At 42.4% G+C, this 72,089-nt stretch overlaps 1 protein-coding gene and 1 long non-coding RNA gene across 2 annotated transcripts; one reads left to right on the top strand and one right to left on the bottom strand.

The window, feature by feature from the left end:
* Positions 1-34,559: 34,559 nt before the first annotated feature.
* Positions 34,560-39,896, bottom strand: LOC146555187 (uncharacterized). The gene is made up of 4 exons (XM_085252046.1): positions 39,631-39,896; positions 39,210-39,553; positions 38,436-38,810; positions 34,560-34,666 (listed from the first exon to the last, which is right to left on the bottom strand). The coding sequence occupies exons 2-4, from the start codon at positions 39,337-39,339 to the stop codon at positions 34,560-34,562; spliced, it is 612 nt and encodes a 203-aa protein (XP_085108172.1). The 5' UTR covers positions 39,340-39,553; positions 39,631-39,896.
* Positions 39,897-48,774: 8,878 nt separating this feature from the next.
* LOC146555186 (uncharacterized) lies at positions 48,775-49,198 on the top strand. Its single transcript, XR_014889113.1, has 2 exons — positions 48,775-48,942; positions 49,026-49,198. It is a non-coding gene; the product is annotated as an uncharacterized LOC146555186 (long non-coding RNA).
* The last annotated feature ends 22,891 nt before the right edge of the window (positions 49,199-72,089 follow it).

Genomic DNA, 72,089 nt, shown 5'->3' with positions numbered 1-72,089 from the left:
GAGCTGTAAACACATCTCATTTACATGAGATGAGATTGAGAGGAGCAGTTTGAGAAAGTGGGTTTTTCTAATGACTCAGCTGGGCTTGACCATGTGTTGAGGGTAGGAAGTTTCACTTCCCATCATTGCCTTCTGGGCCAGCTCCTCATTTCTGGAAATTGAAAGGAACAAAACAGCCTAACATTGCACAACAGAAACTGACCCCCCCCCCCCCCCCCCAACCTATAATAGTTATAGTAATAGTTATTATTTTTATTTATAGAGCCCTTCAAAAATGCAAAGTGCTTGACAAGAGCAATAAAATGACACAAGCCAAAAGTCTTGAGATTAAAAGGAGTGGTTCTTAAAGACCCAGACAATGAATTACAGAAATTCACTGTCTCTGTGTTTATGTTATGTGTTTAGAAAATCACACCTCACTTAACTGATAACTTTACTTATCTTTTTAAATCCATTAAATATCTTTTTAGAGACACAGAATTTCCTGTTGGACAAATATGAAGAAAATTAACTGTGGCAGATGTCACCACCCAGAGGTACAGTCATCTGACAGAATGCTGTATAATGTCAAAGGATGTGCTACGGTCCAGGAGCATATGCACTGAACATGTGTTTTTAGCAGCATCTATTAAGAAGTTGTTAGTGACCTTGAAAAGTAGATTCATGCATGTTCTTAGAACTCAAATGGGCTTCTCCAGGTTCTATAGAGCTCATTTAAAAAAAAATGTTCCAATATATATCTGTCTCCGGTTTCTTTGGACAAACACACAGTAGTAGATCACCACAGAGATTTGTATTTGAGACTTTATGTTTTACCTTTTTACAAAAAAAGGAGCTCTTTCAGTCCCTCTGTCTCTCAGCAGCCTGTGCTGTCTCTAACCAGGACTGTGATGTCACACCACCCAAACCAGACTTTAAGCATACTCTCATCTCATGTGGCAGTGGAGTACTTTCCATCTCTAAATGAGATTTGTCTTCACTCCTAAGGTTGGATCTCATGCTTGCTTTGTGCTAAGCAAACTCTCATAGTTGACAAGGCAGTGTGAGGTCCACGCCATCCTTGTCACACACCCTGTCGCCCTGTCTACCCGCAAAATGCTACGCAGGCACTCATGTTGGGGAACATGGTGCAGCTGCATAGTCAAAGTGACTGTGGTGTCACTGAGCCTGACACGCACACTGAGGACCTGGACCCAGAGGCAGACATACACTGTCCCAACTGATGCATGTCTAAAATGTGGTTCCTCCCCAGACAGACTATATCATTGTGTGTCAGTGTGATGTTTGTTAAAGTGGTTTTGTCATGTTTGTCGTGAAAGAGGACACACAGTATACTCAACTCACCAACAATGTCTCATGTTGACTACACTGGTGTCAAAGATCAAACATTACATCATTTGCAGGCTACTGCCCAATAGTTTTGGTTAGGCAATAAAGTTGCTCTTCAGATGTTTGAAGTAAGTGAAGTTGTGTCAGAAACCTCTAATCTGTTTCCACAGTCACTACACTGAACTTTATTTTATATCGAAGTCACACAAAGAAATAATTGAGTTACAATAGGTTTTGTGAAAGTTACAACTTTCATTTTGGACGCCTGGAAGGGCAAAATTAGTTAGGCTTAGGTTATAGGGTAATAGGTTGGCATGCTCACTGTTGCCAAGTATGCTATGGTAGTGTTTAAGTGCGTGCATGCATCCATACATGTCATTGTTTCTGTTTGTAAATATGATAGGTCAAAAAGCCTTTAAGGAATTCTGATAAAAGTTTGTAGGGGTGCAGCACCGGGTCATGTTAACATTCACTAAAATCTGGCTGACACCCACCAAGCTCTCAGAAGTAAACTTAATTATTTATTGGTGCAAAATTAACAAAAAGCCTTATAATGCAGAAACTATGATTCTTACAAGTGTGGTGTGTATTGCAAGCATATAGAAAGTACTGTATAAAGATTTTAAATATCATCTCAAATTTGACCTCTGACCTCTCAGTCTAGGTCAACAGGCTGATCTGAAGGGCAAAGTGATAATAATATTACAAAGTCCTCCTTTGCCAAAACCTGGTTATCCACAGTGTATTTTAGTCCCTGACAGCTTTGCCAGACATCTGTGTTTGGTACATAATTGCTTAAGACACCTTGTTCTCTACTATGAGTCTTGTCTGAAACAGAAATCTCAAATAACACTGGCTTTGCTGTCTTTTGTTCATGTGTGAGAGGCTGAAGCTACTGTACATCAGAAAGAATGCTCTGCCGACTAAATGTGTATGTAAGTGTAAGTGCACTGAATTGTTAATAAACATTCCAGTCACTACAACTTCTAATGTCTCATTCTGACTCAGTTTAGGTCCATAGAAATGGTTACGTCACCCCTTCTTTCCTCCAGTATCACCAGTTACACCTCAACATCTAGAATGTTTTCATTTTCTTTTTCTGCCTTTTTAAATGTCTGATTAAAGAATTCAACCTTGCTCTGGTCTTATATCAAAACAACACAAGTCCTAGAACTTGTAGTATTTGACCAGAAAAGGCCAGACCAGGATGACACACAAACACATATGCCATTTAAAGTATTTGAACCAATGACCGGTGCATGGTGACAGCTTCAGTACACTGCAGTTCTCTCTCCGGTGGTAAAAGTTTGAGGTGTGTCGCTGAAAGTTTTTCTCAATTAAATTTAGAATATGATTTAGAACACAAAAGAAGAGGAAAAGGGAAAAAAATTTAATCGCACCATGTGACAGAGAGTGCCAGAAAGCGACGGTACAACAGCATCTTCTTTCTTCTACAATGTAACTTAAACTGGGGTACACTCAAAGCTCCTGCCTTATGAAAGCATGTCCTCATTTAGCCTGTTTAATATGGAGCAGAGCAACCGTTCTGTGGGATGAGACGCACCGGGAGAAAGAAACGGAATGTAGAAGTGATTGCGGTAAAGGAGTGCAGACTCAGCGCTGCTGGCGGCAGGCGGAGGAGATGGAGACAGAGTGCTCAAACTGTCATAGCAGCCCTCGCTTGGTGACAGAGCGGTATGAGGCAAAGGCGGTGGAAACAGAGAAACTAAAGGGAGTTATCGAAATAGAGGAGCTACTTGTCTGACATGGTGCCTTTTCATTTAGAGGTAGTTTTTTGTGGTGAGTGATGTTGGCAGTTTGGGGCCAGTTGTATTCTTTGCATCGCGTTGTTATTTCTGCAAAAGAAAACATTCTCTACCTTCATCGCCATTGTTGTGGTCGTTGTTGCTGTTGTTATTGTTCCGTTCTTCAGTTCATTGCTTTGCTGCACTGTCCACGTTGATTCAGATTTCGTCCATTCTTTGTCAGTGTGTGCTCAAAGTAATAGTATAAATGTTTAACCATCTTCCTTTTCATATTCCCCTTCAAATCCAAGCCTAGAGCCAATAACTTTCCTTCCCTCTGTATGAGAAATGTATTAAGCTGCTGTTGTTGGCACCAAAATTCTGATGTGTATATAAAGACAATAACTTTATACAGGTTTTGATGATATTTGGAAGGAAATACATATGTCCAGAAAATAGAACAGAACCTGAGTCATTAACATTTATCCCAGGTGATAAGACTGTCTTTAATATTACAACTTATGTTTGAGTGTCTTTTACAGCAGTTAAAAAATACTCACAACTTACCATATTTTGATTCTCATTTCCTAACATGGTTTTCCTCCTTTCTTTTCATTCAGATGAACATGATTTTCATCAGACTGGGCCTTGAAGAGCCCCCCACACAATTAAATTTTTGCTTTTTTCATTATTCCAAAATGGATTCGAATCATTTGTCACCTCAAAGGTCTACACATAATGACATAATGACAAAGGAAAAAAAGATTGCTTAAAATATATAGACAGGTGTGTGACTTTCCAAATTATGTCCAATCAGCAAAATTTACCACAGGTAACACCTTCCACCTAATCTGTTAGATTAGAAAAATCTGACAGATAACCAGTGGAAACGTGTTTTATTTTTTTATTTTTAATATATTTGTTTGAATTTTTGAATTTCAAGCAAAGTTTTTTCAATTTATGATTATGGGATATTGTAAGTAGAATTTTGAGGTTAAAATGAATTTAATAAGGCTGTAACATAACAAAATGTGGAATTAAGTCGTGCTCCAAATCCTTTCTATATCCACTGTATGATCTTGGCCTTGTGCACAATTTGGGTGACGCTCCATTAGGTAATCACTGTTTATGAGTTTCACTAAAATCTTAAGTAGTAATTCTTGTGAACTATAAAAGAATGAAGGTCTCATCATTGCATAAGCTCCTTGGTCCTTTGGCTGAATGAGCTGAAAATAACACTCATTATTGTATTAAGCAGCCGTATCTCTAGGTTCTAAGTACCTTATTTGGTGCCTGTCTCACAGAAAGTCATCATCTCTCGCTCCTGTTGTGTGTCATATTTACTGTACTAAAGTATGACCTACAGTACAGCTTTGCTTTGACACCACAGTCTGTAATCCTCAGAGGGGTAGATTAGCAATTAAGCATGATTACATTCATACATGATGAGCAGCTGGACATAGGTTACCCCTTGCTCTGCTGCAGAAGAGCAGCTCTAGGTCAGATTGGCCTCCATAAATAATTTATCCTCCATAGTCCACTCACCACAGCATGTTTACATCGATTAAATTTGCATGGCCTTGATTAAGATTTAAGGATTGACTTCACATTGGACCTCTGATCTACTCCTTTTAATGCTCTTTCTTTAAATTTTGCTACTTTCTACATTGTAGATACATACTGAAGACATCAAATATATGAAGCAAGATATTTGGAATTTGTGATGTAGTCACCTGAAATGGTTTTTCACTTCAGTACACACGTACTGTAAATATTAACATTCTTAAAAAAGTGTTAGAAGGCTCTGATCAGGCAGAAGTACAAACATAGGATTTCTGTGATTGCGCTGAACAATTGTTCAAGAAAAAGAAGAAAGTTCCATCTACTTTCATACTTTCACTTCTTGGATTCTGTTAGAAGGGGAAGTAATTAAACATATTTGCTCAAATAGAAAAAGCAGTTCCTCTGCAGTTTTTACTGACACTCAAAAATACAGCTTCATACAGAGTCCAACCCTGCGAAGTTTCCAAACCTGCCAGCTTGTCTTTGTTGTGACGTCAGATGATCATCCAACTTCATTTGATAATACATTGTTGATTCTGGTACTTATCTGTAACCCTTTTTTACCAGAAGGAAGGAGAAGGAAGTCAGACACAGGAATTGCAAACACAATCTGGACAAATTTCAAAGTAAAACACCCTGTGCAGATTGAAGCTCACGCACACAGATTTTCCGACTGGCTGCTAGGCCCCTCTAGCCTAGCTTGTCCTGTCATAGGGTATACCATGGGCATGTTGCCAGTCCATCACAGAACTAACAGAAAGACAGACAACCACACACTCTCACATATACATTTAAATCAGAATCACACACAAACCTAATAAAGTTAACCATGTGTTGGCCAAACTTTACACTGATGTGGTGCAGTAAACGAAAAAACAGCTACCATCCCCATATTAACTGTTTCCTTCTTTCCTTTTCCCCTCTCAACTATTCAGAAAACATGAGCTCAGTTTCTAAATTGCAAAATATTCTGCTTTACTTAAAGCACAACAGATTGTTTACCATTCTTCATTTTAGTTAATTGTACTTTGAACATATAAGTACATTTTTTCATTTACTGCTATTTTATATTATTTATGTGTAGAGCTAAGAGTATGTAACATGCATATATGCACAGTGAACCTCTCCACCTCTGGATTCTGTTGACTTTGAGTACAAGGACAAGCCACAACTGCAGCCTGTCAGGTCAAGCTGCACCAGTGTTAAGGTTGAAATGTCACAGCTTTCATTAGTGAAATTTCCCACAGTGCATCTCTAACCTGACAAAGCAGTGGCGTGTTTGGGTAAAATCTCAGGATTTGCGTCTGGAGAACATGACAAGTGGAGATTCATCAAACCTGTCAAGGGGGGAGTGGATGGGATCCCCTCCGGAGAGGGAGCAGACCCTGCTCCTGATGAGACAGATTCATCTTCCACATCCTGCCAGACCACCAGCCATCCATGGTTACGTAAGACGACCATCGAATGAGTGACAGCTTAGGGAAATCCAGAGTGAAAATAAATGGAAGGACAGAGGAGTGGAGCTTGCAGGAGAGTGGTCAAAAACGGCAGAGTACGGAGTACAGACAGACAGAGCTGTAAAATCAGGACAGTTTAACTGAGCAACTGCTGTTCTTGAGGTATTCTCATACTAAACCTCTAAAACAAACTTGTGAATAAAATTGGCCGGTGGTTCAAGTATCGGTGTGATTTCTGAACATATATAAAGTGCAATAGATTTCTGCAAAATTGGTGTATTCATGTTGGAGTTTCATCTGTGACATGGAGGAGCTTGTTTTCATGAAGCCTGCTGAAAGACTTCAATAAGAAAAAACCCTTCTTTTAGCGAGCCAAACAGTACATGACTAGACTATGATACTTACAGTTTAAACCTTTTCTTAAATGCCCCTTCTCTGTCATCTACAGATTCACATACAGTATTTCTTGAAGAAAGAGGGTGTTAAAGTGGTGGAAATTGAGTCATTAAAATAAAAATCTTGAGACTGGGAATTTACAACTGATGACTCAGAAATAAATCCCCATAATTACAATTTGGAATTACAAAAAAAAAGATAAAATCAAAAATGTCACAGGTTGTTGGGAACTTTCTCACCAAAGCAAACCCAGCTGTGTATATATTTGTGGTTGAGTGTTGGTGTGTCCCTGTAGCAGTCTGGAGAGTTAATCATCAACGTCTGTGTGGCTCAGATGGGATGTTTCTCAGTGGTCTGATTACTGCATGTCATAAGACCAGATCTGATTAAATATTCATAAGCCATGCAGCAACTAGGTGTGTGTGTGTGTGTGTGTGTGTGTGTGTGTGTGTGTGTGTGTGTGTGTGTGTGCGTGCGTGCGTGCATTATTGTGGGACAGGAAGTGATGGGGTGTTAGTACATTCAGTGGGAGGTCAACTTCAGCAGAGAGAGAGTGGGGGAAAAGGTGCTGAGTTACCAAGGAGATAGTTCTCACTCCAGCCAAGCAGAGTGACACCCCACTCACACCGATGCAAACGCTGCATGCATAGTCATAATTAGAACTTGTATCTAGGTTAAAAAAAAATTAATAACATCTTTCAAGGAGTATTAGAATGCAAACAACATGTAAGTCAACATGTTCGCATATGTTCAAAGCTCTGCTGCCTTTTAGACATCCAGCTGATAAAAGTTGGATCATTGGACACCGGAAGGCTTCTCCTCAGCCTTGGAGTGAAATCATTGTACTTCTGTGATTCTGTTTCCCTCCCAAAGACTAAAAGAATGTTTTGGGTTTGTCCGGTTTCTATCACGTTATAAAAAGTCATACAAAGAGTTCCAAATCCCCATGTTTACCACTAGAAAAGTGTATTAAAAATATATATATACTTGCTAAAAGTTCATTTTACTGCTGCACTCAGGCTCACATGCATCTTTTTATTATCCATTAAGCTTTGAAAGACTAGTCCAGACCCAGATATTCAATTGTAAAATTTAATGTCTGGTTGGAAAATGAAAAAATATCTGTAAAAGATTAAACCTTAAAATTCCTTAATTTTAAAACAGCACCATTTTTGTTTTGTTTTGTGTTTATTCTTTAATTTCTTTTTTCCTTGCCTGCTTATAGCCTTTACAGGTCGTACCGGAAACCCCTAGAGTACCTGAATGTAACAGTTAAAAAAAGAACTATAAAAAATGGTTTATATAAAATGGTCTGCTACTGCACCCCTATTCCTCAGAGTATACTTTTTATTTTGTGGCCTTTATACAGAGAGGATTCCAGCTGCACCAGATCAACTACACGTAAAAAGGGTTTCTACTTTTCTCCAATTAGGAGTTTATTTCCCCTGATGCCCAGTGTGCTGTGAGTCATTGTGTACATTGTCCATGGAGACTAAACACCTATGATTTCTACATGTGTTTGAGCGTCATGTGTGTGTAACATGAGTATAGACCCTGAAGAAATCAGCAGGCATTCAATACACAGGAGAAAGTTAAAATAAGAGTACAAGAAGCAGAATGAGTGAAAAAGGGTTTCTCATTATTGCTCATGCACACATCATAATAATGATGCTCTCAGTCTCTTTTCTCATAACTAGCCTTAACTATTAAATTTTTTTTTACCTAGCTAATGCTGAGTGATATACTGTAACAAACCAGGTGTAAGTATCCAGTAAAATATATTTTGCTTTGGTGAATAATGGAACACTGGCTTCTTGGTTAAGTAGTGTTTATATTGTATTATGACCTGTCTGATTAAAGTTTTAAAGTTTATTTTCTATACAATGAAAGCGCATTTTCAGCAGTTACTTTAACTAATCAGAGAGCTACTGACTTATACATACAGTCTGTGGATTTAAACACGATGCAGTGTGAATGTGAGGGAATTATCATCCAGCTGTGACAGATTGTTGATAGACAGGTGACTCTAGACAGTCCATTTCTACATTCCATTTTCCTGAATTATTGAAGGCGGGGCTAAATCCAGGTGCTGTGGCAGAGGGACTGCTATACTCCCACCTGAATGTGATGGATCTACTTAGAGATTATTAATGCATTTTTGACCTTCAAGCACATTCACTTATTTCTAAATTTTCTAAAAAGGGGACCAAAAGTGAAGCTACTTTTGACTAAAGGCTTCCTTTGTCTTTCCCTATCTGGCTTTTAAACTGATTTTAAAGTGCCAAACTGGTTTTCCCTGGTTTTGAGTTCCACTGATACTTCAAGGTTGACCAGTCTCTTATTTCACTGTTAATGCCTAGTCAATCTTTTTCATTTGCAAAATGCAATATATTATGAAAATTTAGATTACGTAATGTTTTCGACTACTAAGATTTTCACTGTGTGTGCAACTCCTAGATTGATCCTTTACCACCAAAGATGAGTAGTAACACATTACTGTAATGACTTTTTTCAAATAACAAGTAAAGTAAGGGATTACTATTGCAAAAAAGTAATTAGATTACTGTTACTTTCCTGTAAACATGCTGCGTTACTGAATCGTGATTTTGTTTGTGAGAGTGTCTCATGACAATGACGTATGAGCATGCGACGTCAGTGGCAACAACAGATGTGTGTAGATCAACAATGGATAATATGGAGTGAGGGAGAGACTATGACCAGCCAGCATTTAAAGCTTGGAAGTACTGACATTACTTTGAGCGTCCGCTGTAGGAAGAAAACTTCTCTCTACAGCAAAAAAATTAAACTTCAAATCTGAGCTAGCACCAGCACACTGCCACGGGAATGTGAAATTCACAGAGAAAGCCCCGGATCCCCCCACTGACATGACCGCTGCGGCACCGGGCAAAACTCCACCGGCTCCAGTCCTGCTAAACAGGTGAAAATAGACATAAGAGCAACAGGACTCAGTGCTGCTGAATCTTTGATTTTATTTATTGCTGTGTTTTACTTGCATTTATTTAAAAGAGTGAGTGTAAACACAAAAACTTATTTTATTTTATGTGCTGGAACATGCAGAAAATAGGCTTAAATGTTAAACAGATTTCTTCAAGTCAAAGACTGTTGCATATAATTAAATTTTTGCTTGATGCAATGTGCATAAAATTAAAAAATAAGATAATAATAACACTAAGTAATAAATTACTCAAAAATAATTACTTTTTGAAAATAAGTAATCACTAGTGTAACGGGATTACTTTCTTGGAGAAGTAATCAATAATTAGAACTAATTATTATTTTCAAGTAACTTGACCAACACTGTTTGCCACTCAGTCACCCGTGACTAAATCTATTATCAGTAGCTAATTCATCCTAAAAAACTAGTCCATGCATTTGTTGTAATTCCTTACCATCAGGCTGCTCTTAAAGAATCCAGTAAATCCAAAATGAGTGAGACTACTGTCAGGGCCAATTCAGACCAATTCAGTTTTAGTTACAAAGCACTGAATTACAACAATTGCCCAAGGCCCTTTACAAGGTAAAGAAGGTGAGACCATACTTCTTAATTGTTCATTTTCTGGAAGGGATTTTAAAGTCCTTCAGCCCACATCCAAAGTCCTGAATGATCAGATTTCCTAAACTTTCTACAGTACAACAGGAACCAGAGCAAACATTCCTTTTTACTAAAACTTATAGCTGTGGCTGCATTGGTAGACTGAATCATTCCTTTTTAAAGATGCTATAGGCTCAGCCTGCTGGGGCAGACCTCCCATTACACAATAGCCACGTACTCTCTTCTCTTTCACTCCTGTTCATCTATATACTACCATTGCATTCCATTATGTGAGGTCTTCTACCTCCTTCACCCTGAATAACTTTCGCTATAGTTTTGTATAAATAAAAGCAAACTGAATTAACAATGCACCTTCAAATACAAAAGGCCAATCATCAACATCATAGCCTCTTATTTTAAGACTGATGATTAGGATTCAAAAGTATTCAGACTCAGCAAGTAGATAAAATTAATCTGTAACAATTCTGTTTTGTTTAAAAGCTGCAGAGTAAAGTTTGTCTTGGTGTGTTGGGGTCCAGTCATCTTAGACATTTTCATTAGATTCTCTGTTGTTACACTTCAGATGAAAAGCACCATTTGACTGCCACCATCTTCATGCCAACTCGTGTGTTAACATGCTCGGGTCATAATCAAGTCCCTCTGGAAAAGGTGCATGTCAGCATTTCTGGGATCTCATCAATATAAATCAGCTGGTCAGAGAATGCATAAGCATTCATTAGGCCTCATAAAAGCTAATCATGGGCAGCACCTAAGGTCACAGGACATACGGACCTGCAAGAGAACATGCAGGACAGGACACTCAGCAGCTTCTGTAACCAGAGTTCATACAGAGCTCAGAGTTACTCTCACCATGTGCATTAATGCCTCCGTGCTGGACAGAACAACAACGCTATTTTGAAGCCTAACCAGTGATTTCTGTTTTCAGGGACTGGGATCTCTTACCATGTTAGGGGAAAAAATCTTTCTAAACTGGCTCAAAACTGGGACAACAATGACAGATTTCACTCACACGCCTTTCCCTCCCTGTATTTATTTGCTGAAATCAGTTAAGCCTGCAGCTAGAACGCACACATAGACAACTAGTGCATGCAGCAGCTGAATGAGAGTGTAAATGTGAGCACTTATGTCAGTGTAAACCTTGAAGACATAGAAATGAGTTTCAAGTTCAGCAATGCCCTCAGTGCTTGGTATCTAAACTGGACAGACCTTGTGTCAGCAGGTTGATTTAACAGAACACACACACCTATGCACCAACGACATGAACACCGACACACACACCCGCAGCTAGTGGCTGAGCAAACAACATCAGCAGTACATAAACAGGTGTAATCAAACGAACAAAGTGCTGAAGAGGGAGGAATGGGTGACGTGCATGATAAAAGGACTCTTTGAGCAACTAAAAAGCCGACGTTGAAGACCACAGAAGAAGAAGAAGAAAGAAGAAGAAGAAGAAGCCCTGGCCTTAGGCTTGTTAGTTTGTGTCTCTAACAGCAGTTTGTTTGAACCTCTGCATGGCCTATTTTCTTATTGACAGCTTCTCCTTCATTGCCCTGATCTAGTGCCACAGGGAGGTGTGGATGTGTGTGTGATGGTGGGGTGGGGCAGAGAGCTGGGGGCAGAAGGGGGAAAAGTTTGAACCCCCCCCCTCCCATCAGAACTGAACGCTTCTGCTAAAGCGCTGATGGTTAGCTAGCACAGCTCCCTTTGTGCTGAAGCACAAGCTTTAAATTGCTGCGTCTGCCTCCGACACACACGTACGTCCGCACATGCTCAGCAAAAACACACATTCGGTCTGTCGACACACACTCGTCACCTGGCGCAGAGTAACCAGCAAGTAATGTGTGCATAAGACACATGAGAGTCAGCTAACACACATGCAGCCAGTGACAGCACTCTGTGACATCACCTAGGCCCAGAGGAGCCTCCCTCAGCTCTTCCATGTGCACTGTCCTGATCACACACACACACACACACACACACACACACACACACACACACACAGTCTTGATATACATTCTCACAGGACACCACCTGCCCCAGCAGCTCTGATGCGGTCATCAGAAGGGTCATTAATTGTGGCGTCCCTCAGGGGACAAAAAACTGAGGAAGGACAGAAGATGTTGTTTTTGTAGGTCTGTGTTTTTTATATGTCTGTTTTGTGAGGACCAGTTTTACACCTTGAGAAAAGGGTACAATGGGGAAATAGAGGACATTATAGGTAGTTAAGATATGTTTTGAAAGTTAGGATTTTGCAAAGTTAGGCGTTGTATGGACCAATTTTTTTAAGGGCCATTTTTAAAAACATGAGTACATTTTTAAAATAAGTTTTTATTATTATGTACTTTTTTTAATCTCCAAGACATTTTTTTCAAAAATGGATGTTTTCAACTTCACAAATGTTTTCAAGACACTGGGTGTTTTCTATATTGTATAGATACACCTATTCAGAAATCGAAAATGTTTATATTTTTGGGGGTTTTTAACCTTCATTTGATATGGAATCGAATTCTTCTGACTGGAAATTAAAACATGATGCTTTATGATTCATTTCCTTATCAAGAGTCCATGTTGGTCATGCCCTCCAGAATTTGAGACAACACTATTGCCCAGTTCCAAACAGTCTATGTTCACGTAGGCTGCCCTTTATTAAGTCCTGTTTCAAAGCAATTAACTGTAAGTTGAAGTGGATTATAAAAGCCATCCATCACAGAGTCTGCATGTTCCTGCTTTCTAACCAGAGTCAGTGAAGGGGCAGCATCCATTTTCTGTTTGTTTATAGTGAAAGGTTTAATCACTCATAGGTAAAAACAGACCAAAAAAAGGGTACTGAACAGAAGAGTTAAAAAAGGATAACAGCTCAGGGATCAAGAACAATTCTCTAGGTTGACCCAGAGGTGGATATGAGTAGAGGCTGGGAGATGGAGTAAAGACAAAGGACATCAAAGTCTGGAGTACATGTGGCTCCCACCTTACCTGCAACCAAGCCTAAACCTATGGCTCTCATGTCACCTGTGCCCCTGTACAGGCAGCTGGAGTTGGAGTTGTGCATGTGTTGGTGGCTCCTCAGGCTTTGGGTCGAGCTGCACAGGATAAACTGGACTTGCTTGCTGGGTCATCTTGGGCTCAGAATACTCTGGATTAGCAGACGCAAAACACACAGTCTCAGTCTCTACTGAGACTTAGGACTGGCCAGCACAGAATGGAGGAAGCAATTTCAAGGTTAACAATCCAAATATCAGAAAACATAGCTTCAGGGTCAAGAAGTGCAATCACTAGGATAGCAGGTTCTGGGGAGGGCTTGGGGTTGAATGGTAGAACGGGGCTTAGTGTTATCATACTTATCAGAGTGATGGCTGGTGTCATCGTACCCAAGTAGGAAAAAAAAAGGCACTGTCAGATAGTTGACACAGGTGGTGAACAGCGAGACATATTATGGGTCACACAAAGGAACTCCCATTGTGCAGGATGGCTCCAACAAGACTGAGGTACTGGGAGGCTTGAATGGGGTATGGTTGTTGGGCATTCTATAAATGGTGAGGTAAAAGATAGAGGAACAGAAAAAGGCTAGGCAGCGCCTGTATTACCTACGACAACTGAGGAAGTTCAGGGTCTCTCCAAAGATCCTCAGGATTTTCTATACAGGCGCTGTGGAGAGCATCCTCACACAGAACATGACATCGTGGTTTGGGAACAGCTGTGTGAAGGACCAAAAAGCTCTCCAGAGAGTGATCCGTACAGCAGAACGCTGCTGCAGGATTGCTCTCCCCCCGCTTCAGGACACCTACACCAGGAGATGCCGGACTAGAGCAGCGCAGATACTGAAGGACCCGTCCCATCCTGGCAACAAACTGTTCCAACTTCTGCAATCTGGTAGAAGGTTCCGCATCTTCCGGGCAAGGACAGAGAGACTCAAGAGGAGCTTCTATCCCCAAGCCATCCGTGCCCTAAACACACACACCCGCCCTCTCACATCATCTATAATTGACTGAGACAGGACTCTTCCAGACACTCTAAACCCAGGCACAATGTACATTTCAATTCCTTTAATTTTAAATATGTTTATATTGTCTATCCTGTAAAATAGTCAGATGTCTATTCATATTAATGTACAGAATTCACCTGCTTGCTGCTACTACTGCACATTCACCCAATGTATATACTATATATATATAATGTTCTCCCCCCCCCCCCCCCACAATTTTTGCACATGTCGAGGAGCATGTCAGGCTACATTTCACTGTGTGTTATACTTGTATAACTATGCATGTGACAAATGAAGAACCTTGGACCTTGAACCTTGAACCTTAAAAACTGGCTTCTAACTCCCAGACTACATGTCTGGCCAGGAAAGTCCAGACATTGGACTGTTCCGGAAAGTGGAGATGCCTGAACCACCTCAGCTCGTTCTTTTCAAGATGGAGGAGCAGTGGCTCTACTTTGTTCCCCTTCTGAATGGCTGAGCGCTTCAACTGATCTCTAATCCAATATGTCTTTCAGTCTCTTGAATTGCTCTCCCCCTCACTCATGAACAAGACGCTAAGATACTTAAACTACTCCACTTGGTGGGGTAACTCATTCCTGACCCTGAATGGCCACTCCACCCTTTTCCAACTGAGAAACATGGCCTTGGACTTTGATGTGCACATTCTCATCCCAGCTGCTTCAAACTTGGGCACCAAGTTTGAAGCAGCTGTCACACTAGGGTAGTTGTCTTATAACAACTACCCTAGTGTGAGCTTGATGTCATTGTTTGATGAAGCCAACAAAACCATCATCTGCAAAAAGCAGGGATAAGATCCTGGGGGGCACCACTTTTTGCATGTATATTATATACAGTAGGAACAGTGCTCTGCCGACCTTAACTGAGGACATATTTGGCTGGTAGAAGGAATACTTCAAGAAGCATGGCTTGGGTTAAAATAAAGAAACTGCTGCTTTTTTCAGAGCTCAGTTTTCCTGGTTGCCAAGTTAACAATACCCTGAGAGGACTTTCAAAAGCACATTTGGTGCATGACAGAAACGTTCTTCTAGCTGAAATGTATTATTCTAAGCTCTCTTTTACTGAAAGAAAAAAGTGAATTGCATGTCACACTTTACCCTGAATCCGGGGGTGTTATCCTGATACTACTGCATCTGGTATGGAGTGGATGTTCTCCTGGGTTCTTGTTTAAGCATGCTGCTGCTTTATTCATGTATGCACAAATAGCAAATATATGTGAAGATCTTGTTTCTTTGATCAAGTGCATTCTGAAAAAAAGAAGCCTGATAACCTTTATTTTAAGACAACTTCTGAAAGAAAATGTGAAAGATATAGAGCTAGTTTTACTTTTGCACAAAAAAACACCCCCAAAAATGTTTGTCTGATGCACTCAACTACAGTGGCTTCTCTGGAAGGTTCTGTCTCCTTTCTTGAGCACAGACACACAAACAGTGTGTCTGTTTGTGTGTGACAGTGAAATATTGTGCATGCGTTGTGCTGTAAATCCCCTCTGTTTGTCTGGTTTCCCCCTCATTAGTGAGAGAGAGTTAACGTTAGCACAAGTGTCCTGCGCTGGACCGTGAGATTAGTAATTAACGCAGAGTCTAACGAAGGGAGAAAAAACAACACCTCGACAAAGTCCAACCATCAAGTAACCAGACTTGCTGATGGAGACAAACTTGTCCACTGACACTCCCAAACTGTGTTTGTAGTGTGCAGCCACACGAGAGAGGCTTGATCTGTGTTTATGTGTGTGTTTTGAGGATTTAAAGCCAGGTTTTTGGAAGAAAAAGAAAACAGGCGCAAAGAAGAAATACAGAGGTCAGAAATAAAAATCCCTCAATCTCTCCTTCTGTGGTCTTCCACTTCCATCTCCCAGTTTCATTTTTAATTTTCAAAATCAACCACAATATCAGCTTTTCAGTCAACCACATTCTTGGATCTCTCAATCCCACAGAACCACTCCCCCCTCGACCAATTGGCCTCCCCCAGCCCTTCACTGTCTGGCTTACAGAAATCCCAGAAATCCAAGCGGATGGAAGCTCCCTCTGGTTAATGATGTCACAGGCTGATCCATTCCTGTGTCCGCTATGCTCCCACTCAAATCCCCCACAATTCCCATATGTGCTCCATGATAAGTCCCATCATGCCTTTCAGCTGACCCTCCTCAGCCCCCATATTCATTTTTCGCCTGTCTCCTCCTGAGTCCGGATTTGGGTGGACTTGGGTGGGTTTCGGAGGGTTAATAGGAAGCTAAGTGGTAGGAAATGAAGACAGGAGGAGAAGACATTTAGCTCACCTCCAAAAACAAGAAGTGTTGAATAGAAGAGTGAGAAGAAACAAGGGTTGCTCTCCAATCTGCTCAGAGCAGAAAAATCTTTTTATTAGCCCAGTAAAGAAGTAAGGAGAGTGAGAGAGACTGGAAAGTTTTAAGTGATTCTTTCAAATGTCAGACTGTGGTAATATTTTGTAAAAGGGCCAAACACAACCTTGCAGCTACCGCTACACACTCTATTACTGTAAGTCATTCAGTCTAGCACAAATATTATACTGGATATCCAGTTAAATTGCTAAAGGATATGTTTATGTTTTCATCTACTTGTATTAAGATAAGAGATAAGATAAGATAAGATAGAACTTTATTAATCCCTCGGGTGGGTTCCTCTGGGAAATTCGACTTCCAAAAAAAAGCACAGCAACGACCGAAGTTACAGTTACAGAATTGTTATATATATATATATATATACACACACACACACACACACACACACACACACACACACACACACACACACACACACACACATATAAATACAGAGACAAATATAAATAAAATATACAAAGGGGATAAATAGAATAAATAGGAATAAAAAATAAAAATACAAGTGAATTGCACATTTCAAGTATTGAGTCTATTGCACTGTTGACTATTTACAAAAAGTATTGCACAAGGTATTGTACGGTGAGGTGAAGAGGCACTACAGCTTAGTTGTTCCCCCCTCCTTTGTCCTCCTGTTTCCTGTTTCCCCTCCCTCTCCCCTCCAGAGAGGAGTTAAACAGTTTGATGGCGTGTGGGACAAAGGAGTTTTTAAGTCTGTTAGTTCTTGTCTTGGGGAGAAGCAACCTGTCACTGAACAGACTCTTCTGATTGTTTATGGCCGTGTGCAGAGGATGCCCAGCATTGTTCATAATGTCCAGCAGTTTCTTTAATGTCCTTTTCTCTGCCACTGTCACCAGAGTGTCCAGCTTCATGCCGACCACAGAGCTAGCCCTCCTGATCAGTTTCTCCAGCCTGGATGAGTCCCTCTTTGCTGTGCTGCTCCCCCAGCACACCACAGCATAGAAAAGTACTCCAGCAACCACCGACTGGTAAAACATCCTCAGGAGCTTCCTGCAGATGTTAAAAGACCTCAGCCTCCTGAGGAAGTACAGTCGGCTTTGGGCTTTTTTTATACAGGTGCTCTGTGTTGCATGACCAGTCCAGTTTATTGTCCACCCACAGCCCGAGGTACTTGTACTTGTTGACCACCTCCACCTCCTCCCCCTCTATCTGAACCGGCAGTGGACCTTCTCTGACCTTCTCTGGACCTCCCGAAGTCCACAACCAGTTCCTTAGTCTTTGAGGTGTTGAGTTGCAGGTGGTTTGTGTGACTCCATGCGACAAAGTTCCTCACCAGACTTCTGTACTCCTCTTCCTGATCATCCCAGATACACCCCATGATGGCCGTGTCATCTGCAAACTTCTGAATATGGCATAATTCAGAGTTGTAGCAGAAGTCAGAGGTGTACAGGGTGAAGAGAAGAGGGGACAGCACAGTTCCCTGTGGTGCTCCTGTGCTGCTGACCACAGTGTCAGACGTGATGTCCTTCAGCCTGACGTACTGTGGTCTGTCGGTGAGGTAGTCGGAGATCCAAGCCACCAGGCAGGGGTCCACCTCCATCCTGTTCAGTTTTTCCTGAAGCATACAGGGCCGGATGGTATTAAAGGCACTGGAAAAGTCAAGAAACAGTATCCTGACCGTGCCTTTTCCCCCATCCAGGTGTGAGTGGGCTCTGTGTAGGAGGTACAGGATGGCATCCTCCACTCCGACACCCGCCTTGTATGCAAACTGTAGTGGGTCCTGGGCATGTTGTACCTGTGGTCGGAGGAAGTTGAGGAAGAGCCGCTCTAGAGTCTTCATAAGATGTGACGTCAGTGCCACCGGTCGGAAGTCATTCAGCTCATTGGGCCGGTTCTTTTTGGGGACCGGGACGATGCAGGATGTCTTCCATAGGGCGGGCACTCTCCCCAGTCGCAGACTATTATGAGAGTGGAAGAAAAAGACGTTGTGTAGTGTACTCCAAACAAGAGAAAACATGCTGAAGTGTTTTTTTCCCCTCATGCTGAGGTATGTCAAGTCTTCGTATTATTCCACTCAGTTTTTTTCATCACTGGAGGCTTTATTGGACATTAGATGGGAGAGCCACTTGAAGAATCCTAAATACAAGTCTGTAGGAAAATTCTGTAATTCCCAAGATAGCTTTTGGCTAATACATGACCTGACTCCTCCTGCAAAAATTTTGGAAACACGATGATCCCAATGTTAGGTAGAGTAGAAGAGTGCTATATAAGAACCAGTCCATTTACCATGACCTGAGCATCCATTCTATCTAACATTCACACAGATTCATAGGCCAATGGGCAAAGTTAGTATCTTATCCAAGGGTATTTTGCATGAGACTGGGAGCAGCTAGGGAATGATCAAATTGCCAAGTAGAAAATGACCTGATCTACTCCCCGAGCTGCAGCCCAGGCAGTGTGACAGCCACAAGTCAAGAAATCCCAAAGCAAGAAAGATATCATAGATGATAAAACACACTACACACTAGATAAAGGGCAAGAGCAACTAGAGGAGTGTTATAGAGTTTTTTAAAAAGTGTCACAGAAAATTGGCCGATGAAAAAAAATAAAAATAAAATAAAATCAATTGTAGAAAATAAAATGAAAAAATAAAAGAAACAATATATGTAACAAATTTCGAAACCAGGACATTCAAAGGTAATAGATTAATTTCCACCACAAGCTGATCAGCTAACCTTAAGAGTACAAGCTTTACAACCTAAGCTGCTATTACCCTTACCTCTTTTGTCCCATCATCCTTAATGGCAATACTTTCAAAAGGCCTATCTGGGAACCAGTCACGGCAGATGGCTGCCCCTCCCTTAGCTTGGTTCTGTTGGAGGTTTCCTCCTGTTAAAAGGGAGGTTTTCCTTCCCACTTACCTACTTAGTGCTTGCTCATAGGGGGTTGATTACTGGGGTTTGTCTGTATTATTGTAGGTTCTTTATCTTACAAGATTAAGCACTTTGAAGCAACTGTTGTTGTGATTTGGTGCTTTATAAATAAAACTGAATTGAATTTAACTGAACACCAAACCAATCATTTTGGATTCAGACTTCCTGTTTTACTTTGACAGTCTGTGGCTGTATCCAAATTCAGGGTCTGCAGCCTTACCGGTGTTTGCGTACGCAGCCTCAAGGGCCATGTACTCAAAGACCGCTAAGGCCGGAAGTGAGAGGCTTGTGAAATGGGACGGTCTAGCCATCTGCCCAGGTTGCCTAGCAACCATGATACTAACAGCTGGAAACGTTTCATACAGCTTTGTTTGACAGAAATGAAGGAGAACATATTTTGTTCATTTGTTTCTACATGAGCTTTGTGTGATTAGTTGAGTATCTGAGGCTGAGACCGCAGGACTGTAAAACATGATTGTTGGGCTTCATTTCTGTACTGAACGGTCATTTAAGATTAGCTAGTAAATAACAATTTGCTAATGTTGTTCATGAGACTAAAGTCATCTCACTTTGGTAATGTAAATACAATATGGCCAATATTATAGTTATTATATTAATCATTATTAGTTATTACAGCTGTGAGTTTGAACTCCGTGTCAAATACTGAGCTTCAGTAAAGATACAAGTTGCATTTATTTATATGTCCTACCACCTTATACCACCTACCACCAGCCCTACCTGGGGCGACTGTGGCTCAGGGGGTTGGGAATCGCATCTGTAACTGGAAGGTCGCCGGTTTGATCCCTGGGCTCTCTGTCCTGGTCGTTGTGTCCTTGGGCAAGACACTTTACCCTACCGCCTACTGGTGTTGGCCAGAGGGGCCGATGGCGCGATATGGCAGCCTCGCTTCTGTCAGTCTGCCCCAGGGCAGCTGTGGCTACAACTGTAGCTTGCCTCCACCAGTGTGTGAATGTGAGAGCGAATGAATAGTGGTGTTGTAAAGCGCTTTGGGTGCCTTGAAAAGCGCTATATAAAATCCAATCCATTATTATTAAATCTTCACTTAAAGACAAGTATCTTTGACAGTGTATCTATAGATGTATTATATATAAGAGACAAATATTGTTCTTTTAATATGTTGGCATTACTAAATTTGGCTCAATGCTTACATATATGGCAGTACGGTGGCACAGTGGTTAGCACTGTTGCCGCACAGCAAGAAGGTCCTGAGTTCAATTCCACCATCAGGCCGGGGTCTTTCTGTGTGGAGTTTGCATGTTCTCCCCGTGTTTGCGTGGGTTCCCTCCGGGTACTCCGGCTTCCTCCCACCGTCCAAAGACTTGCAGCTTGTGGGGATAGGTTAATTGGATAATCCAAATTGCCACTAGGAGTGAATGTGAGTGTGAATGGTTGTCTGTCCCTATGTGTTAGCCCTGCGACAGACTGGCGACCTGTCCAGGGGTTACCCCGCCTTTCGCCCTATGACAGCTGGGATAGGCTCCAGCGCCCCCCGTGACCCTGAAAAGGATAAGCGGAAGCGAATGGAATGGCTTACATATATGTGGAAAAAACAAATGTATGAGCTGTGATAACTATTTCTGATAGAATGAAGAGTAGACTGATACATTAAATATTCCTTTATTGGGTGAGAAAATCACACCATGTCATAACTGCTTTAAGTCATACAGAATAGATATCAGAGCCTTAACCCTCTCAAGGCAGGCGTTGCCGATTTGCAACAGTTAAAAACTAACAACCTGATTACCCCACAAACATATTTTATGAGTTGTTTTACTCAGAAGTACCACTGCAGGACTTAGTTGTGCATTAGCAACAAAAAGTTTTAATTTTTTAATTTTAATTTAAAGAGCCTGAGAGGGTTAAACAGGCTGACTTCTGCTAAATGGGTCAAACTGGGCAGAAAGTAAACAAACAGTGCTAACAGTGTTATTACGAGTGCTAAACAAGAAGAGTGAACCGTCAGCTCGTTCAAACACACGTTAAAGTGACACCACCGAACAGAGGCAGCAATATAACATAGCTAACATTAACAGTGCAGTGAATCCTGCTTGTGTTGTGATATTCAGGACTGCAAACCGAGCAGCATCACTGACTTTCAGCTTGTTGTGTTTGTGGATATATGACTGACTTTAATTATCCATAAAATCATCACATTCTCTGTAAGATTAAAGTCAACTATTGAACGGCGTAACACCGCCACATCCTTAAAATTCAGGGACTGAAGGATGCATTTGTGGGCCGCATTTCAAGCAGCCTTCGAATTGGGACAGCCTTCGTCACGTCCCTGTGACGTAATCGGCCTAAAAATGCGACCTTTAAGGCTGCAGACCCTGAATTGGGATACAGCCATTGCATTCTGATTTGCTTCCTTTGTCCTGTTGGGTTTAATTACTCCCAGCTGTGCTCTCCTCCTGTGTCTCATTCCCTCGTTATTCTTCTATATTCTTCTGTGTTTTTCTTTGCTCTTTGTTGCGTCATACCCTCATTATGCTGTGTGTTTCCCTCCGTCTTTCCAGCAACAGCCAAATTTAGAGTTTCTTTGTTTTCTAGTTGAAGTTTCTTGTTTCCTGTTTCTAGTTTAGTTTTGTATTTAATGTTATTTTTCTCTAGCAATAAAAGCTGCCGTTTTGAGTATATTCCTCTGTCTAGAGAAATGCGATTGGGTCCTTCATTCTGCCTCCCACACAGTGAAACATGACAGAACTGCTGTGATATATCTCCAAACTCGTTTGACAGAATTCCTCCATGCTATGTTACATCTTCCACTAGCAACCATTGCTCTGCACATAACATAATAAACATAGAACAACATAGGAATGGAATAGATCTTTCCCAGATCAATCCAGTGTTGCTATTACCTCAATCAGCTTTTCCAATCAGAGCTTTGATATCCAAACTAAACAATGGATTGGGGGACAGCTAAATAGAACCTCATATGATGCTCTGGTGCTCTTTAGATTTTACAGGTAGTGTGAGTGTCTGGAAAATAAGTAGACTTAAGTTAGTATTAAAATGACTTCCTGTTTAGTGCTCATGCTATTTGTATGTCTGGTATTGAGGTCTAAAACAGCATGCTACTAATGTGTGTTTGTGTGCAGACAAGCCAAAGAGCCACCCAGGAACATTTTCAGCCTCTACCTGCAATGTTGTTGGAGGAATAAAAGGGAGAAAGTGGCAGAGGGGTTTGTCTGTGAATTATTGATAATAAGTAGATTTCAATAGGCTGAACATGTCCCTTCTGATGAGCCACTTGTCAATCAGCCCAGAGCTCCCTGTCATTGGGTGCTGATGCACCCTACATGGAGGGGATGGATGAAAAAAACACAAAAAAGAGGGGATGGAGAGATATGGAAGTGAGAAGGCTGGTAGAAATGAGTCTGCTTTCCTCCCTCCCCATCATCTCCTCACACCTGGAAAGACTTGTGTAACTTTTCCTTACAGCTCGAGGATGTCAAACCCAAAACGTGTGTGGAGTGGAACACTGTGAACCCGTGACGAGGAGCTGTATTAGAAGAGGAAAGTGGCTAAAAAGCTCTGAGGAAGTTGCTGACTGAGGCACTTGTGTGGATCAACTCTCTCAGGTGGCTGCCAGCTTTGGTATGTTCCTTCCAGGCCTTCTCGATTCTGTAAACTGTGTGTGTTCATGTGTGTGTGCTTCTGTGTGCATTTGTGTGTGGATGGAGAGGCGAGCTTGATAATGGCAGGAGCGACTGGCCGCCTCTCAGACCAAATGGGCCTCAGCTGTCAGCTGTGGGAGAGCTAAACTGAGTTTAGGGGAGATTAACACAGAATGACATCCTGTTTGCTTCAGTCTAATCCTAATCTAATCTGACGGGGCTGCATTTGGGGAAATGTTGTGCTCTCACTTGGCCTCCCTGAAAAGCTTGTTTTACATTCTTTCATTGTGTCACGCAGCACATGGAAGTTATTATGTAGATGCTGATGGGTGGAGCAACATCCAGCTCAAGGTGAAGAATCAACAAGTCAGTGTATTGACATAAAGGACAGATATGATGAAAAGATAGAAATTGTAAACTGGTGAATAAATGGATATACTATGGCACTTAACATGTAAATTTACACTTAACTGAACTTGAATAAATAATAATTTCACTCTTAACCAACACTGACATGATAATACAGTGTTTACTAATCATTATTAACATTTTAGGTTACTTTGTCATTAGTTTGAATAATATATAATTTGTTGAAAATATCCTTGTTAACAATTTTATTAAATAGTTATTGAACATAAATACTGGCTTTATAGACTGACTGATGATGGATGTCCTCTGGCATCAGTGGCCTGATGCACTGGGAGTGATAGAAAACTTTTTAGACATCTAAATTTTGGGTTAAGTGGTTGGAGGGGTGATAGTCATATAAGTATTATCAGCTAAGAGGCAATGGTTCACATTCTGTTGGGATGGTATGTTGCAGTTTGGCTTTTTTCACATATTATTTTATTTTGTTTTTCATTCACAGTTTATTGATTAAGTTTAGACACCAAAAATTAATTAAGTAAATAAGACATTTACATACACTAATGCACCAGAAGGAACCCAGGACCCACAGCACCACCTTAGGGTCTGACAATTTCATCCTGATATCTAATGGCAGTCAGGGTGCCATTGCCTGTGTGTCCCTCCCTGGATATATCGATTGGCACCAGTTATGAATCTGCCAATTCTGATATTATATGTTCATTACCAATCTGGGTCCACATTGCTGGACAGTGAGTCCAGGGCTCGCTAGGGCTCGTCAGAGCTCCCAGGCCACCCTCGTGAAGACTGTTTCTATTTGTTTGATCAGAGACATTTTGATTAGTGACCTACAGGAGGTCATTTTTGTAAGGGTTCTGGGTGGCTGCTCTGGATGTGGCACTCACCTTCTCCACCAGGGCGGCGTCTTTTGTGTTCCGGCAGTGCTCATCCTGTTCCTCCTAGCACAAAGGAGCAGATACTAGAGATGGACCGATCCGATATTACGTATCGGTATCGGTCCGATACTGACCTAAATTACTGGATCGGATATCGGAGAAAAATAAAAAATGTAATCCGATCCATTAAATATCACGAAAGCACCTCACAAAACTTGCAACACGCCGTAACTCACCTCAGAACGTTAGCACGTCGGAGCAGTATGCATCACGTGATAGAGCGGCTGTGGCATGCGGGACCTGTCGGTGGTCTGGATAGCATTTGGAGCTTCGCTAGCAACCCGGCATTTCATCTCCGACAAAGTTATCCCGAGAGAAGTAAAGCAAGTGTGTAAGTCCATCTCTGAATGTTTGTAAAGCATTCCTGCGTTAAGCTTAACAAGCGACTGCCTCTCCTGCTGCTACTTCAATCATGAAACTGCTTAACGATCAGCTGATCGGCTTTTCTGTTGCGAGTCCGTCTCTCTGGTTTGTTTTTGGCCCACTTTGCACCAGAAAGAGGAAACCAGCGGCTGAACAACAGCAGCACGTTTAAGCTTGATCAGCTGTTGTTAGAATTTATTTATTATTACTTTCTACTCCAGGATCTTTTTCTACGTAGCTGACGGCTGGTAACTGTGCAGGGGCGGATCTAGCAAAGTTTAGCCAGGGGGCCGATAGGGCATTAACAGGGAAAAGGGGGCACAAAGACATACTTTTCTTTCTTATTCTCATTTAAAATGTCGAGCTTTTAATAAATAATTATCCGAATCTTACACCCAAAGTTTTAATTTGATGTAAAATGAATAGAAGTCAATTACTGTATATAGTGACTATTAAGTCTAATATATATACCCTAGTAAGCTATAGTACTTTTTACTTTGGGAAGGTACCATCTGTGCAGTCTGCAATTTTGTTGAAGAAAGATGTTGAATCTATTTAATATTTCTTGAAAAATAATTGATTTCTGTGCATTTTTTTTCACACTGCATCAAATTAAGGTTGATTACGTTGATTAAGCATCATGAGGTGGAGCGTGAGGGGTGGTTCCCTATTTTTTATTTATTTATTTTTGTTGTTGCTGGGAGTTGGAACCCTATTAGTTAGGTTGCTTAATATTTACGCTACGTACTCTTTAAAATACCAGAATAGGGAGGATGGTGTAGGTTTAAGTTTATTAGATTGATCAGTATTGCTGAACTATGAAATATTTTTTTTGGATACAGGTATAACAGAATAGCTTTAGTGTAGTTGTTGTTTTAAACTTGAGTATGAACTTATACAAAATGCAGCAAGATATTTAAAAAACAGTTTTGTTGATTAAAAAACACTATCGGATTCATATCGGTATCGGCAGATATCCAAATTTATGATATCGGTATCGGTATCGGACATAAAAAAGTGGTATCGTGCCATCTCTAGCAGATACCAGTTCTGCCTTCTTCCTGTGTCTTTGTGTGGGTGTGCCTATGTCTTTATACATATCTATATATTAATTAATTTTTCTATATTTTAATATCAGTGTTGGTAACAAGTTTAGACCCCACTAAATGGAAACATCAGAAAATGTAAAATCTGATTTGACTTGGTATCAAGAAAACTACAAAATATGAAGCAGTAAAAAGACATAAAAACCATTATAATAACACATGTATTCTAGCCATTCAACATGCATCAACTTAAGTGCCCTTCTACTGGCTCCTACCTATGCCACTCTCTGTACCACCCACATACTGGACGTGTATCTGATATAAATTTTTCACCATGATGATCTCTGTAAGTGGCAGACCTGTAAAGCTTCTCCCTGCTGTCTATGCTGCAAGCTCATACACACATGTGAAACACTGTTAACAGTTACCCAGGGAGTAAGGAGGAGGTGGAGGGGTGTGTGTGTGTGTGTGTGTGTGTGTGTGTGTGTGTGTGTGTGTGTGTGTGTGTGTGTGTGTGTGTGTGTACATGTCTTTTCAGATCCCTTCCTCTGAGCATGAATAAGTGAATGAATACATTTACTTTTTTTCTTAACCTTTCAAAGAAAACAGTCAGACTGGTACCACTATGTGATTTGTATCCTTCTATATTCTTCTGAAGTGACGAACAAATGTGCTCATGTGCTTCTTTTTGGTCTGCAGTCATATCCTTTCAGGTGAGTGGAGCTGAGCTGGACCTCTGTATGTCCTTGACAGTCCTGTTGAAAAATTTAACTCCCTCTCCCTATCTAACCCTTCCCCTTCCTCTACCTCCTTCCTCCCCTCCTTATGCTTTTACTTCTCCTGTCATCCCACATGAGCACTGATAGGTCAGAGGTCAAGCTGCTGCTGGGATTTCTAGCTTGTTTTCTCATCTGAAGTTCAGCAGTGAAACATGAAACAAAACAACATTTTGTCCACATGTATTTGTGTAGGGATCCTTTAGGTTTTATGTTCCCTGTGCCAAAAAGCTCGATGATGTTGACTTCATTGTGTACAGTTAAGGGAGTCCTCATGCCATGATTTTAAAGGGAAACTAAATATTTAAATGGTATAGCTGAATATTATAGCAAATATTACACAAATTTGTCCCACTTAACTTATAGCTAGTTTTAGCTACAGCTTGGCAGGGCTTGTCTTGTACAACCAGGATATTTTTTAGATCTCTTAAGCAGTACCTTCAATACTCTCACTTCTTCAGTTTGTTTAGAAATTAAACTAAAACTTAGGTTACGTTTCATTTTCATGCTACCTTTTGAACTAAAGTCACTCATATACATTGCGACTTTACAATTCCATCCATCATTTCATTCTGTTCCAACTATCCTTAACATAGTTCGCTCACACTGGCTTGTCATTGACATCCAGAACTGAATTTAAAATCCTGCTCCTCACACACAAGGTCTTGATTTACCAGGTCCCAAATTATCTTAGTGACCCCATACCACCAGATCACCCAACAGATCACTTCTCTCTCAGAGGGCATAAATAATTATAATTCTGCTCCATGCTGGACATCATATGTGTATGTAACCATAGCTATACTTTTTTATGTCTCTGTCTCTCTTCCACAGCGTGGCTTTGTGCTGTCTTCCTCTCCTCTCCCCCAACCGATCATGGCAGATGGCTGCCCTTCCCTGAGCCTGGTTCTGCTGAATATTTCTTCCTGTTTAAAGGGAAGTTTTCCTTCCCACTGTCACCAAAGTGCTTGTTCATCGGGATTTATATGATTGTTGGGACTTTCTCTGTTTTTTTTTTTATTATTATTTTAAGGTCTTTACCTTACAATATAAAGTGCCTTGAGGCAACGGTTGTTGTGATTTGGTGCTATACAAATAAAATTGAACAGGGTCATGAAGCCTACCCCAGCTACCACAGGGCAAGAGGCAGGGTACATCCTAGGTTGCCAGTCCGTCACAGGGTTAACAAACAGACAGAGACAACCTCTGGGAATTTTCAAATCATCAATTAAACTAACCACTCTAATCGGAGTACCCTGAGAAAACCCATGCAAACATGCGGAAAACACGCAAGCTCCACACAGAAAGGTCGTGGGCAGATGGTGGTGTCAAACTCAGCCCCTTCTTGTTGTGAGGCAACAGAGCTAACCTCCAAAACCACCAGTTTTACAATTATTCTGTGATAAAATATCTTTATGAGTGAATGAAAAGTTGATATAAGGGGGGAGGGGCTTTAATATCACCTTACTCCTAACTTTAAACACAGTCTCTAGCAACTGGTTTTTAAATTATTATAATTATGGAGCTTTCTAAATTATTTAATGGTAAGAGCCTCAAAACAGCTGCTGTAGGAAAAAAAAACTTTCTTCTGAGGTAACCACCATGCCTCAAAGCAAAATTGTTAACCTTTTTATAGGGGATGTTCTTACACCAATTTTATGGAAGCTTGGTGTCAGATATTTCACCCCTTTACTCTCATCTGCATGTGCAAGTTGAAATTGACTGTATGCTGTAGATATGCATGACCTTAATTAAGCTCAGAATACCTGAGATGTTATATTGTCTCTGAAGCAATAAGCAGAGCTTCTCACGGCTCCTACATTGTGTGAGAGGAGGACCATGTGTGGTCATATACTGAATGGTAAAAACAGACAGTGGGTCAATATTAGTCAATGCGCTTTGTTATAAATATCAAACCAACATTATCCATCACTTTATCACCTCTTTGTTTTCGGTTCTTATCATCACATTGTCCACAGAAACACAATCTTCATCTAAACGCATTGTTTTGTTCTTTATCCTCAAACAAAAGCTCAAAGCTGGAGGCTGAGGCCTGATTGTGGACTTCAGCCTTTCTCACATGAGATCTTTTTCTCTTCTCCTCTCAAATCTGTATCTCGAGCAGCCTCTCTCTAAGCCGAGGAGAGTGGTTTTCTTGATCCTGCAGAAGCTGTTTGAACAATTTCAGTCCCTCTGCCCATTTGAGTGATGGCCGGCTCTGTTGGCCGGCCGTGGCCTGAATCCCCCGGCTTTAGGCCTCTGCAGCCAGCTCTCATCCAGGCCTGATCCTACTGAGGAACAGAGAAGAGCTGCAGTGCAGTTAGGACAGATTTGACAGTCCTTCCTCATCCCAGGGATGTCAAAAGCGCTTTCACAGAGGGTGAACGAAATGCCCCCACCCGCTACAGTCTTGTAACAAACCAGTTTGTGTATGCCAATGTGTGTTTGTCTGTAGCTTCATTCATCCATTTCACAATGGAGATCTTCAGTTCTGTGTATTTGTTATGGCAAAATACTGAAAATCCTGAAGTGTTGTTTGAACTGAGTTAATCCAAAGACTGAAAAGAATTACCGGTTAGGGCGCTGACAGCCATTTATTAGCCCTACAGTTAGAAGAAAAAGTTTGTGAGATCACTCTCTCTCTATCTATCTTTCTGTCTGTCTGTCTGTCTGTCTGTCTACTCAAGATACAATATAATAAGATGTAACCTGATTTACAAGATAAAAGTTATACTGAGCACTAAAAAATTTTTCAGATGTGCTCTTCAGGTAGTAAAAGGTGTTTAGAATGACTGTTTTAAATGATTTCTTAATTGTATTAGTTTAACTTTTATATACTAGTTAGCACCATGTAAGCCTTGAATAACACAAGTAACATTTCTTTATTTTAAGCACTTTTGAAATCAATAGATACATTAAAACGGGTTAATTAATACTTTTGTACAATAATTTGTAAACAATTTCTATAGAAAAAAATAAAAGCACAACATAAACAATATATATAAAAAAATATCCAAAAATATTCAAACAATTTTACTGTTTAGGACTGAAGAAAAAGTATAAAAGTATATGTAATATGGTAAATGGTAAATGGCCTGTATTTATATAGCGCTTTACTAGTCCCTAAGGACCCCAAAGCGCTTTACATATCCAGTCATCCACCCATTCACACACTAATAAACATATCTACAGCTGCTAAACAATGAAATATTATTTTCAAACAGTCGACAAGCTCTTGAAACTGTCTGCAATGAGTAGATATTTTTTTCTCTCTACTCAAAAGCAGTGATGAAGGTTCTTAAAGCAACTTTTAACCACAGAGTAATTATTTTGTGTGCAGGTGTGTGAGTGCGAGGAGACAGACAGGACATTGACTGGGTCAGGAAGTGGCTGGAGTGTGTAGACAGAGGAGTGGGAGCTGAGATTCATTGATAAACCTTCTTCAGTCCCAGACAGGCAAGAAAGCATAGAAGACTGCAGCCCTAGGAAGGAAGCTGCTATAGATCCGCGATTGGGACAGGAGTCCAGCCACTGCCAGCCATTGATCAGAATCACAATCAATCAGGAATGCATTGAGCAGCCTGCTCCAAAAATAGAGTGAAAAAGCACCTGAGTTTAAGCAGTGAATAGGGTCAGCCTGGAGTCACAGCTGACCGCTCGAAGATGTCGTCCCTCCTCGCTTTGATTGCCTGGGGCGGGAAATGGATCAGAGCCCCACTGTTAACCTCAGAGATGTGTTTCATAATGGAACATACAAGTTTATGTCACTTGACCTCTGACCCTCAAATGTTATTGACATGTTACCTTGTTCACGGGTCAAATCCTCATCCAGGGATCTTTTAGCTTAATGCATACTGGAGCTGTTATGGTCACACTTGAAAGATGAAACTCAAGAGTGCTGGTTTGTGATTTGCTGACAGAGGGAAAATTAGAGCATAGTCTTTTTTTTTTTTTTTAAACAAGTTCACCGGTTATTTGATTTTTAATACAGTAATTAGAGAAAACCTGTACGAAGCTCATAGAACACCGGGTTGAGTGTTCTATGAGTACATAAAAGGTAAATTGTTCAGAGGGAATTGGCTGGAATGCTAAAGCTCTGAGTGATAGAAGTCGCACAGTGCATGGTGTAGCCCCATAGTTTTTGTGGTGAAGAAAAATGGGTCTATACGTTTTTGTGTCAACTACTGCTAGGTGAATGAGATATCACAGTTTGATGTTTATCCCATGACCCAGATTGACAAGCTCCTGGACTGGTTAGGCATGGCTTGTTTTTTCACTACACTGGAAAAAGTGAGGGCTACTGGAAGATTCCCTTGTTTGCAAAGTCCAAGGAAAAACAAACTTCTCCACTCTGTACAGATTGCAGAAATTTTTCACACTTCCAGCTTGCAGGGAGGCCCCACCACTTCCCAGTACCTCATGGACCAGGTGCTGTGTCCGCACGCTCCATATGCTGCTGCCTTCCTGGATGATGTCATCATCAATAGCGACACCCGGACAGAGCATACGCTATGGGTGGCTTACAATCCTGGAGGCTCATGGCCAACCCGGAGAAGTGTGCAGTTGAATGGAGGGAGCTACAGTATTTGGGGTACCACTTAGGGATGGGCAGCTGCAGCCAGAGATGGATAAAACAGCAGCCATTGCATACTGCCTGGGGGTGGCAGGCTATTACTGCCGGCTTGAGCCAGGCTAGGCAGGGATAGCTCCCCAGCCTTGGGCGATGGGGGCATGTGGTGGGGTGTAGTTTGGGGGACAGCTGCAAGGGAGGGGTGGCAAGGCCCAGCCAAACGAACCTAGAGCTGACTAGCTTGACCGAGGCCCGGACGCCTGGATGAGAGAGGGCGTGTACTGAGTTGAAAACGCAACGATGCCATGAAAGGGGAACTACAGGACGTGGACAGCCGCTGGAAACATCGCAAAGCAGGCTAGGCCCGCCGTTCCACACGGGTCTGTCCTCCAGTACAAGGCCCGTTTGCGCAGACCGAAGGGCAAGAACGTCTGGGTCGCCACACTGGTCAGCTGGCTCAAAGTCTATGCCAACATAAACGGGAGAAACAAATGCGTGGGACAGACAGTGGCTGGACTTACCAGCCACGTGCTGAATGTCTGTTGTAAACTCGGAAATGGCTGCCAACTGGCGCTGCTGGCGCGCGCTCCACGGGTCAGAGACCTTGGACATCGCAAACGTTAAGGGTTTATGATCAATGTACGCGGTAAAGCTATGACCCTCGAGAAAAAAATGAAAATGCTGCATCACGAGGTGCAGGGCCATCAACTCCCTGTCAAAAACACTATATTTGGGCTCACTGTCCCTGAGCGTGCGACTGAAAAAGGCGAATGGTTGCCAGACACCGGAAACCCGCTGTTCTAACACTGCGCCCACCGCCACGTCTGGGGCTTTGGTGGTCAACGCAATCTTCGCCGACAGAAACGGGTGGGCCAGCAGGGCGGCGTTAGCCAGAGCGGCCTTGGCCCCAGAAAATGCCTGGATGCGTTCAGGGAGCCAATCAACCGGGTCCTTAGCTATTTTACCCTTCAAGGCAACACAGAGTGGCTGCAGCAGGTGCGCAGCTCTGGGGAGAAAGCAGTTGTAGAAATTGATCATTCCCAAGAACTCCTGCAGCGCTTTCACCGACGTGGGATGCGGAAAAGCTGAAATGGCCCGGACCTTGTCTGGCAACAGAACCACACCGTCAGCGGAAATGCGGTGGCCCAAGAAATCCAGAACTGGCAACCCAAACTGGCACTTCGAAGGGTTGACGATCAGGCCGTGTGCCGCCAAGCGCTGAAAAACCTGACGCAGATGGAACGCGTGCTGACTCTCAGAACAGCTGGCCACCAATATATCATCAAGGTACATGAAGACGAAAGGCAGCCCGTGCAAGACAGAGTCCATCAACCGCTGAAAAGTCTGGGTGGCGCTTTTGAGGCCGAACAGCATGCGCAAAAACTCAAACAGGCCGAAAGGGTAATAAGGGCAGTTTTGGGAACGTCTTCGGCACACATGGTAACCTGGTGATACCCCCCGCACCAAGTCAATTTTAGAAAAAATCGAGGTGCCAGCGAGGTCGGCAGAAAAATCCTGGATGTGGGGAATGGGGTAACGGTCATTCTCTGTAACATTATTCAAACGGCGAAAATCCCCACATGGCCGCCACCGACCATCTGATTTGGGCACCATGTGTAGCAGAGAGGCCCAAGCACTGTTCGAGCACTGTACAATGCCGAGGCGCACCATAGTGGCAAACTTTTCCCGAGCAACGGAGAGTTTCGCACGCGCGAACAACGGGGGACCGACCATCAGGATATAATGTTCAACCCAGTGCTTCGTTGCCGTGTTCGAGAAATTAGGAACAGTCAGTGAAGGGAACTCCATGAGCAAATGCTGAAAAACATTCCCTGAAGTCACTAAATTAGCCCGATTCAGGGGCTCGATGACCCGAGTGAGGGCATAGCGTCGAAGCTCCTTAAGGACGGCGTATTTCTCTTGGGCGGGTGGGTCCCAGAGGAGAGTCAACGCAGGACGGCTGGCTAGCGGGTCGAGAGAGGCCACCACATGGTGATATTTCGTGTCGTCAGCCGAGATGCCCTGAAGGGCGAACTGAGCCTCCACGTGCATGAACCACGACAGGGGATAGTGAAGCCAAAAGTCCGGCAGCTCAAGCGCCACAGCAAACGCAGCTGCAGCAGGAGGCAGAGGGCTGGCGGCTGCTGATGCATCAAAAGCGGAGCCGGTGCCACCATTGGGCTGCAGCATGTTCGAGTCAGGGGTCACCATTGTGGAGGTAAACTCAGACGACACGAGAGCTCTCGATTAACACTCCTCGTTTATTACCAGTGTTAGGACTAACGCGTTATTAAGTAACGCTTTACAGTAACTACGTTATTATTGTGGTAACGAGCACGGTAACTAGTTATTATGCCAAAACCAGGAACGCGTTACTCGTTACTGGGATTTAGATAGGCTCGTTATTCGTTACGTCGTGTGGTGGCTATCGCGGAGCTTCCACAGATTCAATAACATTAGCAAGTGGTGGAGGCCAGCAGGTGGATGAAGAAAAAGGGAGGCAGGAGGAGAGACCCGAAGCGGCCGCTGGTCCGAGAGTGTCAGGTGAACTGAACTTCAGGTAAGAAGTTATAACCTGCAGTCCATCTGGGTCAGATATGAACCAAGTTTAGGTGGAGTTTATTTTCGTTATGCTGACTTTTTCGTACTGCGTGCTAGCTAGCATGACGGGGTTTCTATACAGCTGGGTGGGTGCTATGTTACTGATGTTGAACTTTATTTTGTTCATAAGGTTAATTATTAGAGTTGCCAACGTCCTGTAAAAAACGGAATCGTCTCGTATTCAGAGAAAATATCATGCGTTTCGTATTGAGGTGAAAAGGAACAGTTTGTGTTTCAGCTACAATGAAAAAGACAAAAAGCTGGAGTTATTCTGTGTTTACGCTGCACAGCTGCCTCTTCTTCTCTCATCCTCTCACCCTCCCTCTCCTGTTTCTACTTCAATCATGAAACTGATCAATGATCAGCTGATCGGCTTTTCTCTCTTGTTTATTTATCGCCCACTTTGCGCCAGAAAGAGGAAACCAGCGGATGTCGCGGTAAACAACAGCAGCACTTTTAAGCTTGATCAGCTGTTGTTAGAATTTATTTAATATTAATTTCTAGTATCAGCTGATGTTTGCTGGAGCCACAGCTGTAAACCTGCTGGTCATGATATCGGTTTGGTTATGTGGTGAGAGGGAAACATGAAGATGAAACCAGGAGATGTCCTTACTGAATCATCAGAGCTGTGATGGAGAAACAGGTTTACCTTTTAGGTGACATGAATGAGTTGAAGAGAAGTTATGAACTGTTTTTGAGAGACAAATAACACCAGGATCCTTTTCTAAGTAGCTGACAGCTGGTAACTGTGCAGGGGCGGGTCTAGCAAAGTGTTGCCAGGGGTCCAAGTAGGGAATTAAAAGGGAAAGGGGGGCACAAGGAAATACTTTCTTATTGTCACGGAAAAGAGGGACCCAGGCGCGGTTCTTGCTCACAGAAACACAGTGCGTTTATTTACAGTGAAACAGACAAGTCCAACAATCCATTCAAAAGTGCAATTTTCCAATCGTGCTCGTTCCTTGCTCCCAGTGCGTTCCGTGTAGTAACTCCCTTAGTGTGTGTGCTCCCCAACTCGCTTCTCCGCTCGCCCCTCCTGGAGGAAGAAGGAAAATCCAGCGTTAGCCACACGCTAGCCGAATAACACACTCACACTGCTCGCACAGACTATACCAGTTCGGAGTAATAATCCCACGTCGACTGTCGCCGTGAGTCCAGGTTAAATACCCCTTTCTAGCCTGGAGGAATGATTACCAACCACTGGTCAGGTAATCAGCTGCAGGTGGGCCGGCAACAGCGAAGAGGGACTCCCAATGACGACAGTCGCCAGGACACGCCTCTCCCACGGCGCGCACTTCCGTAAACAACCCCGAGGGCCAGGGAGGGAGAAGCAAACACATATACAGAAAACATAAACACAAGCAGGGTCGTCCGGAAAGGGCCGTCCGACCGTGACAGTACCCCCCCTCTAACGGGAGCCTCCGGGCGACCTGGCAAACTTGTCCGGATGCCGGCGGCGGAATTCTCTCACCATGCGACGATCGAGAATGGCAGACCGCGGCACCCAAGAACGTTCTTCCGGACCGTACCCCTCCCAATCCACCAAAAACTGAAAGCCCCTACCGCGGCGCCGGGCATCCATTATGTGAGTAATGGAATACGCCGGGGCGCCGTCGATAATCCGGGCGGGTGGCGGGGGCCCAGGGGGCGGGCACAAAGGGCTGGTCCGGACGGGCCTAACCTGAGAAACATGGAAGACGTTATGTACCTTCATAGCAGGCGGAAGGGCCAGCCGGACCGTCACCGGGTTCAGGACCTCCTGGATGGCAAAGGGGCCAAGAGACCGAGGGGCCAGTTTCTTGGACTCAGTCCGAAGAGGGATGTGCTTGCTGGAGAGCCACACCCGCTGGCCGACCTGATAATCCGGAGCAGGAGTGCGACGGCGATCCGCCAATGCCTTGTTCCGCTCGGCCGTTCTCAGGAGTGCTGCGCGCGTGGCCCGCCAGACCCGACGACAGCGCCTAAGGTGGTGCTGGACCGAGGGAACCGCCAGCTCTCCCTCAGAGATGGAGAGGAGAGGGGGTTGATACCCCAGCGACGCCTCGAAGGGCGAGAGTCCAGTCGCTGATGACGTGCTGGCGTTGTGGGCATACTCCACCCAGGCCAACTGCTCGCTCCAGGTCGCTTGGTTCGATGATGCGACGCAATGCAACATGGCCTCCAGCTCCTGATTGGCCCTTTCGGTCTGACCATTAGTTTGGGGGTGGAACCCGGAGGACAAACTGACCTGAGCTCCCAATTCTGCACAGAACTCCTTCCAAACCCGCGAGGTGAACTGAGGGCCACGGTCGGAAACGATGTCCTGGGGTATGCCGTGGAGCCGAAACACATGCTGCGCCAGTAACTGGGCCGTCTCCAAGGCAGAAGGGAGCTTGGGCAGAGCAATGAAGTGGGCAGCCTTGGAAAAACGGTCAATAATGGTTAGAATGGAGGTGTTACCTGCAGAGGGAGGCAAGCCAGTGACGAAGTCCAGGGCGATGTGCGACCATGGGCGTTTTGGAGTGGGTAACGGTCGCAGGAGGCCAGAAGCAGGCGAGTTGGTGGTTTTGTTCCGTGCGCACACCGGGCATGCCGCAACATAGTTCTGGACATCGAGAACAAGAGAGGGCCACCAAAACAAACGTCGTAGAAAGGAGACAGTGCGATTTTTACCTGGGTGGCACGAAAACTTGGCAGTATGTGCCCAGTGAATGACCTGACTACGCGCTGTGGCCGGAACATATAGTCTCCCTTTCGGGCCCGTGCCAGGGTCGGGCTCCTGTCGCTGGGCATCCCTGACCACCTTTTCAATCTCCCATTTAGTGCACCCACAATGCAGGTGGGGGGCAGGATGGGTTTTTCCTTCTTGTCCTCATCGGTCACGGGTGCGAACTGGCGCGACAACGCGTCTGGCTTAGTGTTCCTAGAACCGGGCCTGTAAGTAATGGAGAAGTGAAAACGAGTAAAAAATAAGGCCAACCTGGCTTGTCGGGCGTTGAGGCGCTTGGCTGCCTGGAGATACGCCAGATTTTTGTGGTCCGGCCACACCACGAAAGGCTGCTCAGTGCCCTCCAGCCAATGTCGCCATTCCTCGAGGGCCCACTTGATGGCGAGCAACTCCCGGTCGCCCACATCGTAATTTCTCTCGGCCTGAGACAACCTGCGGGAGAAGAACGCACAGGGATGCAACTTGCCGTCGATCCGTTGGGAGAGAACCGCCCCCACGCCCGAATCGGACGCGTCCACCTCGACGACGAAAGGCCGGCCGAGGTCCGCCTGGACGAGGACCGGAGCCGAGGAAAACAGGTGCTTGAGCCGATCAAACGCTTGCTGGGCTGCGGAGGACCACTGGAAAGACAACTTAGGAGAAGTTAGGTTGGTTAGAGGAAGGGCTACCTTGCTGAAATCCCTGATAAAGCGGCGGTAGAAATTGGCGAAGCCCAGGAACCTCTGCACCTCCTTGCGGGTCTTGGGAATAGGCCATTCCACTACGGCTTTGACTTTGGCCGGGTCAGCTCGCAAACGCCCCTGTTCCACAATGAAACCCAGAAAAGAAACAGTTTCCACATGGAACTCACATTTCTCCGCTTTCACAAAAAAGGCGGTTCTCCAATAGGCGCCGTAGAACCAGACGTACATGGTTGATGTGCTCAGTCTGCGACCTGGAAAAAATCAGAATGTCATCCAGATACACGAAGACAAAATGGTTAATAAAGTCCCTGAGCACATCATTAATCAGGGCCTGGAAGACCGCAGGGGCGTTAGTGAGACCGAAGGGCATCACTAAGTATTCGAAGTGCCCCAGGTGGGTGTTGAAAGCCGTCTTCCACTCGTCACCCTTGCGGATGCGAACCAGATGATAGGCACTCCGAAGATCCAGTTTGGTGAACAGGACTGCCCCCTGTAATAGTTCGAATGCCGAGGCCAGCAGGGGGAGTGGATATTTATTCCTAACAGTGATCTTGTTCAGCCCTCGAAAGTCAATGCAGGGACGCAGGCTCTTATCTTTCTTCTTTACAAAGAAGAATCCTGCTGCTAAAGGCGAAGTAGATGGGCGAATAATACCTGTGACCAGAGACTCCGTTATGTAGCATTCCATGGCCTCGCGTTCCGGTTTAGACAGACTGTAGAGCCGACTTGCTGGCAGGGGAGCGCCTGGGAGTAGGTCGATTCCACAGTCGTAAGGCCGATGTGGAGGCAAAGACAACGCCTTACTTTTGCTGAATACCTGGCCGAGGTCGTGGTAGTTGGCGGGCACCAAGGAAAGGTCGGGGGGTGAGGAGCTTTTCGCAGAGGTGGTCCCAGGATTGTCCGGGACAGCGGCAAGTAAACATTGTTCATGACACCGCGTGCTCCAGCCAGTTACACACCCTTTGGCCCAGTCGATTTGGGGGTTGTGATGTTGGAGCCAAGGAAATCCCAGTACCAGTGGGGTGTGGGGGGCTTTGAATACCAACAAACTGATTTTCTCAGAGTGATTTCCCGAAATAATGAGTGTAACCTCCTGAGTGCGATGTGTGACGGAGGCTAGATGGCCGCCATTTAAGGCTGAGACCTTCAGGACCTCTGGAAGGGGAAGTAGGGGCAGGCCTAAGATGTTGGCTAACTCTTCGTCTAGGAAATTTTGTTCAGAACCAGAGTCAATGAGTGCGCAGCAGGAGTGAGAGAGGGAGTGAGACATTAATTTAGCAGGGCAGCTGAGGTGAGGGAACACTTTTGTTGTGGCGCCCGCCAGTATCCCCACAATTACTGACGGGCCGACTCTTTTACTCGGTCTGGGCAGGAGTCAACAAAATGTCCTCTTTTTCCACAAAGAAAGCACTCACCAGTCCGTTGTTTGCGCCCCAGTCTAGAGGAGGAAAGCTTGGCTCCGCCGAGCTGCATGGGTTGCTCTTCATCCCCGTGTTGCTCCTCCTCACTTCTCCACATCAGACTAGGAAGGTCCCTAGATGTACCCGTGCCCCCAGCAGGCCGCCGACCATCCCCGGCTCTTCTGCCGAACTCCCGCATGTGGTCGTCTAAGTTAATACACATATTGATTAGAGCAGACAAAGCTTTAGGCAGTTCCTTGGTTGCTAACTCATGCTTAATATTCTCATTAAGGCTGTTGAGGAAGGCTCCACGCAGTGCTTTCTCCTCCCAGCCCGACTCCTCCGCCAGGATCCAGAACTCCACGGAAAAGTCAGCAACACTCCTCCTACCTTGCTTCAGAGAAAACATGCGATGACCTGCAGCATCCGAGCTAGCGCCTTTATCAAACACACAGCGAAACTTGCTGAGAAAGACGTCATATGACACAGAGGGCTGGGTATTTAAAACTGCCTGAGCCCATTGAAGCGCCCGCCCAGTCATAAGTTGCACCAAATAAGCGATTTTAGCAGAATCAGAGGCAAAGGCACAAGGTTGCTGTCTAAACACAAGAGAGCATTGCGTCAAAAAACCCCGGCTCCTCCCCAACTCGCCGTCAAATTTTTCAGGTGCGGGGAGTGAGTACTCCCGCTGCCGCGGTGGAGGTGAAGGAGGAAGCGGACAGGCTGCCGCGGCTTCCAGCGAAGGGGCGGGCTGCGTTGGAGCCGTATTAGGTGAGGAAATCAACATACCTTTAAGCTCTGTCATGGCTTGCAGAAGCGCGGTTTGTTCCTTTGAAACGTGCTTCAGCATTTCCTCGTGTCGCTCCAAAACCTCCGCTTGGATAGACAGCTGGCGTGAAGCAGAATCCGCTGGGTCCATGGTGGTGGGATTATTCTGTCACGGAAAAGAGGGACCCAGGCGCGGTTCTTGCTCACAGAAACACAGTGCGTTTATTTACAGTGAAACAGACAAGTCCAACAATCCATTCAAAAGTGCAATTTTCCAATCGTGCTCGTCCCTTGCTCCCAGTGCGTTCCGTGTAGTAACTCCCTTAGTGTGTGTGCTCCCCAACTCGCTTCTCCGCTCGCCCCTCCTGGAGGAAGAAGGAAAATCCAGCGTTAGCCACACGCTAGCCGAATAACACACTCACACTGCTCGCACAGACTATACCAGTTCGGAGTAATAATCCCACGTCGACTGTCGCCGTGAGTCCAGGTTAAATACCCCTTTCTAGCCTGGAGGAATGATTACCAACCACTGGTCAGGTAATCAGCTGCAGGTGGGCCGGCAACAGCGAAGAGGGACTCCCAATGACGACAGTCGCCAGGACACGCCTCTCCCACGGCGCGCACTTCCGTAAACAACCCCGAGGGCCAGGGAGGGAGAAGCAAACACATATACAGAAAACATAAACACAAGCAGGGTCGTCCGGAAAGGGCCGTCCGACCGTGACACTTATTCTCATTTAAAATGTCTCACTTTTAAAAAAATAATTATCTGAGTCTTACAACAAACGATTGATAGATTGATACATATATACCATCAGAACAGTGTACATCACTGTCACAACAGCGTTTATTTTCATTCAAAGGCTTTATGATTTTTCCTATAATGGTGGGCCGGTCTCTAGTCAAAATGCCCGGGACTATTTTTTTGTCCCAGTCCAGCTCTGTATGCAGCTCATCTGCAGTCTGGTGTTACCTACATCTTCCTATTCAGAAGGCAGAATTTCCGAGTTCTGAGTACAATCGAAAGCACCACGACTGCAGTTTTTGTGTTGGATGTAAAAAGCAGGCTAGGATAGAATCAGGCGTGGGATTTCTCTCGTGGAAATGTGCACATTATTTTTTCCTTTCTATTGGTAGGTGGCACAGTGCACTTGTGGCAAGTAAGCAAGCTAGAAGACTGGCAATCTTGCTGGGTATCCAGTTACGGAAGCAACACATTAACAAGAGAATTCTGATCTTATAAATTTGTGACATGCCCTCCAGCTTATGAGTTATCTGCTTTAAACTACGTGTTTGAGAATTATACCAGGGAGTCAAGCAGCGGGGTGGACATGTGAAGAGGCCGTGCTTCTAGCGACTCGGCTCCGAGCTAAGCTAAGCTAATGAAACATTAAAGACACAGTGAATGAATACTTTGGCTATAAATTGGCAAGTGAGTACACAGAGTGTGCTTCAGATAAAGCATATGAAGATTACACTATGAAAAAAAGAAGTTAACTAAAAGTTTTTAATGAAATTGTTACACAGATAAGCTACACAAAAACACCACTGCGTGTTGGAACAGGAAGTGATACTCTACCACAGAGAGAGTATAACCAAGTGTATATGCATATGTCTTTATAAAACACATAATACTCCAGATTGGGATTCAGGTAATTCTGTGAGATTTAAGTCATAACCAGTGATGGTTCCTTTTCCTCTTTTTTTAAAACTGTGATGGACCTGAAGGAGAATGCCTAACAGTTTTGATGCATTCAAACTGCAAACTTTATATGCTAGAAGTACGCCCTGTGATTGACTGGCAACCTGTCCACGGTATACCTTGCTTTGAGATAGGCTGGCTGTGACTTGGCTAAGTGTTAAGAAAACGAGTAGGTGGATAAATATGTTGGTATGCTTTTGTTAGAGTCCTGACTGTACCAATGGATTTGAGTGAGGAAGGAAAGAAAAAGTGAAGTGAAAGTATAAGCCATGTGATCCACAATAAGTGATCTGCATTTACTATATTTTTCAGTTTATAGCCCACAGTTTTAGGCTAGAATTATCTGTGAAATGGAGAAAGGCACCCACATATTTCTGGACATACCTGTGTTGTAAAAGAGAGAAATAAATACTTCCCTGATGTGAAATATCACTTTAAGCTGCTTCACTTTGTTTGGGAGCCAGCGAGCCAATGGTGGTGCCAATGTGGAGTAAATCTTCTTGGGTTTGTGTGTTAAAGCTTTAGAGAGGGAAGAAGGAGCTTGGAGGAAGAGTGAGGAAGAGGAGGAGGGCTGTGTGGGGCCAGCAGTAAGATGCCTCTGTCCTGCCCACAGGAGATAAGTCTCCATCCCCCTCAACCTCATACGCCAGACACTGAGAATATGTACAGTATGTATATGATATGGAGAAACACACACACACACGCACGCACACACACACGCACACACACACACTATCCAGGTTATCTGCCGGAAAAGGTTTACACAGACCTCACTTCCTTCACCAAGTCTACATACACACATTTTTACACGCGTGAACGTATCCAAAGATAGAGTTTAATGTGGCGATGACAGCGTGCATGCGGCGGTGGCTGTGTAGAGAATCGGCCTGACTAAGCTCTGAATTTACATGGCTAAGCAAAGTTGTTAACCCTGAGAGGCAGGGCCAGAGAGAGAGCTAATGGGATTTCTCTGTTAATGAAATTTATGAAAGACTTGGAGTGAAAGGGAGAGGGAAGGAGAATGAGGAACATATAGAGAGATAGAAAAAGTAGTAATCAGAGAGGGAGAGGACCATGTGGTTCCTTAAAGATTGTTTTAATTAATATGACATAAGATGGATTTCCTTCCTGTGTTTTATGTACATTTTCATCTGCAAGACACAAGAAACAAAACAGAAAGGTAAAAGAAAAAACAAAACAAAACCAAAAAGCTCGAATCTGACATGACATGTTTTATGTTTTGCTGTGATGTGAAATTCCAGCCCTGTTATATGTGAATTTACATTCACAATTAAACTTCTCAAGAATGCTCTGATTGATTTTCTCCTAGATTCTCCTCTGATTGATTTTCTCCTAGATTGTATCTGCTTGTGATGTTTAAAAAGTAAGTTTGAAATAAGCATATCTTTCATATATTATTTCTCCTTAAAGGCAACAGTCATATAATAGATGGGGCGGTGGTGCCAGCCAACATAACAACTAATATTGTTAACATTGAACTTTCCTATTTGGACCTTAAGTATTACCTTTTTCCTTGTTCTAACCAGGTAACTTGTTGCCTAAACCCAACCAAACAGTAATTGAAAACAAAAAGTCAATTCTTTTTTGGCCCTAAATGACAATCACCTAGTCTCCTGGGTGAAAACTGAGCATATCTCACCACTTCTCAGTCCTTGGAATTGGAGATGCATCAATACAAAAAAGTCATCCCCTAGACAGTACACATTTGGCTCTAGAACTCTAGAACACAGAGGAGCTTATAGTCAATTATAAACATTAACCATCTTCTTTTGTACTGTCAAAAAATGTAACATGGGGGCATGGGGGGATCGGTATCAGTTCCAATTCAGCTTTTCATTAAGCCAAAAAGTGCTGCTGTTTCAGAGTGAACAGTAAAGTTCAAAAGAAAAGAAAAACAAACCATATTCATTGTGAAATTAAATTTACACATATAGGATATATTTATTTCTATAGGCTTCTTTTCAATTAAGTATGTTAATAGCCCTAATCCTCAGATGAATGTTCACCTTTAATGTTAAAATTAAACTCAAAATTATCTAGATGTCTATAAAAGTTTTTACTCAATGAGATACTGCTGCTATATGTTACTCTAGAAAATAGGTTTTCTGATAATTGAAGCTGTATTTCAGTTGTAAGGGGAAATATTTAAGAGACAGGGTTAAACATTTGGCCAACTGAAAAGGACAAATGTCATGAACTGAAGTTCCGCGCACAAGCTGGACCCAGAAGCAGAGCACACACACACCGGGGTATGAGAAAAAAATAAACTTTATTATAACTGAAGGTGTCCCGGGAGGGTAGAAGGGAAAAAGCGCGTGGAACCAGAGAAACCGAAGGACCGGGAGGTGAGTCGCGCAGGAACGCCGAGAGCGGGACTGTGGGAGGCTGCAACAGAAAAAGGAAAAGGATTATTGGGGTGCGGGGAAATGGCAGCATACGAGGGTAGGTAGAGTATGCGTCTTACGATGATAGCGGGGCCGAGGGAGCCGGAGGGAGGGGTGAGGGTCCGCGGGGGAGGTCCAGAAAAGTTGAGGCGGCGAGTGCTGATCGTGATCCAAATTCCAGACGGGCAGGTGGACAGGCAGGTGGCTCAAAACACGCCGAGTTGAGATCGCTGAGAGACGACTACGGACTGGCGTGGAGCGGCAGGATTAAATAGTCCACCTGGCGATCGCCTGGGATGGGATGCAGGTGTGGAGTTAGCAGCCACGCCCGTGGGCGTGGGCATCCCATCAGCACCTCGGACGCCGGGCCGCGGACCATGACAACAAAGATTTGTTTGAATACACAATGACTGTACAACTTCAGCTCTTTGTACTGCAGACAAAGCATTCATGTGTCCCTGCAAGTCAGACTTCTACCTCCAACCAAATCAAAAAGAGAGAAAGAAAATTAGAGCATAGAACAGCAGTCCTTTGAATGTTACCCCTCCCTCTTGTACATAAATGGTTGAAAAACCCACCAGTAGATACATTTTAATTTAAAAAAGTTATCTGATAATAAAAACTGACAGTGGTGCGAGGACGGCAACTTCAGGGACTTTTCAGTTAAATAATCTGAAGTGAAATCTCATAGCCATTGTCAGAGGGAGTAAAAGAGTATGGGGGAAAAAGCTTTTTTAGACCATATTCTGAGGGAAAGTCAGCAAACATGAAATTAAACAATGCTTCAAAATACCTGCCAAATTAAGCTCCCAAAGGCATTTCAACATGGTTGCTGACTGGTAAGACTTGCCTCCAGAAGGACTTTGTTTATAGCAATTATCTCACCCTAAGACTTTTTTCTTCAAAGAGAACAAAGGTTAGAGTTTCATATCTTTCTTCAGCATGAAAAAAGAAGAAAAAACTGTCAAGTCAGTATTTTTTTCTTTTTACCTTTTACCTTTAATCTTTATACATTATGTATAATGTATGTGTTTTTTGGTACTTGTGGTTTCATTGTTGTCAAGTATGATACAATATGATACTAAAACAGTTTCTATAATGAAATGAGGCAGCTGGTGGCATTTATAAAGCTCTGCCTTCAGGCTCCTTCAGTTAAATAACATAAACTCTATCCAAAGCTACTAAGTGATAAAGCTGACATGTTGGTTAATCAGTTTGTGTTTTCTGCCCAGGGTTCAGTGTTTGAGCAGAGCCCTGCGGCTGTGTGAGCTGGATCTCGGCCTCCCTACACAAACCCTACGGGAGGCAACAGAAAGATCTTGTTCCCCCGTTTTGCCCCAGAGTGAGTGGGCAGAAGATTGTGATGAGCGGGGAAGAAGAAGTGGAAGGGGGCAAGTGTTGAAGCGAGCGAGGGTGTGCTGATTGGGGAGGAAATTACCCCCGAGTCTGCACATTCTCCTGCACAAACACCCACACAAACACACACTTACGTTTTCCTGGGTTTTGGTTTTTGCTGTTGTAGTTTGATGCTGAGGCAGATTTCTTCGTGCCCCCCCCCCCCCCCCCCCCCCCCACCACCACCACCACCACTACACTAACACACATACACAGCCACCCCTCCCTTCCAACACCTCACCTTTTCGCCCCTCTCGCCCTCCGAACCCGGCACAGTCAGCATCGTCATGGCGACGCCAATCGATGCTCCGCACCCCGCTGAGCGTGTCCGCTCAAGGCCGAGGAAAGGGCCCCTCCGCAGGGGATTGTGGGAAATCTGATTTATGATGCCCGCGGTGTTGCTGACCACTAACGTTTTTTACTCCCTCTCTCTTCATCTTTCCCTTTGTCTCTCCATCTCTCTGGCTCGCTTGCTTTCTTCTCTCCGTGACTTACCTATTTAACTCTCTTCTCCCTGTGAATGTTGTAGCTTTATGAAAATGAGACCACTGGAGAAGCATCTGGAGAGGAACCAGAGACAAAAAGGTACTCCACAGTGGCACAATAAGATGGTAGTTTGGGTAGAAGGGACTGACCAGAGGATGAGAATGGGGGCTCTAAAGGAGGATGGGATGAGATAAAGAGGTGGAGAAAGAAAAGATGATTTGATTTCATAGGGATCTGCCTGCATGAGGAGGAAGATGTAGAGAGGATTTTCACGGCTGCTTGGCTGCTCATGAGCCTGCTGCTCATGATGTTTTAACCACCAAACAGAGCAAACATACGCTATGCATATGTGTTGACAAAGATTATGAAAGTTCATCCATGGGACAAAGGACTGAACTGATGACAGGTGTCAATATCACAGTAAAAGATTGGAAACATATACAGACATGTTTTGTTTCACAGTTTCAAGTTTTAACAATTCGCACCGTACTGTGAGCGACACATTTCTAAGCCTACAGAAAAATTACAAAATCAGGTTTTAGTGATTTTAGTGGTTTTAGTACAGATTGCATGGCACCATATGTCACAAAATTATTTGTCTGAAGACACACACTATATGTACCAAAGTACTGGGTCATCTACACTTTACACCCACAAGAGGTGCTTGCACATGGAAACGAATTCCATAAGCTTTCAGCACACCAACGTTAATGCCAGAGGAAGTTTGGAAGTCTGCAGCTGTTGAGTCAGCGTGTCAGTGACTTTTACACACTATGCACCTCAGCCCTCTGCATCCCTGCTCTGTAACTTTACATTGTCTTTGTGGCTGAGTTACTGTTTTTTTCTAAATGCTTCCACTTTGCAATAACTCCAGTTATGGCTATAGTTAACTATGAAATATCTAAGAGGGAAGAAATTTAATGAACTGACTTGTTACCATAGTGGCATCCTATTACAATACCACACTTGAATCCAACAGCCTCTTTCACACACCCATTCTTTCACAAACATTTGTGAAGGCAGACTGCAGCTATGTTAAGATGGAGAACATTAAATAACAGGTGGGCATCTTGGGTTAGACAAAAATCAGATCTTAGAGCAGCTGAATAGTAACTTAGTCAATTTAAATGTAATGGGAAAAAAAGGTTTCTAATAATTTTAAAAGGAACTTAAAGTCTAGAGAGTCTTTTTCATAAATACCACACACAGAATCCTGCCACCACTCTGACATCACCACTGTTTTGACAGTGTGTATCACAGTAACAACACAGTCTAAATGTTTGTTGAGGCTGCAGGGGGTCTCCCAGCCCCTGCTGTGTGGGGGACTGACTCCTCTTTGGGACACTCATTTGCTCCTCCACTTCAAGAACACAGTAAATTAGAAAGTTAACGCACTGATGGGGCGGAAGATTGCCCCGATGGGCTGTTATTTGTGTGCGAGTGTGTGTCAGCATTAAAAACAGTTCCCAGAACACCAGGAGATATGCATTAGACTAATGTGTGATTAAACACATCCAAGCATGTGATTGGATGATTTATCAGCTTTGACAGTGGTAACTGGTGGGTTTCTTATACCAGGCATGAGGCAGAGAGCAGGGCAGGTTTATACATCTTTGTTAGCTTAGTAAAATCTCATTGATGTCATTTTTTGACATGCAGTTGGCTTGACTTTTAATTATAAATGGACAGTGACACTAATGCTAATGGTTTTAGACTTATACAAAGATAAGCCTTTTTTCCCGTGTTTCTAGCCCTTTAAACACAAATGATGTAATAGAATATAGTAATAATTATCTTGTTTTCTTTTCACATGACTTTCAACGGTATTATGAATATGATGCAAGTATTTCACTCACTGATTTAAACAAGCTTGAACACAGACTTTTGCGTATAGTTGGCTTGTACATCAATCAAAAAAACATTTTATTTTTCAAACGATCCATTAACGGTATTCCAAAATGAACCAACACCACCTTAACAATTTACAGAAGCATTTTCAGGCATTGTGGTTAGCACTGTTGTCCACCGTGTCATGTTACACTCTTTATGACAAAGCGAGAACTATAGATGAATTTATTGCATAGAACAAATTAAATGAATTATTTTTTTTGTTGGTTTTTTTTTTTTTTTAAACAATTACAGCTTATATAGTTACTGCTTGGTGGTAAGCAGACATCCTCAGAATGTCTTCACCTGTCAGGTTTTACAAAAGTGGACACCAGGTGGCAGCTCACAGACAACTCCAAACATCACCATGTATACACACTGGCACTGGAATAGCAAAGTCTGTTTTTGGAAGAAATAAGCAATACTTTTAAGCTATTTTTGTATAGCTTAAAAAGTCTCTAGGTGGCCCCTAGAGACCCCTAGAGACAAAGCGTGTACAAACTCCAAAACACGCAAACTCCGAAGCACCTATGTCTGTGAAGGTTCTCAGTCATCCAGGTCATCGTAGTCAAAGGAGCTTGCAAAGAAAAGCGTCTGGACTTCTTTAAGTTGCTTGAAGACGTTTCACCTCTCATCCGAGAAGCTTCTTCAGTTCTAAGGTCAAATGGTGGAGAGTCCCAGATATAAACCAATCAGCCAGAGTTTCGGGTGTGTTCATTGTGAAACCTGGCCCCACCTTATCATGCGAATTCCTGAGGTCAGATGGCCCAGGATGTGAGTCACATGTGAGTCACTCACATCCTGGGCCATCTGACCTCATCATTGGGACCCACGCCCAGTTTCCCACCTTGGCTCAGGCGATTAGAGGATCATCAGGGGGTCCTTTTGTCCCTCTGTGGGGGGTCACTCCCACTAGGTTTATATCTGGGACTCTCCACCATTTGACCTTAGAACTGAAGAAGCTTCTCGGATGAGAGGTGAAACGTCTTCAAGCAACTTAAAGAAGTCCAGACGCTTTTCTTTGCAAGCTCCTTTGACTCCGAAGCACCTACAAACTCCAAAACACGCACAAACACAACGGAAGTTGCTCCAGGACACTAGGGGCAGTGTTGAGCTTCTCTCTGCGTTCATAGTAATTAAAAACAAATCAAACAGACAACAGTTTGCACATTGCCTTTCTTATAAAGCGTGGTTGTTCTATTCTTGCAGGTGTTATCCGCCAGTATCCAACTCCATGTGCTTGCAATAAACTTGCCATTTATTTTGCAAATAGAGCTCAACACTGCCCCTAGCGTGAATTTAAGCTCAGTGAATGCCGACCCCAGCCCAGCAGCCAGACCCTGAACTTCAACGGTAATGGAAACGGTGTTGCTGTGTGGGACTGTGGGCTATTGGTTTGTATTGTTAAATGGTAATTATGAGACGGTACATTTCAGGTCATTTTAAAGAGAAACGGTGAAAGTAATGTAACCAGTAGTATAATGAATTACTTTCTCCTGGGAGTAATTAAGTAACATACTGTTGTCAGGGTCCTGGGACTGAGCGGCCCAGGGTCCCTGAGCAGTTATGTATTATATTATTATTATTATTATTATTATTATTATTATTATTATTATTATTATTATTATTATTATTATTATTATTGTTGTTGTGTATTTTGGCGTTGCTCCCCCTTCCCTGTGCTTGTGTATATGTGTGTGTGTGTGTGGGTGGCTGAGCACTTGTTTATAGGCGGCGTCAGGCCTGGAGGGTGTGGCCCTGCAAGGGGACTGGCCACACCCGAAGCCACACACCTGCTGCTGATCAGGCCTCGTCGGGGGAGCTACTTAAGAGAGTCTTGGAGCTCCCACCGACGCGGGATCATTGCATGAGACTCCACGTTAGTCGTCCTGTTACCGAGTTAGTGTGTGTATGCCCGCAAGTTGTATGTGTCCTGACGGCTGTGTCTTTTGTTTCCCGCAGGAGGAGCGTGGAAGACACGGGAGCAGCGAGCACCGGGGGGTGCTGACACGGGAGCGGAGAGCACAGAAACACGGACTATTCACGGGGAGACACGACACGGGAGTCTGGGAGAACACGGGGATTTATTGCTACGTTGTTTTTCACTTTGTAAATAAACACTGCCTATACATAGAGCACCGCGCCTGGGTCCTCCTTCCCCACATCCCCACGGTCTGCCAGCCAGACTGTGACAACTGTATTACTTATAAGAAAAGTTTTCTGTGTAATATGTGTAATGCCTTAATTATTTTGAGTAATGACCCCAACAATGATCACAACAAAGAGGGCAAATACCTCCAACATGCACAAACATGTGACCACACAGCATGTAATTAATTTGCTAGAATGTTTCATCTGCTGCTTTGTGGTGGTGACTCTCAAAGTGGAGCGAATGAGAAACCAATAAGAACTGATAAGGAATCAAATCGATAGGTGATATAATGGAATCGGAATGACCAAATTCTTATTAACTTCCATCCCTTTCCCCTCCCTGTCTATGACATCAGCACCATAGAGTTAGGAACACTCCTTGTTTAACATTACGCTATTTATCTCAGTAGGCTAAGTAGGGGGTTGTATGGTGTATGGGGTAGTGTGTTTGAGACTTTGGGTTGAGCTTTTTTTTTTACTCATTCTGTCTAACAATATTTAATGTTGTTTTTTTGATTTTATTCTAATCAATATTGGCACAGTAGAAAATAATTCACGAAAATCTAATGAGGTCTGGACTATGTTGAATATCTAATTTGAACCAATGAAGAAACATTTGTGAAATCAACTGTTATTTCTGAACTATGTTTTAAAACATGACTAGATTTAATGAAAAGACCTGCAGTGGAGAAATGTTTACTAGTATTCTACGATAGGCAGGAATTTGTCTACAGGTGTTACATGCTAACTTCACGGGGTCATGCTTTACTCTTCCAAAATGATCCCAAGGATTGATCTCTGGTAACTTGATGGAATTAAATGTTTACTTTGTTTAGCTGAAATAATCCAAAATCAATGAGACAGAAGTCATAAACAATCCTCAATTAAACAAACGTACCACTTTTTTGTGCATTGAAAACAAACATTACAGTAAAGTTAGACACATGTTAGAATTGGAGTCCACGATATCACAGTGACTATGTCCATTTTTTATTTACAGTCTATAGCCTTTAGCTGATGCTGGTCTGGTAGCACTCTGAAAATCTTGGATTTAATTCTGTTATACAATTGTTTTGATTTTCCCATATATTATGTTAGGCTGCTGCCCCCGCGACCCGGCCTCGGATAAAGCGGATGAAGATGGATGGATGGATGGATTATGTTAGAATTGCATCATCCCGCTGCAAATACGATGTAACTTTTACAGTTTGTGTTTGTTTCATCTGTCACATTCAACATACATCGCCTGTATATGACTTAACTGTCACCAAAATTTGTATCTCTATTTGTATAGGCCTGCCAAAATTAGTTGTGGTAACTTCTTTTAAAGTTTTACTTATAAAACCATTAAAGCGAGAGGTCCCGGGTTCAAATCCCGGACGAGCCCCCAAATGTTAAGGTTCAAATATTGGGGAAGGAGAGTACAAACAACCATGGTCCAGAACTTGGTCAAACAATTGATTTTAATGAAATACACGCGTGGGAAGACCAGCTCCGCTCGCAGACAGGGCCGATCTCCGACTTAATCAAAGCATAAACAGATATTTTATACCATCAGGGCTTGCATCTCATGCGTCATCAGATACAATATATGCATACGTCAAATCAAAACCACAATGACTTTTAACACAGTTTAAAAAGAACATTGTCTTCTATCTTCATGGCAGGTACTTCCTGTCACTGCCGAATGCTCGCTTATCATCTTGACACATCAGCAGCAGTTCTGCGACAAACTGCTCTTTTGCAACCCCGAGCAAAACATGATTAAACTTCCACCTATAAATGATTCTCTTTAACTAAGTCTGTGTGTGTGTGTGTGTGTGTGTGTGTGTGTGTGTGTGTGTGTGTGTGTGTGTGTGCTAACCACAATTGCACCCTATTTCACCTCGCCGACTAGCTCCTGACCTCTCACCAGACAGAGAGACAGAAGCCACTCTCATATATGTAACAACCTGAACTGAAACTATGTATATGTCATCTACTAAATAAATGTTTTAATCAAGAACCTCTACTAAAAGCTTAATACAATATAAGTGTTTTGTAAGCATGTATTGCAATTCCTTTAATATGATAACAGTATGCATAAACATCTTAAGGCCATCTTAAAGCTATCTCTTACATTGTTAAAAGCAATGATCACACCGCAGATTATATTGTGCTGGTAAAATACTTTTGTTCATCCCCACATCGTACAAATGCAACAGCACAATCCTGTTAGGAACAGTCAACTGTGCTACGAGGAAAACATCTTCACTCAGTCAGGCTCATTTAATAGTTTCACTTCCATCTCTCTGTAATTCTATAATTACTGTGAAGGGAAGATGTATATTTAATATCTCATCTTCCTTTACTGATGATATGGCATATTTTGTAACATTGGTTTCATAACTATATCAATAGCTCATCTCTTTTTCATGCCATTGATGATTATCTCTCCTCTGAGGCAACATCCGCCTCTGAGGCAAAGACATGCACTTAGCTCTGCTTATTTCAATACCTGATTGAAATCTGCTGCTTTGCTTTATTAAGACAATACCACTCATCATAAAATGATGAGTGGTAACGTAGTGGAAAAAATAAAAAGTTTGCAGTTACCAGAGGAGTTGGATGGATTCTGCAGAGCACTATAGATATCGCAGATAGAAGCTGATGAATTTCAGTATAGTTTACCTGGATTTACCTTTATGGCATCATCTATTTGTGTGGTCAATTATTGAATCTGCAAAGGGCAAAAGTTTGTTTTCACGGGCTCCGTTTTGAGATTAAGTAGATGTGACATCTCTGGTACCCACAATACCCTGTGGGAAAAGCTGGCTGTTAGCAATATTTCCCTGGTGACAGTTGAGCTTGGGCTTTACACCGTGTTACAGCAATTAGATCTCAATTAGTTCTGGAGTAAACACACACAAAGGTAGAGAGATGCAGTGTGTTTGAGAGAGAGATGTTAGCAGATGTAAAAGGGCCAGGTTCTCTCTGGGGTCTTGTTTGAACCTCGGTGTCCCACATGTACATGTTGTAGCCCTGTGGGCAGGATTCAATCTACAGCTCCAAGACATCAACACACAAACATCCAAGGGTAGGAACACCGAAAACAAACAAACAAACATATATAGACATATATATACAAATACATATGGAAAACCTTGGTTAAGGTAGTCAGGTAATTTGTCTTTAAAGAAAATGGCTTTCTGATTTCTTCTCATCCACTCTTCTACTATTTTTTTTTCCATTCTTTTTTGTTCCATTCTTCATATAGTGTCAACTTCAGGATCTGAAAATGACCCTAATGTGAAAGATCCAGTATCCGTAGTTCCTCTAGATGTCACTTGAGGCTGGTTCTATAAATGAATAAATGTCAAAGATTCTCATGTTAAAAACTTTTTTAAAAACCCAACCCTTTTAAACTTCATTAAGTCTTAATAGTTTGACTACTTTGACTGACAGGTGGAAGCTGACACAGGTTACTGTAGCTGACAGTTGTCTGCTAGGAATCACTAGATAGTTTGCCATTGAACTAGACCTGGTGCGATAAATAGTCTTGGTCACTATAGCCGATTTAATACTCCATAATGCAATTTAACCCTTCAACCCTTCTGGAACTACTGTCACAAACTATCAGAACTATCAACATGTGAAACAAAACAACCCATATTATAAAAAAATATGATGCTACGAACAGTTAAGTAAAATACTCACATTTCACTAACCAGTACTATTGTTATTTTGCACTTAGCATAAATCTGTGTCACTGAGATACATATGTACAGATTAAGATTGCTAGCATCAGCGACTAACTTAGCACTCAAGTCTCTCATCTAAATATGCTGACCTCCAACATGGAGGTGACTAAAATCCTTATATTGAGGCTTAACAAACCAACATGTGGTGCCGAGGGTGACAGTGTCAGTGTGGGGCAATGAGGGGACGTACAGTGTATGGACAAAAGCATAGAGCCACACCTCTTAATGTTTGAAGTGCGGTTTACAGTCCTATTGTGTCCTGAGAAGCCAAATGCACTGCAACACACCCGCAAACAGAAAAATGCATCAAAAGGACACAAAAGACAACAGAAGTGGAATAAAGCATTTGACCTCTCAAGGTCACATAACCATTCCCACAGGTGAATAAAATATTCTAAACATTTGTTAAAGAACATGAGTTGTTCTAAAGAGCTCGCTGAATTGAGCTGACAGTGGTTTCTGGTGACACTATCACTGCTGCAACAGTCAGATACTGGATATCCCATGGTCAACTCTAAGTTGTATTGTTGCAAAGTGGAAGGATTTAGGGACAACAGCAACTCAGTCAAAAAGTGCAGCTGTAAAATTAGAGTGGGGTTGCTGACTGGTGAGGCACATAGTACATAAAAGATGTTAACACTCAGCAACTACAGCACTCCAAATTGCTACTGGCCTGAACATCAGCACAAAAAACTGTACTGGAAGCTTCATGGCGTGGGTTTCCATAGCTGAGCAGCTCCTGTAGGTGCAAAGTGTCGGTGACTCAGTATTTTCATTCATATAGTTTATTTAGAAAAGTGCATTTCGCCCTCGTATGCTAAACACTAAACAGAGTTTGGGTTCAGTTTTGAAGTTGGCCATATTCAGTTTTTTTCTTTGTCATATGTTTGGCTGTTTCTCCTCTCTTCTCTCCCTTTCTTAAACCTTTGTCCAATAATCTTTTCCCATACCATCTTTTCCTATTACAGTTTCTTTTTCTCTCCTTCCTTCCACTCATCTCTCTCTCTATCTCTCTCTCTCTCCATTTTTTAACCTTTAACCATGTCTTCCTCTTCTCAGTTGATCACCCTCCTGCTATCGCCTCCCATCTCTTAAACTGTAACGCTTTTCTTCTCATCTTCCTTTTCTGCAGTTTTCTTTATTCTGCTTTTTCTCTCCTGCCCACTTTATGTTTTGTCTCCTCTTTTTCTCTCATTTCACTGTTCAGACATCATTTTTTTCTCTTTTCTTGCAGAGCATTTCTTAATCTCATCATCTTTTCATGTTGTCTCCTCCTTTCTTTGATTTTCTCCCTTGTCCTCATATTTTTCTTTATCTTCCTTTCTTTTCTGCCTTCACCATTTTCCCATGTTTTTTTTGCTCCTTTCTTTTTTCACTTTTCCAAACTTATTATATTCTTTCCATATCAGTTTCCTCCCCTTTATTTCATTTACTCTCTTCTTATTTCATCTTGATTTTTGAGTTTTAACTCTTCTGTCTCGTTTCTTACAAACACTGTTTTCTCCTCCTCTAATGTATCTTCTTATGTCACTGTTCCACTTTCTCTTTTACTCTTCATCTCTTTTATTGTTCTCCTCTCCTGTGTTTTCTCTGCTGTTTTTCACTACTCTGCTCTGTCACTTCTTACATTCTTACTGTCCTTTTCCTTCCCTCCTTTCCTTCTATTTGTCATTCCTTCTCTCTTATGTCTTTTCCTCAGACCTTCTTCTACCCTCTCATTTCTATCCCATCCAACTCTTTCTCCTTTTCCTCACTCGTTCATTCATGTCCTATTTCTCTGTTATTCTTCCTTGCTCCTTGTCTTTCTTCCCACGTTCTTCTGCTATCACTCTCTTTATCTGATCATTTTATCATCTCTGTTTTTCCTTTTTCCTCTTCTTCCTCATATTGATTCACTAACCCCCCTCTTTTGTCTCTTTTCCATTATATTTGTCTTTTCTATTTTGTTTTTCCTTCCCCCTCATCTCCCTTGTCCCTTCTTTCCTCTTCCCTCCACTCCTTCTCCTCTTGGTTCTCCTCTCCTCTCTGCTGGGTCGCCGCGCTTGTCGCGGGTGATAATCCATGTCACGGCGGCTGATTGGGGATTAGGACTAGCAGTTTATTCACGGCAGGCAGAATGATACAGCGCTTAGTGGCACAGGCTCCCGCGGCAGCCGCTCTCTGCTGAATTAGCAACATGTTTGAATGAGATAAAAGAGACAGCTTACCCCACCGCACTCCACCACCTAATCCCTATACAGCTGTGAAATGAGCCGGGCCGTACGCACCACACCTAGACCCACTCTGGCCGTCTCTCGTTCTTCCTTCCTTTCTCTCTCTCTCTCACACTCTTTCTCACACACACACACAGACACACACACTTGCCAGACCATTTATACTATACCTGCCTGCACACACACACACACGCACGCACGCACACACACACACACACACACACACACACACACACACACACACACACACACTCAGAGCAAAGTCTAATTCCAAACCCCTGAGAGCACATACCTCCACCAATACTGCACAATCCTTTGAATGGGTTATTCAGTGAAAGACTGTTTAGATTTTTCTTTAATCTGGAACTGCATCAAAATACAGTCATGCCCACTTTCTGTCAGTTTTACATGACTAAAAGTGGCTATGATTTCTGGACACTACCTTGATATGTCATGGGTTCTAAGGTTTTTGTTCAAGGATAGTTGCATGAATTAAAATAAAACAATAACAAATTAAAGATTTTTATAGACAAAAATTATTGCACGAAGTGATACTCTGATTTCAAGCAGGGATCCAATCTAAAACCAGTTTTAGAACAATAAATTCAGGGTGATGAAAAGACTGAAATTCATTCTTTATGAATATTCCGCTCAACAGAAATATTGCTCTCAAAACTCTGTAAAATAAATGCTGCTAAATAAATAGATCAAAAAATGTATTTCCTAAATTAGTGTCTCTTAGCAAACTAATAAAAAAGACAGAGTGAGGATAAAAAGAAGGTAAGAAACATTTTTCATCAGTGTGTCCCTAGTATTTAGTAAAAGAAGACTGCGTTCTGTCTCATTTTTGAAACGCGACAATTTATGATTGCAGAGAGTCAGTAAATACCTTTTTTGACGAGAACTACAAAGAAGGAACATATTTCTGCATATTGGCTTCTCTTCATTGGCTCCCTGTTAAATCCAGAATTGAATTTAAAATCCTTCTGCTCACATACAAGATCTTAAATAATCAGGCCCAATCTTATCTTAAAACCTTCACAGAGCACTTCACTCTCACACTTTGGGCTTACATGTGGTTCTATTTAAAAGTAGATTACTGGGGTTTTCTCTGCATTATTGTAGTGTTTTCACTTTACAATATAAAGAAGGCAACTGTTGCTGTGAGTTGGTGCTATATAAATACAATTTATCTGAATTAAGCAAAATAGATCAACACACAGTGAAAACAAAAACTTTAATAAAATTAACATATTTTACTCTGTTCTAAAGTTAAACCCATCCATCCAGGTACTGCAGTAAAGGTCATGAATGCTTTGATTGACATGGGTTCCTGCAAATGGTTGCTAAGTCTTTACTTTTTTCATTTGAGCCAATGAACTGACATCTCAAGCAAGTTCGGTGAGTGAAACTAGTATTTCATTATTCTGTTTTTTAGCTCTATTTAATACGAATGTGTGCCTCTGCATTGCACAAGTCCAGTTTGTAGATACAGCTTACTTGCCAAATCTGTTAGCATTGACTCTGTACACCACCACAGTGATTTATATATCAAGCAAATACTATTTGAAATTCAGAATTTCAGCTTTAATTCAAAGGGTTATACAAAGACTTTGTATTAACCCCCATTTTTCCAAAGCTCAAAAGTACTTGACCTTAGCTATCCCTCTGGCATGCTCATTTCTTCATGTCCATTCTGATTATTTCCAATGAAAATTTGAACATCTTCAGCTTTCCCACATCCAGCTCGCCATCCTGTCGATTAGTCAGTACTGTCTCCAAATCATACATCAAAGCAAGTCTCACTACCATCTTCTACACCGTTCCTTTCACCTTTGCTGCTATCCTTTTGTCACAAATCACCCTGGCACTCATCTCCACCCACTCCACCCTGTGTGAGTTCTCTTTCTCACCTCTATTTTGCACTTTCCACTGCTTTGGATGGTTTTTCCAGGCATTTAAACTACTGTCACTATCTCGACTCCTACTCATGTTCACCTTCAACCTGTCTCCCCCTCATTCACACAAATATATTCTGTCATGCTTCTACTGACTTTCAGTTCTCTTCTCTCCGAAGCATACTTCCACCTCTCCATGATCTCTTTCACTTACACTCAACTCTCACTGTAGACCACAATGTCATCTGCAAACATAATGATCCAATGAGGCTCCTGCCTATCTTCATCTGTCAACCACCATCACCACTGCAAAAAAGAAGAGGCTCTGTGCTGACCCCTGTAATCCCATCTCCACACTGAACCCATCTGTCACTTCTACCGCGCATGATCGGTGTCTCTCTGTCCTCACCCATGTCCTGCACCACCCTAACATACTACTCCTGACTTCTTCATGCAGTATGACAGTTCCTGTCTGGGTACACTGTCTTTCTGGATATAATGAAAACAAGTGCAACTTTTGACCTTCTCTATAATCGTTCTCCACCAACACTTCGAACGCAAACATCACATTTGTAGTGGTTTTTCTTAGCATAAACTTATACTGCTGCTCGCTGACCATGGACTCTCTTCTTAAGCTAGCCTAGCTTCAACTAGTCTGTCCCATAGTTTTATGATGTGGCTCATTATCTTTATTCTGCTGTACTTACTACAGCTCTCCAGATCACTTTGTTCTTGAAAACCAGTAAACTTTTCACTCCCATTTTTTCATCTCTAATCACCGTAATAATAACTTTTAATAACCCTAACCATATTCTTTTCAGCTGGGTCTCTCTGCCTAGCCAATCACCAATCAGTCTTTTTCTGCTTCCACAGGATCGAGTCTCACATACAACTCACTATAAGCCTTTACATATGTGTTGCCCACTCTCTCTTTGTTGAACACAGATTCCCAGTACTGTTGTCTACTTTCTTTTTCTCTCTGACTATTCCACTTTTTTGCCAGCTTTTTTCATTGAAAACCTTTCTGTACTTCCTCATTCCACTACAAAATTTCCTTGTGTTCTTTCTTCTGTCCAGAGGATACAACCAATCCTTTCTTGGCAGTCTCCTTCAACACTACATGTGTAGTTTCCCAATCATGTAGTAATTCTTCCCTACCACCAAGAGCCTGTCTCAACACCTTTGTGAACTCTGTGCAACATTCTTCCTTCTTTAACATGCCCTATTTAATCCTTCCCTGCTTTTCACTCATTTCACTGTATTGATTTTCAGAGTGATTCTACAAACTATTCTATCATGCAATGCTGCCTAGTTTCTCAACTGACACCACTGCGGTCTCCTATCTCTTTCAGATTGCATCTTCTACTTAAGACATATTCCATGTGTATGCATCTTCCTTCATTCTTACAAACATCACCACGTGTTCCCCCCAATTCTTGAATCCACCTCCCAAGCTCATGACCTGCTTCCTTTCACCTGGTCTCCTACATAAACAATATACAGTATCTACGTAATGTCTCTCCATCATATCAGCCAACTCTCCCACCTTACCAGTCCCTACTCTCGCCTCCACATTCCTGCCTTTACTTAGAAGGAATTAAAGTTTTTTGCAAAATAAATCCCTTAAATTAAAGCTTTAATTCTACATGCATTGCATCTTGATCTTTTGATTTTAAATTCAAATGTGGTATGGTCCACTGTAGTAGTGTACAAAGTCCAAATTTAAAAAAATATATATTATCACCAAAATACTTATGAATCTAAGTATACTACCACAATTTTGTACCAGAATATAATATATGTTAGTCTATAGATTGGGATTTAATTTTCAGTTGTATATCCTTTAAGAGGTTACCTTAGCAGAAAGTTGTCTTGATTTGTTGTTTGTTATTCTCTACATGTGATTAAGCTCTAAAAATAGCCCCTCAATAGAGAAATATATATATATAAAAAAAAAACTACCAGGAAACAAAGTGTGGACCATTTTGTTAATAGTTTGGCCAGAAGGGATTGGCCATCTCCACCAATAAGCCCTGCCGTATATCTCACTTCATTTGGCTAGCGTTGTGTCAGCAAAATAAGGCAGGGAAATAATAATGTGTGGCTATCTACATATGGAGAAGTAATGAAGGAGAGAGGAACAGCGGGGAGAGAGGAGAATGAGCGTAGGAGTGGAGAATTACAGCTCATATTAGAACTGTACGATTTGCAGTCGTCTTCTAAAACATGAGCAGAGCAAAGGTGATTCACCTAAAAAAGCTAAGCAAGCAGTTTATTCTTACCTGCCTTATCAGGAGAAGGAAAACACTGACATTTCCTGCAGTCATATTTAATTCGTACATCTTTGTGTCTCTAAATTGGTCTCCTGTAAATTCCATCCATCCATCAGATGCCAAAACAACATTGCCACAGGTTGTTTTTTTTCTACCCTGACTGGCGTGTGGAGTTGCTGTACATTTCGTCATATAAAAAACCCCAAAAAGCTATCTGACACTACTTTTGTCAAGAACGGGACAGATGAGTGGGACAAGTTTTCCCAAGGGTTTGGCTTTCAAAATCTTCTTTCACTGCGGCTCATCTTTCCCGAGATCGGAAATATGCAGGTTAATTCTGACAAAGATAATACTTGGTTGCAACAGTATTTCATCAGAAAGTGTGAAATGGTGTCCTGAACTGAAGGAAGTCATCATGACGAACATTTTGACAAAAGTCCAAATGTGAAATCTGCCTCTGCTGCTGTAATGAGTTCATGTAGAACGTAGTCTGGCTGATTTGTTAGTAATTAACACGATGCTTGTTAACCTTTTAAACTGAAACAGGAACAAAAGGAAGTTATTCAAAGGCAGAGCTCATGAATGCTAATAACACGCTGTCACAAAATCATCTTATTGTGACTTTTGGGGAACAACAACTTGCCACTACTGCTGCTGTACTCTTGATAACCTTTTGGATGAAAGAATCCAATTATTATTCATTGATACACTTGGCTTTACACCTTACAACCTTACCAGTTAATAGAGGTGGGAATCACCATACATCCCACGATACGATATTATCACAATACTTAACGCACGATACGATATTAATGCAATTTTTAAAAAATATATTTTGCAATATTCAGATTCTGTACATAAAGTTAAACTTTATCAATATTCATTTTATCTAATATCAAAGTCTCACACTCAGTCTTTCTCTCATTTCAGTCAGTTTTATTGTTGACAAACTGAACGGTTTGTATTACAGTCTAGTCCAACTTAACTGAATGCAACCATCTGGTACAATTATAGCTATTCTGAACTAAGCAATTTATGAACACTATGCAGCCCCTTCAGCAACTGAAGAATTTGAAAGTAAATTAAAACAAAATATAAATTTACATTAAATAAAAAAGTTTTAAACTTAATTAAAATAAAACATGTCTTAAATTAAAATAAGTAAACTGTCTTGTTTATTGCTGCCAAAAAAAAGTTAAACACATTTGGACAGTGAAGGAATGTCAGGATTCTTGCTCAGAAAAAGGATCAACATGCTCTGAGCACAAAAAACATTTTTGTAACAAAATATCGATTTCTGCTGTCCCTGTATCGATACATTATTAGCAAACAAAATATCACGATACTACACAGTATCGATTTTTTCCCCCACCCCTACCAGTTAACCTAAAATAAACTGAGCTAGTTAATCAAGCTAGCTAGCTTAATTAGCAAGCTGCATTCGTATACTGGGGATTAACTTGCTTTTGGCAACTTTCCAGTGGCAACTAGAAGAACTGTCCTTCCACAGAAGGGCACAGAATAAAAGTGAGCTAAAAATACACAAAAAACAAACAAACACTAACCTGTGAGTTCTGTTTGTGCCTCTGTATTTGCCTTTCAGCATTAGGTATGCTGACTAGCGTGACAGTAAAGTCAACATGCATAACAAGTAGGATCCAGTGATTGATTGCTAAACAAAGAATGCTTTTATTAATATTCCATTCTACCCCTCTCTTTGTAAAATGAGTAATAAATAGCATGTAAAAAGGAGATGTGGCAACATAGGAATTTTTAATGAATGTAGTTTCTTCTTTGTTAATATGTCCATTTGCTGGATTCTGAGGAAAACAGGAATGCGATGATGTGGAGCATTTGCATCCCTGTGATACTGTCACTAGAGGGCAAAAAGTTTGTGGGTTTAACTGTTTTAACTCTTCGACATATTATGTAAGTAAATCTTGATTGTTAAAAATGCATATCCAGCATGTTGAGTTTTGCCTGAACAGGGTGCTACAACTCCAAAACATGTTTCAGTTTTGATATTCAAGACAATTTTTACTCAAAACTTTAAAACTCTGTGGAGTGTTTTAGCGTCTTTCAACTTGCTTGGCTTTCCCTGTCTGCAGCCTTGGTGTTCCAGTTATCTTTCAAAACTCTAATCAGTGCTATTAGCAGGCTGTTTTCAGCACAGAAATCTACACCAAGTGTATACCTGAGTTAGTGTAACCTGGACGTGTGTCCCTCTATCTATAAGAGATGATCTATACTGCTCGCCCAAGTGCAATGTCTACAATATCCGAATCTAGGTTTGGGAAGGAGATTGGCGGTAGCAACTCTGTAAGAGCAATAAGACTTCCAACCCACATAACACGCACGACCACAGGTTTGTGAAACAAAGTTTGCTTTATATATTTTTCCTTTGGATCAGTTCCCTTTGCTCATCCTCAATGTAGGGATACCTTCAAATGCAGTAACCATCTCAAATGCATCACAAAAATAATTGAAACAATCAAAATAGATGTAAGACAAGAAAAACAATATTTCAACACCCCAAAGAAAAGGAAAAAGAAAAGAAAATAGCATGTGAGTGTCCAGTTCCTTATGGTGTCAGTTTATTCAGTTACCCACTGTCCTGGGTTAAGAACTGAAAACGACCTGAATCTCAGGCGGGGAAAAAGCAGCAAAAGAAAATGATAAGGTATCTCTCAGGTGGGCTTCCTTTTGTTTTTTTTCCTACCGCCCTCCTGGTACGGCAGGCATCAACGTGTCGGCGTCCTGACACAGAGAAGGCCTCCACAGCAGCAACAGTGTCTTAGACCCACGATACCAGCTCCTCACTCGGCACCCATGGAACTGTACCTCAAAAAAAAACCAGTCTGCACACAAATACGCAGAACGTTAGATGTCCACATTCCTTAAATGTCCTTGTTCCTAATGTCCTTGGTTCTTTTGAAATATTAAAATAAATTTGCATCTTGTGACACATTAAAAGTAAATACACCGGTATTACTGTGCATCACCCGCAGTTACAGTAACAGCACAGCTATTGCACGTGAACTGCGCATAACCACTTAGCTGGCCGCGGCTGAACTAGCAGGCCCAAGAAAGTAAAAACACTAGACACTCATAATAAACAAAACTGTCACAACACTGCAATACTATGAAAACACATCTTAAACATCATTAAACACATTTACTACTATTCTGACTGGTTAGTTATTTTTTTCAGTGCATTGAACTGCAATAGGGCTTTGGAGTTGACGTCACGCCGCAATGCATTGTGGGAGCACAGCTCCATTTTCGGGGTCTCTGAATCAAAACAAACACACTATGTTGGAACAACGACGACAAGAAACATGCTTAAAAGCAGCTCAAAAGAAAACGGACGGTATAGAGACCGATTGCGTCCAGAGGCGAAGCAGCGGTACTTGGAAAAAAAATAGAGTGCATCGCAAATCTGGACCCATATGAAATACGGCAGTGGAGTAAAGACCCAGACGACTTACCGCCACTGTCCTACCCCGATATCTTCACGTATCTTGTTTGTGGAGTAAGCGCTTACACAGCGAACCAGTTTCGTAATTACAAGTCACTGGAGGCGCACATCCAATTTACAAATGGCTGGGCGCAAGATTTGGCTATTTTCAAGCCGCCAAACTCTGAGTACGTCGTCAAAGTAAGTCAGCTGGAGTGCATCGAGTGAAATAGCCATTTTCCACCCCCCACCATAATTAATGTTACACATTTATCATTGAACTGCTAAAATATCGTTATCATATTATATGCCCATAATTGTAAAGTACATGCAAATTAACACATTGATAATCGGGTAAATTATTAACGCCAATTTGTGTCCTTCCTGTCTCATTTCATTTATTGTCTTTACATCAACCAATCAAGTCACTCCATTCTATGTTTGATCGCAATTTCTATAACTTCCGAGACCACCAACGATGATATTATTCAGCTATAAAGTGTGATGTGAACATATTTAGAACTTACCGGAATGAAAATGTCTTGAGCACACCAGCTGATATATCTGGAGACGTAACAGAACTTGATATCAGCTCGTCTCACGGCTTCTATCCAGGCTAGACGCCTTCGTTTGGTAATATCCGATACATGAGCTCCTTCATGTTGCTTCCAGGTTGGGAAAGCATAAAAAGACAATCGAAACTTATTCCCGTGCCGGTCGTAAGATCGAACATTGCAGCCGAGCCCCAACTTCTGTTTAGGAAAAAAAGTTTCAGGTGACGAGGAAGAGGATAACATTTTATCAAGATGCTGGCGGCACTGTCGCTTTCCTTTGCGTTTTCACTTCTTTAGTGAAGAGAACCCCATCTCCTACAATAAAATAAATATGAGCCTTCATTAATCTGAAAGTGCAAGCATGAATTTAAATGTTCCTCCATGGTACACAAACACCTACAACTTCTCTTCACCTCCATCTTTGGCATAATACATACGTGGCTGGTCTCTAGCCACATGCATAAAACGTGATTAGTTTGTAGGGAGATGTCTCCCATTGTATGCAAATATTGTGAGGGAGGATGGAAACTTTCAAAAACCAGCACCCACTCCTATGTATTTTGAATGTTTTATTTTAATGTTTATGAGAATGCATGAGTTTGTTCAAAGACATAATTACACACTGTATATTTATGATTACAACATAATTTCTTATATGTTAAGTAACCTAAAAATATACTGACTGTATCTTCAAATTAAATGTTAAATTTACTAAGTTTTGAACATTTAACTACAAAACATGAACAGTTTTCAAAACTGGAACATTTTCCCAGTCATTGACATCATTAGCAGTACGACTGTGTATCACTTTATGTATTCTGATACAGATGGAAATCCAACTGCAGGCTGAAAAAACATTGCTGATTACAGCTGTTAGCTGATCGCACAGCATCTATGCTTCCTTCTCATTCTTCCCTTTTGTTGTTTTCTTTACATTCTCGATCAATCTGTCAGACCAAATATCCCAGAGCTCAGAGGCCATGTGAGTGTCACCTCTATGCCGCCGCGGCTTCAGAGTCATCTTTGGTTAACAGTGGATAAGCACTTTACTCCTGATTGGTTTAGCCAGCGTCTGTTAATATCATATTGATGATAATTTCTCTGTAATGCGCTATTTGCACTAATTGTGATGCAGAGAGTGAGTAATGGCATGTGACTGCAGCCGCTCTCTAGCCACTCCTCAACACTTAATGTCCTGATTGTCCCAGAGAGACGAAACGTGACAAGATCACCATAAACAACCTGCTTTCCTCCTGAACACACACACACACACACACACACACACACACACACACACACACACACACACACACACACACACACACAAATAAACACACACACACACACACTTTCTTGGTTCACCCCTCCACATCTAACCTCTGTGTCACCTTACATTTCTCTGCATCCCTTCACCACAGCTTTAATTCTTTGTTTTTCTTAAGGCCATTTCTTTTCATACTGTAAGTTAAGGAAATTAAAGGAATAAATGCAAAGGAATGCATCTAAAAAATTGAATATCATGAATTTGATGATTATGGTTTGATGCTCATAAAAAATGAGAAATCCAGTTTTTCAAAGAATATTTCCTCAGATCAATTTTAAAAAGTTTCAGGTTCTGAAAAGTATGTTCATTTAGACACTCAATGCTTGGTTGTGGCTCCTTGAGTACAAATGCCTGCATCAGCACAAATGCGATTTGATGGCAGTCAGCATGTGGTACTGCTGAGGTGCGATCCACTACCCCTAAACCCACCTAATATTCATTTTGGAACATGTTGTTTTAGTTTACATCGGAAAACAGCACTAAATATTTTAACTACTTGCGTTAAAACATGCTAAGAAGAGTTTGCTAATCACGTCTCAGTCAGTGTGGAGTGGTTGTTGGAGTTTGGAGTGAGTATACTCATATTAGTTTTGTTGGCATATCCAAAATGTGAGTGACATAATAGTTTAACTTCTCAGCTGGAAATCCAAAAACAGTGATGTTTGGTTTTGTTTTTTGTTTTTTTCCTGATCTCAATTCATGTTGAAGGCAAGTGCGCTATGATAAGACAAAGGATGGCAACTATAAAGACTCCATTAGTCTGAATTTAATTTTGGCGTAACCTACCTGAGAAATTATGATCACATCACACAAGTTTTAACAAATCTACATTGGTTCCCTGTTGAATATCGTATCAATTGCGAAATTCTCTTGCTTACCTTTAAAATTGTAAAAAATGTGGCTCCCAGCTATCTATCTGAACCCTTCCATTTGTATAATCCTAATAGAGGACTAAGATCTTCCAATCAGATGCTCCTGACGCAACGAGGTCTCGTCTGAAGTCTAGAGTTGATCGGGCCTTTGCTATTGTAGCACCCAGACTCTGGAATAATTTCCCTCCTTATATTCGTTCCTCTGAGTCCATCCAGTCTTTTAAACTGTGCCTTAAAACTTATTATTTTAGTCTGGCTTTTGATTCAAACCAGTTGGTTATTTCGTGGCTAGTTGTGCTGTTTACTCATATTGTTTCCCGCCCTCCTTTTAACAGTTTTTATTCTAGCTGTCTTATACTATTGCTCTGACAGACTGTGAAGCACTTTGGTCAACTTTGTTGTATTATTATGTGCTATAGAAATAAATTTTGATTTGATGTTGATGTGCATTTGATTTAAAAAGAAAAGGACCCATGAAGATTTTTTGCTCCTTTGTATGTTTTCCACATGTAAGCTGAATTAATCTTGATTTGTTTTCAAAGAAGTAACTGCAAAGACACTTTGTCTACTCTTATAGACACATATAACTAGATATATATGCTAATACCACTTAACCAAATGAAATCATATAATTGACCAGAACAGTTTAACCTTTGAACAATGAATTACTGTGTCTGTGCTTCATATGCAAAGCATTTACATAAGACTGCATAATTTAACTGCACCCTTTTTCATTGTGCTACTAAATCCTCCTCATCTACCCCAGTGCCATTTGTGTTCACAGACACTGAACATACAAAAGTGGACCACCGGATTGTTTTTCTTCTCTTTATCAGAGGGTGTGAAATAAATGTAGGTGGCCAATCTTCAGCCCATCAAGGGGGAGAAGATCAAACCTAAATAGAAAGAGAGCAGCAGGAGGAAAACCTTTAAAAATTATGATAATAATCACAGACACATAAATCTCAGTTGGTCATAATGGAAATTCCAGACAAAAGGAAATTGGTACCTTGGTTTAATAAATGAATGCTGACTGATTCAGACCTCTTTTCATATGGAACATATAATTAAAAGAATATATATATATATATATATTCCGCAGGGGCGTGCTGGGTGTTATATATATATATATATATAAACGCCCCTGCGGGCGGTTTATCCTTCAAGCTCGGGTCCTCTACCAGAGGCCTGGGAGCTTGAGGGTCCTGCGCAGTATCTTAGCTGTTCCCAGGACTGCGCTCTTCTGGACAGAGATCTCCGATGTTGTTCCCGGGATCTGCTGGAGCCACTTGCCTAGCTTGGGAGTCACCGCACCTAGTGCTCCGATTACCACGGGGACCACCGTTACCTTCACCCTCCACATCCTCTCGAGCTCTTCTCTGAGCCCTTGGTATTTCTCCAGCTTCTCGTGTTCCTTCTTCCTGATATTGCTGTCATTCGGAACCGCTACATCGATCACTACGGCCGTCTTCTTCTGTTTGTCTACCACCACTATGTCCGGTTGGTTAGCCACCACCATTTTGTCCGTCTGTATCTGGAAGTCCCACAGGATCTTAGCTCGGTCATTCTCCACCACCCTTGGGGGCATCTCCCATTTTGACCTCGGGACTTCCAGGTTATACTCGGCACAGATGTTCCTGTACACTATGCCGGCCACTTGGTTATGGCGTTCCATGTATGCCTTGCCTGCTAGCATCTTGCACCCTGCTGTTATGTGCTGGATTGTCTCTGGGGCATCTTTACACAGCCTGCACCTGGGGTCTTGCCTGGTGTGATAGACCCCAGCCTCTATGGATCTTGTGCTCAGAGCTTGTTCTTGTGCTGCCATGATTAGTGCCTCTGTGCTGTCTTTCAGTCCAGCTTTGTCCAGCCACTGGTAGGATTTCTGGATATCAGCCACCTCCTCTATCTGCCGGTGGTACATACCGTGCAGGGGCCTGTCCTTCCATGATGGTTCCTCGTCTCCCTCCTCTTTCTTGGGTTTCTGCTTCCTGAGGTATTCAGTGAGCACTCGGTCAGTTGGGGCCATCTTCCCAATGTATTCTTGGATGTTCGTTGCCTCATCCTGGACTGTGGTGCTGACACTCACCAGTCCCCGGCCCCCTTCCTTTCGCTTAGCGTACAGCCTCAGGGTGCTGGACTTGGGGTGAAACCCTCCATGCACGGTAAGGAGCTTTCTTGTCTTTATGTCAGTGGCTTCTATCTCCTCCTTTGGCCAGCCTATTACCCCAGCAGGGTACCTGATCACGGGCAGGGCGTATGTGTTGATGGCCCGGATCTTGTTCTTACCATTCAGCTGACTCCTCAGGACTTGCCTGACCCTCTGCAGGTACTTGGTGGTTGCAGCCTTTCTAGCGGCCTCTTCATGGTTCCCATTTGCCTGCGGGATCCCCAGGTACTTGTACCTGTCCTCTATGTCTGCAATGTTGCCTTCTGGTAGTTCAATCCCCTCAGTTCTGACTACCTTCCCTCTCTTTGTTACCATTCGACTACACTTCTCCAGTCCGAACGACATTCCAATGTTATTGCTGTATAGCCTGGTAGTGTGGATCAGTGAATCGATGTCTCGTTCACTCTTGGCATACAGCTTGATGTCATCCATGTACAGGAGGTGGCTGACAACTGCTCCGTTCCGTAGTCGGTATCCGTAGCCAGTCTTGTTAATGATCTCACTGAGGGGGTTCAGGCCTATGCAGAACAGCAGTGGGGACAGAGCATCTCCTTGGTAGATCCCGCACATGATGGTGACTTGTGCTATGGGCTTGGAGTTGGCCTCTAGTGTTGTACGCCACAACCCTATTGAGTTCCTGATGAAGGCTCTTAGGGTCCTGTTGATCTTGTACAATTCTAGGCATTCCAGTATCCATCTGTGGGGCATTGAGTCATAGGCCTTCTTGTAATCAATCCAGGCAGTGCACAGGTTGGTCAGTCTGGTCTTGCAGTCTCGGCTGATTGTTCTGTCTACCAGTAGCTGGTGTTTTGCGCCTCTGGTATTCTTGCCAATTCCTTTCTGTGTCCCGCTCATGTATTGACCCATGTGCCTGTTCATCTTAGCCGATATGATGCCGGACAGGAGCTTCCATGTAGTACTGAGGCAGGTTATTGGTCGGTAGTTGGATGGGACCGGTCCCTTCTTGGGGTCCTTGGGGATCAGGACCGTTCGACCTTCGGTTAGCCATTCCGGGTGTCTCTCGTTAACTAGCAGCTGGTTCATTTGTGCTGCCAGACGCTCGTGGAGTGCAGTCAGCTTCTTCAGCTAGTAGGCGTGAACCATGTTGGGCCCTGGTGCTGTCCAACTCTTCATACTGGAGACCCTTTCTTGGATATCTGCCACTGTGATGGTTACTGGACCCTGTTCAGGGAGGTCGCTGTGGTCTGCCCTCAGTGGTGGTGGTGCTGCTTTCTTATTATTATTGTTCCCTTGCCACTGAGATATATATATATATATATATATATTTTTTTTTTTTTTTTTTTTTTTTTTTTTTTTCTTGGATTGTTTTCTCTTTCTTCTCTCTGAGCTGAAAAAGAGGATGCGAGGCTGGTTGGGGGTATGAAATGGAGTGCAGAGGGTAGAATCAGTAACTGTAACCCCAAGGGAGCCTCAGACCATTGGACCTGATTCCCAGGCCATCTCATCGTTGCTAGCAAGGCTGTGATTTAAGAGGAAAGCAGTGTCAAAGCACCCATAAATCCTGTGTATGCCGAACGCGTACCAATCTCAATCTGTCAGTGAGACACTGGTCAGCTGGTAAATACTTCTTCATGTGATCACACACATGTGATCACACACATGGGAACACACACGCACACACAGAGTTTTGTTTGTGTGCATGAATATCTACTTTCCCAGTTCTACATGAGGAAGCTGCTCTTGCTGACGAGGCAGGTCTGCAAGATGAGTGGTAAATGCATAGATGTGCAAACACACTCACATACTGCATATGTTACTGTATGGGCATTTTAATGGCTGTTATCTTTACGGCAAAAACAAGGAAGATCAAGGCACATAATGACAGCCAAAGGAGTATCGTTTAATGAGAGGAGCTATTGTTGGTTAAACTGCAATTACTAAAACCACCTCTACATATACACAAGTCTGCCTATTGCACACCATCATGTAGCTGATAGTCAAGAGTAGACATTCTAGCAATGGAGGGGCGTCAGACTCATTTTGGTTCATGGACCAAATACATCCCATCATGAAATCATTTAATGACACATTGATTTAAACAATCAATAATGAACAACCGGAGATCTTTTAAAAAATAAGAACAGTTTTGGAAATATGTCGATTTTCCCACTTTCAGTTACTCAACTGTCATTACAAGGGGACACAGTGGTAAAATAAGGAAACATTGAGCATATCTCCTTGCATTAGCAGCTTTTTAAAACTTTTCTTGTTGTTCAATAATTTTGACTTCTGGCTTAAAAGGAAAACTTATCAGGCAGCACTCTAATGACATGATCCGTTCTTAACAACATGTAACACAGTGCTTTCTCGTATAAAGAAAAATCCAAAAATTGAATCCTCTGTCTTTATGACTTTCTTACTTTGCAAACCGAACCTGTGGGCCAGATAGGACCTTTTGTTAACACCCCTACTTTAGTGCATTTACCACCATTCATTTGTCAGTTGACAGAATAAAAATTTTAATTAACGAAACACTCACTTATGGTTTTTCCACTCTTAAACGAATCTCACTGACAACCCATGGGTTCTGGTCATCACATTACTGCTAGTCTGTTCCTATGCTGTATTTCAAATAATTTCTGGACTTGCTCAAAAACCACAACGTAAATGTAGACAATGACACCTGTTTTAAAATCAAAACAAAACAAACATTGGTTTTATTTTAATTTTCCTCAATAAGCTAAAACAGGAGCAACCCAAAAAAGACTAAAAGCAAGAAGGGATGTCCCCCAAAACTAATTTCACACATGTCTTTAACCACACCTAACCAGGTGTAGTCAATCCGCAATTAAAACCAGACAACACCTGAACATTGTTGCATTGGCACTGCAAAGAGTGCATGTGTTGCAGAGCGGCGTGACACTGAGTGGATGCCATCTTCACAATGCAATGGAAATAGTCAGACCAGCAGATATATTTTAGGCAGCAGAAGTATGCGTTCTTCTGCATTAATGATGATGATGGCGTGATGTCATGCATCATATTTACCATATTGGATGTGATATGACCACTGGTTGGTTGGAAAAAAAAAAGTGTAGTCTCTGACTGGTTGACAGTAGTTCCTGTGGGTTACTTGCTTTCACAAGGTGAATCGAACACAAAAAACAAAACAAAAACAATACCAACATGTTTCCAAAGATACAACTTTTACTTTAAAAGGGAAATGACTGCCATTTCTGTTCAATGTTACACTTTTCACAATTCACTACAGCTTTAAGAATAGCTGGCCAGTGTTTGGAGACTACTCCATCATTTCCATTCAAACTACAAGTCAGGGAATACAAACTTTTCCTTCACGATTGATGGTTACCAGATGGTCGTGGACCAGTCTGAGGCTCTATTTGCTTGATCCTACATTGTCACATATCCAAAATGGTTGACAACTTAATATAACATGGTTAGTGGTTGTGTGTCTGCAAAACCATTCAATAACCAATTCATTACATGTGTTCAAGCATGTTGAATTGGTGAATGCACAGTCAGAAGTTCGACAGCTGTTTGCAGAAACCTGATGCATGATAATCCTGTAAAATTCATGAACTGCACAAATTCTACTTATTCACAGAATATTCACAGAACCACATGCAGAACTGCAGTCCACCTCAATACAAATACTCAATACTGGTAGTACTAATGGTCTGGACAATAGGTCTGGTGAGATTCAAATGCAGGACTCAAACTAGAGCAAGTCAAAGACAATTTATTAACTCACTCACACCCACGCTCAGACGGGGTCACAATGACACAACAGCCAGGAAACTTCAACTATAACCTCAATAACCATTGCCTGAGGCCTCAAGGCTGCTATCACACAGTTAACAGTTGTGCCACACACTGAACTCAGGGTCTTTGTCCCTCATCTTTAATTTAATCCAAAGTCCATCTGTAGACATGCATAAACAAACATGCCATGTCCTCACAGTCAGATGTATATAGAGACATTCTCGTGTAGATCAATAACCCTCATAGATTGTCAATTACGCTCTGGAAGTGGAATGAATGGGATTTGCATATATATGGAGCCAGGTTTACCCATGCGCTCACAGGACATCTTGAAACTGCTGCCCTCAGCATGCTGACCCCCATTTGGGAGGAGGGAGGAGGATAGGAGGTGACAGGAGCTGGAACAGCAACACCTGGGATATTATAGTGCAAATCCTCATTATGCAGTAGACCAACATTATGATTCCATCAAACTCATGGTAATCAAATTGCTATGAATGTAGCGTGTTAGAAAAAAAATGACTGCATGAACATGATTCTGTGATTTACTTCAGAATGTGGGAAACAATTTGTGATTTCGCCATAAATTACACATCAAAAATAAGGGAAGACGTCAAAGATAAGGCAGCT

This window comes from Mchenga conophoros, linkage group LG17, assembly GCF_057382185.1.
Source record: "Mchenga conophoros isolate Kocher_MC1m ecotype Shallow Benthic linkage group LG17, M_conophoros_male_GT1.1, whole genome shotgun sequence".
NCBI lineage: Eukaryota > Metazoa > Chordata > Actinopteri > Cichliformes > Cichlidae > Mchenga > Mchenga conophoros.
Note: the sequence above shows the minus strand (reverse complement) of the source record. Positions and strands in the feature narration are given on the sequence as shown.

Bases quoted from the DNA above. Each gene is read 5' to 3' on its own strand.
- LOC146555187 (XM_085252046.1), bottom strand. From the start codon at position 39,339: ATGGACCCAGCGGATTCTGCTTCACGCCAGCTGTCTATCCAAGCGGAG. The intron at 38,811-39,209 runs GTATGTTGATTT...CTCTGAAGCAAG, and splicing joins AGCCATGACAGAGCTTAAAG to GTAGGAGGAGTGTTGCTGAC. The intron at 34,667-38,435 runs GTGAGTGCTTTC...TTCTTCCTCCAG, and splicing joins GGGGCGCAAACAACGGACTG to GAGGGGCGAGCGGAGAAGCG.